The 51,324-nt window shown below is 40.7% G+C and overlaps 1 protein-coding gene across 2 annotated transcripts; it reads left to right on the top strand.

The window, feature by feature from the left end:
• Nucleotides 1–22,862: 22,862 nt before the first annotated feature.
• CPM (carboxypeptidase M) lies at nt 22,863–51,034 on the top strand. 2 transcript variants are annotated; one of them, XM_039570934.1, is made up of 9 exons: nt 22,863–22,917; nt 23,081–23,237; nt 38,057–38,154; nt 45,356–45,528; nt 47,289–47,473; nt 47,718–47,888; nt 48,387–48,539; nt 49,529–49,677; nt 50,323–51,034. In XM_039570934.1, exons 1-9 carry the CDS (start codon nt 22,900–22,902, stop codon nt 50,560–50,562), a joined length of 1,344 nt encoding a protein of 447 aa, XP_039426868.1. In that variant the 5' UTR covers nt 22,863–22,899; the 3' UTR covers nt 50,563–51,034. The 2 variants fall into 2 exon arrangements, with proteins under 2 accessions (XP_039426868.1, XP_039426869.1); XM_039570935.1 differs by lacking the exons at nt 22,863–22,917; nt 38,057–38,154 and having other exon boundaries at nt 22,998–23,237.
• The last annotated feature ends 290 nt before the right edge of the window (nt 51,035–51,324 follow it).

The following is a 51,324-nucleotide window of genomic DNA, read 5'->3' as shown; positions in this document are numbered from 1 at the left end:
AGGAGTAAGGATAAATAAAACCAGCATGTGATGAACTGACCACAACCCCCATTCGCCATCTCCCTGCACTTCTGGTGTGGAGGAGGCAAAAAATTGGGGGTGAATTCGAGCCCTGGAGGAAGGGAGGATTTGGGGAAAGGTGTTTTAAGATTTAGTTTTTGTTTCTCATTATCCTGCTCTGATTTGATTGGTAATATATTTAATTAATTTCCCAAAGTTATGTCTGTTTTGCCTGTGACAGTAATGGGCCAGTCATCTCTCCCTTATCTCTACCCAAGAGCCTGAGGAGGGAAGTGATGGAGCAGCTTCAGTGGGCACCTGGCTTCTAGCCAGGGTCAACCCACCACATGGTGTATGCCAGTGAGCCAGTATTGTTTTCAGGAAGATGTACAGGTCTGAAGCATACAAGGCTTCATGTTGATAATTCAAAATATTCATACCAGCATTCCTGTTATGTCTTTTAGCTGTTCTGTATGTGTATAAGTATACATACATACGGAAAGATGCAGAGAAGGCAGAGGACTGCTGATTAAACAGAGTGCCTCAAAAATGTCCAGCTGGCTAACACTCAAACCAGATTAATGTCTAAAAAAGGCTATAATCTGTAGATTCAGGTGAGTATTCTATGATATGTAATACAAGAAACATCTGTGGCTCTGGCCAGCTTCTCATGAAAGGAAGTTCTGATTACAAAGCTGTCATAGCAGTCTAATGCTAATCTTTATACTTAATGGAAATTTCAAGGAGAGGAGAACACTGAACGGTTCTCACCCTCTGGAGCTGGGAAGTGATGTGAATCACAACCCTTCAAAACCCCAGAGACCCCAGAACGTGATGATTCATGAGAGTAGTTTAAAAATAGTGAAAGTTCTTTTTGTTGGTATGCTAGTTTAAAACCATATAGTTTGCATTTTCTGGCTACATAGGCCTGAAATCTATTGAGAAATGCAACTACTTAAAAAGCATATAAATAGCAACTGCGGCCATTGTATAATCCCATAAAACTACGAACTTGGCTTTATACTGATGAACAGAGTTTTGGCACTGTAAAAGGGCCCTGGTAAGAGTCAGACTCAGGAGTTCTAGTCCTCCCAGATCAGTACCTTCTACAGAAGGATGATAATTAAACCCACGAAAGCTAAGGCATAAGTAAGTTCCTGCTTTTTATTAACAACAATCCCAGGTGAGAATAAAGCTGATGATTTCTTCTGAAACACTGAATTCCTGATCCTGCTCTACAGATCATCCCTTTTCCATAAGTCATGTAAAGGGGCCAGCATTAGAAGATGGGTGGGTCTGACATGGACAGTCTTCTGCAGGCTGCCCTGCGCACCCTGAGAGCTTGCCTGACATCAGTGCTCTGTGCTGCAACTCTACTCTGTCCTTGAAATGCCCTTTGCACTGTGATTTGGTGGGGTTACTGGAAAACAGTCCTACAGCTGTTTTCCTGAGTGCCTGTCTGTGCTCCAGAAACCATCTCAGTTGCAGAGTATTTAGGTCTCTTCCAAAATACTTTTCTTTTTTTTTTCAGGGTGTAAAGGTTTTAGGGTGCCAGTGAAGATCTTGTGACAAAGCAAATCCTAATATCCTTCTTCAGATACCTTTTAGATTTGAGTCAGTCAAAACTCCCACTGACTTCACTGAGCCATTTGAGAATTGGCCCTAGGACATTAGCACATTGCAATCAGCTATGAAAGCAGCAACAGAACTGAATCCCATAGAGAAACATCAGAGTAACATACATTATTTCCATCCAAGTAAAAAGGTCTTCCGTGACTTTCTTTGCTGGCCAAATCTAAATCTAAACACATTATTCATCTGTGCACAAGTCTGTTTGCTTTCCAAGCCAAAACTCACTAGAAAAACAGGAAATAAGATATAAAACTAGGTTGCTCTGCTCTGTTAATTTGTCAAAGCCACAAAATGTGTTTTTCATTAGCTTTCAAGTATAGGGTGAAATGTTTAGTGCATCTGTCTACCCATCCATCCATTCATCCATCCATCCATGCATCTTATTCTTCCTGAGCAGAGCAAAAGTTCAGCACAATTTTCAGCTATATTTCTTAGAGTCTTTTGTTTAGAGAAAGCAACTGACACCAAAATTTTGACTGTGTTTTGATCTTACAGATTAGATTGTCCTTGTGAAAGGGGAGCAAAACAGAGTCAAGAAACTCATGCTTAAATGTGTGGATCTGCTGGTGCCGGTCTCAGTGGTTCAGGAGGCACAGTCCTTCCTAAATGCCTTCCTAAGGGCAGCTGAGAGCAAAGGAAAGTCATCAGAAAAATCCCATCAATTTCCAAGTGCACTGCATTACTCCCTAGAAAACACTGTTCACAATTTCCACACCCTGTAACTTGCAATCCCTCACCATGCTCCATTCAGTAAGACACCCCTATATCTCTTCATCTACTGGCTGTGTTTTCAGAACTGAATGAAATGATTTGGTGACTGATGATTTTTGGTAGACCCTTAGGGAGATTGTAGGGGTATGTGTACTGCATTTAAACCTTGGAAACTATGGCAACTTTGGCACAGTCTGTGCTGAAAATGGAACTCCATAAATTCAACATTGCTGTTTAATTTTGTAGACTCCAAAATTGTATAGATGTGGGAAATGCTCATCACTGAGTCTCAATAGACCCAATCACTCCAATTTTTAACAATTGATTTTACTAGAAATACATGGGAGTGTTTCACTTACACATATATATTGACTGTGTTTGTAAGGTCTTTATGTGAGAAATATCAGAAATGTCAGAAAGTCCCATTTACTTGTAAGTATATTAATCCTAAATATAGACCTAGGCAACTCTAATTCAAGTTTTCCTCTTAATTTACTCATCTGTATGTTGCTAAGTACCATATACTCCAAAGAGTGTCCAAAAGTCTTAAGCAATTCCACTATTCTTCACAGAAGCAGAGTTGCGAGATAGAACCCAGGAGCAAAGCCAAAATATGTCCGAAATTGTACCTAATTTCTGTGTCAGGAACATACTCTTTCAATGGCAATTGAGATGGGTTCAAATGTGTTGTTGTACTTTGCCCTGGATTTTTCAAATCTGAAACATCATCAATTGAAGATCACATCTGTTCCTAAGGGCTGAAAGGCCAGATCACGTGAAGGGCTTTGATATTCACAGTGGACCGTGAACACCCGCACCCAAAATTGTTACCCTTCAGACGAGGGCTCAGATATGACCTCAGCTGGGAGGCCTCTAAAATCCTTGGCTTTTCAAAGGTTCTGAAGGTTCAGCCTCTGGACATTTGCAGAAGCACTTCAGTTTTGACAGGGCTCAGCAATTTGTTTTCTGACTCATGTATGAACTGCTTTTACCTCACCAGAATTCAGAAACAAGAGTTTCTGTGCTGAGCTGTCTCTGGCGGTCTGCTCTAGGAGGTCTCAAAGCCTCCTCTCTCATGCACCAGTAGGCACAGTCTTGGCTATTGTTTCCACTTAAATCACGGTGAAGCTGGTGTGACACCATCACTCCTTTTTCACAGGACTGCCCCAGAATTGCAGTTCTCTCCTTTGCCTGGGAGCATTAACAAACTCCTGTTTCACATCTCTAAAAGAGACTGGCCTAACCACTAATCTGTGATTTACTCCACCTTCCAGTTGAATCTATTCCCCTGTGAATATAAGAATTAATCATTTCTGATGCCTGAGAGAATACCCAGATGGAGCCTGGCTTTGTGGGCAGGATGCAACTTGTCTGTCTGTTGGCTGTACATGAGCAATCCAGGAGCCATAATAAGGCCAGTATGGGAAGGGAACCTGCCCTAGAGGCGACTCCTATGATACTGGAGAGACAGCAGTTCTCACCAGCTGCTGTTTCTCCAGACAGTGGCTGAGACTTGCCACCAGCAGCTGTGGGACGGCTGGAGGAAGCTGGGAAGAAGGACCCTGAGGGAGTGTGGGAGGGTGGGGCGTGGGCACCAGCACTGATTAGAGGCAACTGGAAGGGGCTATAAGGAGACAGAAGGCATATCAGAGGTATGAGTGTGCCCACCTTCCTCCCCATCCTCTGCTCCTTGCTATCTCTGTGACAAACACAATGGTGTGGCTAGACATGCTGGCTAGGGAGGAAGGACATCAGAGTCTTGCATGTCAAAGAAGGCAGCATCGGCGAAAGCCACTTAGTATGGCACTGATTAAACCACAAACAACTTTCTGGGAGCAGTTACTGGAGCTGAGGTGGGTGCCCACCTGGGCAGCACTTCCCCTTCCCACTGGCATTTTTGCTGCCCTTGGACGTTTCCTGCACCACTGGGTGCTGAGCACTCGGGTGATGATCACTTTGTGCAAACACATCCACACTTGCCAGGTGTGCTCCCTAACTGAGGATGTGTCTGCCTATTATGCTGTCCCTGTGATTTATAATTTTCCAGACTGAATACCCTCATCAACATCCTTGTGTTCTCAGTGAGATGTTATGTGCTGGGGGAGTGGGAGGGTTCATCAGAGTCTGCCTTCCACATTCTTCATAAGCAGGCAGCCTCTTTCCTTCTGCCATGCAAAGGAAAGGTTCAGCTATCGGGGGAAAAATCCAGCTTCTGAGACAAACTGTAAACGTTTGCAGCAAAAGCAACAGACGATTAAGTCCAGTGACTGATTCTTTATTACAGACTTTGCACTCCAGGTTCATGCATGGGAGGTCTGGATTTGTGTGGTGCATGAAACTGAGCAAAGGAGCATAGAGAATAAGGGATTAAATCAAAGGGAGGGAGGGGTGGTGGAAACTGTGGGAGGGAAGAGCATGTGGGAAGAAAGAAGGGAGGAAGAAAGGGGAGATAGGAAGGGTACAGGCAGTTGAAGAATGGAAACAGGTTTGTGGGTGATCATACAGAGGGTGTGAATCATCATATGCTTATCTCTTCTTCCACTCTGTTAACTCCTGGAGCTATCATTTAATGATTTTCATGATGTCTTACTGAAAATAGAAGTGAGTCTCCTGTTCCCAGAAGGTGAGCTGTTGAAAGCTGAAGACTACAAACCAGTAGCTTTTGCGAGAGATGCAGCTCCTCACTGATCTGAAAGTAGAGCTGAACAAGAAACTTCATTAAGAAGTTTATGTCCCTACCACCTGGCAGATTTCCTGCTTTTTAAAGGGGTGATTACAGTCCCATAATGTGTTTTGCTAAATTGCTGGAAATTATTATTTTAATGTCACATCCCCAAAAGAATTCTTTTGACTGAGTTGTATTTTTTCCCTCTCAAATTTGAGATGTGTAAATATCAGTACATGGTATTTTCAATTGGAGCCAGGTGCAGAGCTTTTCCTGATTTAAATTCACCATCTATCAGGCATCTGAGCACTTTTGTAAGGAACAGGAAGACAAGCTTTAAGGGTTTGACTTTCCTTGTGGGCTGTGGGATTCGGCTAGTCCAGAGAATATATCTGTCTGAAGACTTTTCTGGATCTGGGCAGGGATCTCTTGTACTTCATCTTCCACCACAAATATCCCCCCTGAGGTTCATTTGTCTGTCCCTGTAGTGTTGCCAAGAACTAACTGAAGCAACATCTAACAGCACTGTTGGACACTGCGATTTTAATTTCCGAAGTGGCTACAGTAATTTTTTTCAGCTGGGCCTTGCTGCTCTTGTTGGCAGCCATCTTGTTTGAAATGATGACTCCCCATTCTTCTTGCTGATGGTATTTTTAAGTCTTGAGGCACCAGCTGTTCTAGTTTGGAGGATTTACATGAAATCTCTGGAGGTAAATGGGTATCCAGGGACATCTGACCCTGGCAGGATATATCTCTCAAGGCCACACAGCCCACCTTGAGTCCCTCCAGCTGTACATCAAACAGAAGGTGGCTTTGTTTTGCTTTGGCTGCCAAGTGTAGCAGCAGCCTAAAGGCAGGTTTTACTATGTGGTCATATAATTTCCTATATATTATCATTTAGAGGAACTTCTCTTGACCGCAGTTTTGCTGATGAACCACCAGAGTCACATCAGGCATTACAGAGAAAAAACCCCATCAACTAGATCACCATGACTGTATCCATAACACAACCATGTGTTAGAAGGAGCTATGTATGTACACCACAGGGAGGTCACCAGGCAAAGCTCCTGTACAAACCAAACCAAGTCAAGCCCACCTAGGTACTGCTGGTAAGGCAGAGCAGAAACAACCTCCACAGTCTTTGTGTGTCAGATTTACCTCCATGACTTTGGAATGAAGAGTTCTGGAAACCAAAGAGATGTGTGATCATAGAAGCACAGTTTGTGGCATATTTCCAAATAAAACCAGAAGAATCATCACATTAGAGCATTTAAATTATTTATATCTTCTTCATCAAGTTGGTTTCTCTGAGAATGCATTTATCTGTATCTCATTAAAAAAGATAAATAACCTATAGTCATGACTGGATAATGTTGCATGGGCAACATCCTTGTAACTCCAACATCAGCATGTAAAACTGCTGTAATCCAGATCTGGAACTGTTCACTAAATAAAAACAAGCCCTGACTTTGTTTTTAAACCTGATCTAAACTAAATCCCTTTTTTTTTTTTTCCTGAATGCTGCTCAGCATTCCAGTAAGACTGGAAATCTTAATTAATTTATCAATTATAATTTATCGCCGGGGAACAGTTTTACAGTTATGCCTGCTGTCAGAACTTTTCAAACTGGAGATGTATCAACTAAAATGATATCATATGTTCCTCATAACTGTATGTGTTAGGACAAAAAGATAGAAGAGAAAGATTTATCGGAAGAAGATTGCCAGATGCTGTCCAGAGAGTAGAGAAAGCCATTAACTCTGAACTGGATGAGACCCTGTTCTTTACCAAGCCACTGAAGTCCAGGCATTGTAACAAATGCTGCATGTGTATTTGAAGATTTGAGAGGGAGACAATGAACAATAAAATATCCTAATTGGATATTAGGATAGAATTAGCTTCAAAAGTCAAAACATAAGGGGTTTGGGGGGTTTGTCAAATTAAAGCACATCTCATTACATATACATATATATATATACACACACACATAAAAAGATCTTTAGCATTCCAATTATGTATTAAAAATGTGTTTTTTATAATTTATGGAGACTGTGAGTTTTAGAAAGCTGTTTCCCATTTGTCATCCTTGCTGCTGCTGGAATAAACTAGAAACTTTGACTTCCCAGGTAACAGCTAAGTAGCAATCAGCAATCAGCTAGTGATCAAGTACAAATAGCTCATATGAAAGATCAGGCTTGTTCCTGAGCTGACCAGGCTGCTGTCTTCCACTAAACACAAAGACCTTTCAGGACAAGAAAATAAATTTTCTACTCCCTATTCTTAGAGTAAAAGGCACAAGAGAGAAACCATGGGATAAACTATCAACAGGAATACAGAAAGCTATACCAGCCTGGAGAAAGACAAGCATGTAAAAGAAAACCTCCAGAGAAAGGAATTATCTAGAATTTATACAAAGAGTCTGCCTGGGGCCTTCACAGTAAAAATTTAACCACTGTTAAGTGTTCACCATTCTAGTGGAATTTTGGGGTGAAAAGTGAACAAGAAGTTCTTGGAAGCTGCTGCATATTAGGATCATTTTTTTTTATTAGATGTCAGACACCGACTTATCCAGCAGCATGATGAAGAAATCTGGATACAATACATTTATTCTGATCTCAAAAAAATATGAGGTAGAAGAAAGAAAGAGAACCGTTTGCTTCTATTTGAGTCTTTTTAAAATTATCTTTTCATTTGCTGATTTATTTTTGCATTCGTGGAATCTGTAACATGGCTTCTAAAAAGTTTTGGAAGAAAAAGAAAGCAAAAAGTTCCCAGTTGTTAGCAAATTTAAGGCAATTAAAACGAGAGATTCAAAGTAGGTAAATCTGAGGGGTATCACAATAAAAAAATTGTTCAGGCTTAATGACAGTAGCATTATGAAAATCAATAATGTGTTTTCAATTAAATATGTGAATACATTCATGAATGAGATCTGAGAGGAGTGTGTACATCAGCTGCACAGTGGCCAGTGGAAAGAAAAGAAAGAGAGACATTTAAAATGAGAACCCAAATAAAGGCTGTTGATATCGAAGTGGTTAAGAACTGAGAGGACTGTGGGGTTAGCACTATGAAAAAGAAAAGGTGAATCAGTTAATTATAGAAATGCTTATTATGGTAAAAAGTACTTGGTGTAGCATCATGTGTAGTTTTGCAGCATTGAGGTTAGAAAAGAAAGTCACTTTGTATGGGGTTATTTTGGAGATATTTTTAAATGTTTATGGGAGTAAACTAATTAAAAGGAAATATATGATCAAAACCAGAGGGGTTTTTTTGGGGGGGAGGGGGAGGGTGTTGGGGGTTTTGTTGGTTGGGTGGGGGGGGGATTGTAGTTGTTTGTTTGTTTGTGGGTTTTTGGTTCTGGTTTTTTGGGGTTTTTTTGGCTAAAAGACCCTAACTGTTATCAATGTACAACAATATTAAAAGAAAAATATGTTGCCACGGGGGTCATACAACTGCAAATTGCCCTGCTCACTCAGGGTGTGGTAACCCAAAATATGTACTGTTTTAGCCTTGTTGTTTGTCTGTCAAGATAGATCAGAGCAAGAGAAAACTTTCTGGATGGTTTTAGTATCCAGATATTGCTGTCTTAAATTGCAAATCAGACTGTGTAGAATATCTGTCAAGTCCTGTACCTACAACTGTCAGACAATTGCTTGCATTTTAACTTAATCATATGTGGCTTTATAGATTGTTTAGAAATGGATGAGTGTATGTACATCTTTGCAATGCAAAAAGTGACAAAAGTTTCTGTATTTGTAGTATAATCTCCATGAAGGATCATGATTACAATTACGATAGGCATAGAAATGACCATCAAACTCCATCACATAAAGGCAGTTGTTTGTTAACTTTAATACCTTTAGGTACCTGATAAACTACTGAGGTACATGCTAAAACACCCTACTTTTACTGGATTCATCAGCTAGGTAGCTTTCCAGAAATTACAGATTAGTCATGGCAGCCATGGTGGGAATCCCTGAAATCTCTCCTGATGGTGGCTTCCCACAGCTGCAGGCATTTTCAAATGGAGCTTTTTCTTTTACAGTTGTCATTTTAATTGTTATAATGACTTTGTTGACTGTGCAAGCTGTTTTGGTGGTAAAAATGAAATGCTTAGCAAAATGGGTAACGTTGGTTTTGATACACCAAAGCTCTGTATTACAGGCCATCCACAGGTCAGTGACTGTCATTACAAGACAGAACCAAGTAGGGAATGGCAGGTAACTCCTAGGAGATCCTTTGCCCAGTCCTGATCAGGAGCTTTTAGCTAAAATGATGTTTGCGATATCCTTTCTGTTCTTGTGAGTGACAAAGCTTACAGTTTGCAGACTACCAGAAGGGGAAGCTTTGGTTGTCCTTAGTAACACTGTGTATGTAATGTTAGAAATAATGCCTGCTGTCAGATGGGGGACAGTGAACCAGGTGTCATGGGCTGTCCCTGCAGTGGTTTCTCTTGGAGTCACAGACCACTTCTCTGATCATCCTTGCTTTTCAGAGCAGCAAGTCTGTGATGCAACAGGACAGATTTTGTAGAAATTTCCCTTCAACTGAAAAAAAAAGATTCTAAGGCCAAATTCGTGTGTACCAGAATGGAAAGTCAGTGATGATAGGAAACAGTATCACAAAGCATATAGTCAGAGAAATGGAGACAAAACTGCAGTGTCCCAGACCTCAGAACAGTCCAGATAGCCTCAGTGAAAGGACAAGATTGGCTTGGAATGATGTGCATCCCAGAAAAGACAGGACAAAAGCCCTACTGTAGCTTATTTCTCTGAGTACAGAGGACTAACACAGTAACAGCCCGTACCAGAAGGCAATAGTGCTGTGTTAGTGGCTTACAGACAATATTAAATCTTTCAGAACATTGATAAATACCCCTGCAAAGCAGGATGACTTTGAAAAGGCTGCTAGTGAAGGGTAAGGGAGCCTGACATGTCAGTCTTCCCAGGAAATTTGTTCAAAAGGCGATCTAGAGAGTCCTTGTCAATTCAAAGGTATGCAATACCTAAGATCAGCTTGAGGCAGCCCACAAGCCACCACAGATAGAGATGATTATTTTTTGATGAGGGGAAACTGTTGTGTGACTCGTCACTCAATGTGTTCATTATTCAGAATTATTTTCACCATAGTTTGCAAGAGCCTGGTGTTCCCAAGTTATCTTCAGCAGTCTTAGCATGATCTAACAGTTGATTTAACAATCTGTTTCGCAGGAAAATTGAAGGGCCACCTGAACCTTCCGTGTCAGGGCCTTATCCTGTACTACTGGGCAAATAGTCTTCTCAATTGTAACAACACTTTTTGGCAATTGCAACAATATTTTAAAACTAATAAATCCTCCTGAATAACATGTTCATACATTTTTAATCCCCTGTCTGCATTTTTCTTTCTTTGCCTTAACTTGTTGCTGCCTGCTCCTAGCTTCCCTTCCCCCTCCCCAAGACAAGCCAGGACTTGCCTCTGCCATGTGCTCTGAACTCCTTTGTTCCAAGCGCGGGCAAAACCAAATGTAACTCAGACTCTTTAGCAGCGTCTGATTGGCCACTCACCCCGGGTCCGCCCCCAGTCCTCCCCTTTTCCCTTCTCCGAATAAAAGAAGGAAAGAAGGACCCTTCTGCTAACATCTGTGTGCTTCTGTTTCCATTTGAAAGCTTCTAATTGCCGGAATTAGGCAAACCAAAGGCTATATTTCTCCCTCTTTGCTTCTGCTGGTGGCATCAGCGTTGCAGCTACCATTTGCCACTTTCAGAGCTACTGAAATGCTGGATTGCCCGTGCTACCTCTCTAGGCTGCCCAAGGCTTTCTAAGGCATTGAACTACGAGATAGCCGGTAAAAAGCTGTGAGTATTCCACATTAACTTATCATTTGTGGAGCTACAGTAACATCAGCAGAGCTACAGCACTTATTACAGTATAAAGTGCAGAGCGCCTGTAAGAAAAGACCAAATTGAATGCACAGCAGTTTAGGCAAAACAGCAGCATTTTCAGCACTCCATGAAGGGCTATAGTAAACTTACTCTCTTTGTCTGTGTTTGTTTGCAGGATGTAACCACAGAGTCACTATATGCTTCTTGTGTATTATAATTTAGTGTCTCATTTTCCCAAAGCATTGGGCAGATTGTGAGAAATGAGACAACTCTTAAAAAGATTAATTTATTGAAAACAGAAAAATTGAAAAATTACAGAAATTAGAAAAATATAAAAATTTGGGATCCTATGGCTCGGTAGATGGTATGCCCCAGGAGCGCAGGGATTTGAGATCTTCTGGCTGAGACCGCACTAGACCTCAGGTAGAGAAAAAGAACTTGCAGTGCTGGGTTGACTTTAAAAAAATTACTAAAAGCCCCTTAAAAGGGGTAAGGCTTTGAATGCCCCAGCACCAATGTCTCCCACAGCTAGTCTAGAGAGAGCAAGAGGGGGAAAAGAGCGCCCGCCTCTCGGCTTCGTCCTTTTTATAGTTTTTGTTCTGCCCCCAGTCCGCCCACAGCCTGCCCACAGCCCGCCCCTTCGGTCCAAAGCGATTGGTGCTTTCCCTTTGATGGATCATCTCCGTCCACCAATGGCTCATCGTTGTTGGGGGGGGGGGTGGGGGTGGTATCAGTTTGAGATAAGGGAATACAATACTTTCATTAAAATTCAGGTATTCCGGTTGCCATGGAACTTGCCTGCAGAGTAATGGCTCTGTAGCTAAAAATAGCTGCTGGCTATTAAGACTGGGTGGGGTTTTGGCCTTGGAATCAAAATGCAAGTGAAACACCTACAAAAAGTATTAAAATACATCCAACACACCTCAAAACACTTGTAAAAGTATACAGTAAACACAGGAAAGGTAACTCCTATGGTGTAACAATGGTTTGAAGCTTGAAAAGGGGCAAGTTTGTGATTTTTAACTGGGAAAATTTTAACTGGGAAGGGTGCAACTCTATTAATAAACTACTTTAAACAAATGAAAACACTGATAATGGAACTGGATTTTTGTACCTGGGCTGATGGGTTAATTGTAACATTCAATTTAAAAATAATTAACTCAAAATTTATTAATTAAAGCACTTAATATGCAAAGACCAAGCACAAATAGGGATTTCATGTATGACAAGATCGTTTTGAAATGTTCATAGAACATGCATTTTAAGCAAACAGAGCACCAAGGTGGATTTTGATTTTGCTTAAATCTACAAGTTGAAGGAGCCAAAGGTGAAACAAGGCTGCTTCAAGCTCTGTTCTGTGCCCTAGAGCAATCTTACACTAGCAGGATAAGCAGTTTATTTCATGATTCAATTTAAAGTCTTTTCTGAGTGTAATGAAGTGACAGTATTGTTCTGTGATAGGAAAGTTTGTTGTAGGAAGTTTTAATGAAAGGCTCTTTTGTTCTGCCTTTACTATTTTTAAAATCTGTCAATTTGCATCATGCACAGCCTGAGTGTTTTAACTAGAGATGAATCTAAGGTTCTTAGTTTTGAGGTTTTTTGAAGTGGGATGTATTGAGTTTGTCCTTTTTACAGAGAAAAGGATGAGTCAAGATAGCCAGTTCCAAGAATGCATTTAGTCTTAGGGTCTCAATTCCATGACTTACCAAAAAAACTTAGTCTTTTTGCCTTGGGTTTTAATATTCTAATATTTTTCCTTCATTAATAATTAGGTATTTTTATTTTAGTGTCCTGATAATGTTCTTTCTTCAGATACCTCCAGCCATTTTTTATATTCTAGTATTTAATATAAATACTTTCTACTCCAAGTATCTCCTTCTTCGTGAAACTTACGCTTAATCGGTTTTGACTTACTCCAGACCTTACATAAATGTATATACCTTTCAGGATCTTGAGGGCTCTTGTTTTGGTTTATGGCAACTTGAATTTGACCCACTGCTTTCTTTGCAGAAAGAAATAAGTAAGAATTGCAAATAAGTAAGAACAAGGAGCTTAGGTCATTAGTCATGTCATTAGAGCGTGACACTTCACAGGGCAGAACACCTGTTCCTTGGTTTGGATTTTTTATATGGAAAATTAGATTAAAAGTGCCTTCGCTAAAAGAGTATCATTGAAAATTAAGTGTCTATGCAACCTTTTCCTGGATTTTTCTTCACACTCCACAGGAGTTGCCTCCCAAAGGCTGAGGACTTGTGGCCCTTTGCCAATTGCCTTGTCAATGCCCCCTTCCCTAGAAGGTGATCCCAGCTGCTTGGTTTCCCAACCCTCCAATTCTGAGCTACCAGCCCTGGTACCCAGCATCTGAGCAGTCAGGTGATCACATGCTCACCTGCTTGATGGCTGAAATCTTTTTGCATATCCCACAGCTCTCTCAGGAATAGGGACTGAGTGGTTCCCTCTTGTTCTGCCTCTTCCTCCTGTTCTTGTGATGGCCCTGCTTTGTTCTCCTTTACTAAACAAGCTCTCTCATGTCCATTTCTTCTGGTGGAAAGGGGTGACTGATATCGGCAGGGGTTGGGTGCTCTGGTTCAGCCACAGGGCCTGGGGCCAGGGTTGGAGTAGCCGCAGCGCCTGTCACTTTGTCATCAAATCCAGGGAGATTCTTTTCCCTTGAGGATCCTCAATAGTGTTGTATAGGGCTCGGTAGGCCTGGGCCAGGACCCAGCGCGTTGCAGTGATTCGTGTCACTCTGGAATTGCCAGGCTGATGGCATCCTTTTCCCAAATATTTTCCTTTTTTTTTTTTTTTTTGGATCCTGTACTTGTTCAGGGGAAGTTCCAAAATGCTGGAGGTACCCACTGTCCTAGCCATTTGTCCATACTATCCCACACACCCATCCACTCAGAGCTGCCCAATCTCAGTGCAGATTTCTGGGTGGTTTTCTTAAAGAGTTGTTCAACAAGACCTGGAACACAGTCAGAAGACAGCAATAAAACCGTGCTGGTTTGAACATCCCAAGGATATTTGAAATTTGCAAGAGCTGGAGGAGAAGGGAGGTGTCTCCCCCATGGATTATGTCCCCCACAGTGGAAAGAAGAGGAGAATCAGTAAGAAGTTAAGACTTGTGCATTGAGAGAACAGTTTAGTAATTGCAATGAAGTACAAGATGATGATGATAATGATGAGGATGATGATGATGATGGAAAGGAAGATAAGAAGAGGAGAGGAATAAATCCCAAGAAAGACAAGTGATGCACAATACAATTTCTCACCACCCATTGACCAGTGCCCAGCCAGTGCCCCAGCAGTGATCAGCCCTGCTTGTCCAGTTTCCCCCCACCTGAACAAGACAAGTTTCCCCATACTGAACAAGACGTTCTGTGGTATGGAAGGTCTGCTTGACCAGTTTGGGTCAGCTGTCCTGGCCACGCTCCCTCTGGCTTCTTCTGCACCTCCTCACTGGCAGAGCATGGAAATCTGGAAACAGAAACAACTAAAACGTCATTGTGGAATCAACAATATTCTCATTGGCCAGGGTCTTTGCAGAATGCCAAATGATAGTAGACATATTCTCTGCAGCCCAGTCAATGGATCACTGCCAAATGTACAGAAAGTGCTGATTTATCACTTTTGCGCACTCTTCAATTACTCTGTATACGTAAATGACAACAGAGGACAATGCAAAACTGAGTCTAGAGAGTCTAGAATCTTGAAAGGAGCAAAAGAAAAATCATTCCCAGTTCTTTAATTCTCAAAAGAGACTGGACCAAGATTTTTTTCCATGTTAATCAGTTCTGAATAGAACATAAACAGAGAGGAAAAAAATCTTAAAACAAGAGTAAACTATGATACCATATTTTAACCAGATAACACATCCCTATGAGACAGCAAAAGCTCATAGGTCCCTGTTGGCCTAGCAACTCACTAAAATCTTGTTTCAAAAGAGGATGGGAGAAAATAATGATGATCAAAATTGTGAGCCCAAGTCATGAAAAGAGAACACAATAGAAATTACAGATGCCTACGTCCATGGATCACCGCTGTTTTAATATAAAGCTATGTAAACTCTACAGAAGGCAGACATTTCTGGAACAGTAGAAGCCCCAACTATGAAAGCTCCCAAGACTATTCCATCTCCTACAAGATAGTACACATTATCTTAAATGTGACTGAAATCAAGGCAGCCTTGGCATAAGTTTAAAGTTGTTGAACATATGGTTGTGTGATTTACTGGCTCAGATTCTCTATTTACAGCTGGGTAAAGGCTGCACAATACATAGGGATAGAGATCTCTTCTGTAATTCTAGATCTAGACAAAAGTACCAAAATTACCGAGAGTAATTATGACAACACTGGCTGGAAAGGAAGAAATAAATTTTGGTCCTTTTATAAGGAGTCATGTCCTAGACATAAACTTATGCAAGGGATAATATATTTTGTGTTTTCACATGTAGTGAAAAGAAATAGTTCTTTGTTTCAAAACAAAGACAGAAGTTGGAAAAAGTGACCACACATTTTGGTTACATTTAGACTACAAGGCCAAATTTAAAGGTCCAATCTCATAAATTATGAATCTAAGGGAACCAAGAAAAAGAAAAAAACCTAAGCTTACATTAATATAACTTACATCATAGGATCAGAAGAAGATGCAAGTTCTGTCAACTCAGATTCTCCTTTAAGTTTAGTCCAGTTTTAAAAGTTTTTATAGTTAAAACAAGAACTCTCTTCAGTTCACTTAAGAACTGGTCAACGTTCCAGTCCTGTAAAACATCTGCCTACCACCATGCATCTAAGATCTGTACCATGACTCTGTAAACCAGCAATCACATTAGGCTTATATTGTAATACATTTGTAATTGTGATAGTTACTTTGCAATAATGCCAAATCTGGAGCACAACAGATCTATGAATATTAGGACAAAGTGAAATAATTTATGTTCAAAGAAGGCAAATATGGGAAATGTAAATTTTTTAATGCTCAGTTATCTATATCCATGGCAATCTATGGAAATTTTTGTAGTATACAATGGAATTCGAAGTATCAGCCCACAACAAGGTAGTATTAAAGACCAAATACTTCTCTCAACAGTTCAATCATTGATCAAAGACAGACTTTCACAGAGTTAGGCTTGCATGGGAGCAGTCATGCAAACAAGAGGCGCAGAAAAGCTACTTTGTGTATAATGAAAAGAGCAGATTGAGGCCCCATAAATATCCATTAAAAACCATGTAGGATGAACGATAATTAAAAGTATATGAAAATCAATCAACTACCGAAAAGGTTTTGTCAATCTTTGCGGTTCATGCAATATTCAGCCTTGCTATTTGTTATGGGGATTTGAATGCATGCCTTGAAATAAGGATATCCTTCAAGTTATCTTAATTTAGAGATCTCCTTACCACAGGCTCTCTGGGGAATTAATGTTTTTCTTGTGTATTTTCAGGCGTCCTGTGTGTGAGACTGCCAACAAGGATTACTAATGCAAATGAGATGAGGCCACTCTTGCTTAAACTCTTGAAATCCTCATTCCCAGGGGAGAATGTTATATTATATTTACACAGCCATATATTAGCAAAATAAAAATGAAGACATTAAACCTCATTGAAGATTTGTCTCCTTCTGTAGCTGGTACAGGAAATTGTTCCAATCTGGGGCTTGCTCATATGTCAGTTTGGTGCCTGATGACTCTGCTTAAGCCTGGTGTAATATATGTTGTTCTGAAACATCCATACCAAAGATGTGCCAAGAATGCTAAAGCATCCCTTATCCTATATATCTTCTCTGTGTGTGGATTTGACAGGAAAAATTGCTGAGGGGTTACTTTTAGGGAAGCATTGTTGTAAAAAACTGTTTATTTTTTCATGATCTAGTTTAAGTACAAAGCATTCTAAATCCAGAAATCACTTTGAAGCGTTTGTAAATAAATGACATTGGAAGTTTAATTGTATACATCTTCAGTGAATCAAGACCAAATTAAAGTTTACCTGGTCTTTCTTGCTTCATATAAAATCTTGCCTACTTTTATAGTTTTCTAATAATTCTGTAAAAGAACTAGGGGGGAAAAATTCTCTGCTGTCAGCAAAACAACTTTTTTCATCCTGATTTTGGATTTTCTGATTAAGATATTCATGACCTGAAAAAACCTACCTTCAAATCCTGAGTATTGAAAGATGCTTGCTGTACAGGTTGTATCTTGCTAAGGGCTGCTTTTTAGCCAGCCTCCGTAGCCACCACGGGAGCAGCTTTTCTTTCACTTACCAGCACTTGTGAATAGAAGTTATTATTTCCAGTGTTCTTTTATGCAGGCTGTTGTGTTTGTAAATGCTGGCTGTATCAAGGTAACCTTAAGAAGTTTTCTGTCATGACAGTTGTCTTGGAAGGCTCATGTGGCTGGAGGAACTATTCATATATTATCATCATTTTCTATACCAAACAGGCAACAGTATCAGACTAAGAGTAGCAGAGGTTTCCTTATTTGTAAGAGGATTCTCCTTCTCAAATTTCTGTTTAATAGGCATTACAAGACTGTTTGACAAGCGCTAATTAATGTATAGTTAAATTCAGCATTAATATTCCCATATCATTAGTGGGGGAGGAGAGTAACAGGACTTCATGTATCTAGGGAACAAGCCACTGCCAGAAGAGAGGCAGAGCACAACAGTCTCTCTCTTATAAGCTCATCTTATTCTTCCAAAGAGACTCTTTTTTGATCTGTGGCATCCCATACTTACCTCCTCTTAGCCAGCACGTCACTCTCAATTCACTCTCACTCTCCAGGAGCCATCTGGCTCTTCTGCTCCCCCAGCAAAGGCCAGTGCCTGTATGGATTAGGGAGGTGAGGCTAACAGAGAAAACAGAGATTCTTTGGATGGGGTGTGTGTGTGTGTGTGTGTGTGTGTTTGTTTGGGTTAGCTTCCAGAACTTCCAGAGTTCCACAATCCAATCAACCACACAGCTGCTCAAGTGCTCACACCAGCAAAAGGGAGGCAGTAGGGCTGCCTCTCTCAGGGACAGCTCTGTTTTAGGTTACTTTAAGCTGGTTACAAAACCATACCCATATCTACAGAGAAATGGAGCCTACACAGAGCCATATGGTTTAATAAATGACAGTCTAACCTGTACACAGCCAGAACAGATTAATCCAAGTCTTGCCAGCTGCTTTCACTGAGGTCAAACAAGTGGCATGCTTGTTTATTGCACCAGTAAACATTCGTTTTTAAACTGTCAATCAGCAAATGCATAGCTATTGTATATCTGGAAAGCTTCCTTTTTCTTTCTTTCCCAAAAGAATAAGGTTAGTGCAAAACATCACAATATGTACTTTTCACTGATAGGAGATTTCAGTGCACACTGTTTACTCAGTTGTCTGTGTAGAGGCCCATAATACATAAATCAGTGCACAGAAATAAAGGATTGTTTTATTAAACAATGACATTTTCCAAAAGGCACCATTATTTACTTGAAACAGATATGCTAAGTGGCCTGGAGGAATTTTGTTTTCAGGAGACAGACGTGCCATCATTATGAGTAAGAGTGTTGCATTGTTCTTGACAATGGCAATTAAAAAGATATTTTGATTTGAAGGAAATTAGCAGAAATAGCAAAACACTATTACAAAGCTTGACAGATTTTCCAAATGGCTAAAGCTGAAATGAGTCCTATTCTTGGGATAATTTTCAGATTGCTCAAAAGTATTGCTTAATATCAACAAGAAATCAGCTATGAAGAATCTCTGTAAATTCCATGGTATTAACTGCAATGCATTTAATATACAAATTAGCAGACCTGACAAGATGCTATGTCAACATCTTAAATCCCTCAAATTTTGTTACCCTGAGGTCAGATTAGCAAGATGTTAGTGAGCAGAAAGACTGCTCTCAGTCCTTTTCCATATGAACTCACCTGCCAAATCTTCTCAATTGCTTTTTCTCAACCACAGTATCTATAACCCTTCCACCTTCCAGGCCCCTCTCACATCCTAAAGACGTCTATGGACATTCCTCATCTTCCTTCTTTTGGTTTACTTCCCTGAAATGCATCTGTCCACAGGCCACTGAACTTCCCACCAAAGCTTTCAGGCTTTCCCTATTCCTAGTCCTATGCTCTTACCTACCCAGGGACATAAAATGCCTCAGGTGCAAAATCAGGTTCTGCCATTCCAAGGATAATTTATTTTCAGATTACATCTAATTCTGTGTGGACTGCTGAAAAGGGCAAGTATAAGCCAATTTAAGAGGAAAAAGATAAAGCTGAAAAACGTTACAGTTGTGTTACAATACCCAAGACACCACATTCAAGACCTTTGTCTTGAATGAGATCATGTTTCCATTTTTCAACCTCCTGTGGAGCAGAACTGACCTGTTCTACCATAGCACGTGACAACATGCTGTCATACAGTAGCTCAAAATCTCTGCTGTATGCAGATTTTGCTGTTTGCAAGATGGGATGAGTGAGAGGATTGCCAGGCAGCTGGTTGTGGTTCCAGATTCTCCAGCTGAATCAGTGGTTGTCTGGACAGCTCTTAACAATACCAGCTGCTAATAGTCTCCCTTGGGATCATTTTCTAATTGCAGATTACCAGACACAGCGGGGTGTCCCTTTCTTCTCCAGGGGTAATCCTTGTGCTGGGATGGAGGGGAGGAGATTTATGAACCAAACACGCAGGCTTCAGCTGAGAACTGTCGGTGTGGTAGAGACAACTAATCAGTTGGCAAATGTTTGAGAGATTTCTGATGCTTTTGTGCTGTTCCTTGCAGGGAATCTCTCTTCTGCCATAATAACATCAGCCTGTTAACTTGTCGGTGCAGATATTATACACCAGAATGGCTTCATTGATGTTTATTCAGGTGATTCGTATCTGGATTTATGCAAATCCAGGACTGTGCTGTCCTATGAAGTTCTTGTGTCTGTGTCATCACTTGTACTGAGCTCACTTGTCTGGTCCATCTCACCTGAGAAAGCCTTTATCTTGTGGTTTTTCTCCAGAGAAAACTGATTGTCTAGTCCTTAATGTTACATCAGTGTAAAGAACACGTAGCTGTAGTCTGTATGCCTAGCATATGATTTCAGATGAGAGGGTTTTAATAGCAGTGGTGATTCTTAAAAAAACTTAATCTTTGTTAGTGACTTCTTTTTGAATTTCTCACCAAAAATATTTTGAAGTTCAGTTATAATGTGGTGCACCTATTTTTTCTTACTGATCTTTGGAAAGTGCAGGAATCCTACACGAAAGATGCTGAAACGCTGAGTAAGATTTCAAATTCCAAGGCCTCCTCTGTGACTGGCTCTCCAAAGTCACAAAATTTTCTAGAAGATCCTTTTGCTGCCGTTACCTATCTCAACTGCGTCTGTGATGTGTCAGTCTTAGGGTGGTACGTAACTATCGCACGAGGAGTTTTTCGTACCTGTTTCTTGTGGCAAGAATTTCTGTGCCTGTCACTAGAGGGCAACGCAGCTACTCTCAGCATCACACCGCTCCGACGAGCCCCAGCCAGCCAGCTCCCTGCTGAGATCACGGGTGCGAAGCTCACATACAAACTTGCGGTTTTTCTCTGCAAATCCCATGCTCAGGTGCTAACTTAAATAATTACTTGTTGAATACTTTTGAATGGACGATCCGGAATGACACCGAGAGGCGAATGATGCTTCTTGCAGCAAGAGGAGTTGGCTTCTCTGTTTATGTCACTTTCTCATAAGGGTCACTGCCCACTGCAGTGCGGAAAACAACTGCAATCAGTTTCAGACACGTAGTCCCTGATTTTGAACTACTGGTGCTAATGGCAGATTTACTGCTGACTTCGTTTAATGCAGGATTTAATCTTTGGTACTGACTTTTACCCACAACTGTGTTTACCAGAATATTATAGCCCAGGCTGGCTTACACTGACCTCGTGAAAAGCGATTCAAATTTATCTTTGAGTTTTGTGCAGGCTTGGGGGGGGGGGAGAAATGGGTTTTGATTCTGTCACATGTAACTCAAATATTGCCAAACAGGCTGGCTTGTCTTAATTTGTGAGCACCTGGCACAGAAACAATCCATCATTTTGAACACTCCTATGCAGTAATACTCTCATTTAACCATGACTGTGCTGGCTACATTAGAGGGTGGTGTAATTTCCAAATGAGATAACGCTGTGTGATTACCTAGTATCCAAGGTGACTTTAGTTATTTCACTGAGATTAAGTTTTCACACTGCTTGTGATTTTTACCATGTTGCCAACACTGTACTCTGTCTTAAGGTCAGAGTTCTCTGATTTCATGTGATTATCTTGGGAAGGTTTCCAGGTACGTTTATATGGGATTATCACCTGAGTATATTTTCTTCCCTGCTTACTCAAGTGGTGTCTCCAGATCATCTTTCAAGGAGCCTATAAATATGTATATTGAAGCCAAATAAATTCAAATATGAAGCTCACATAGTCGACTCCTTCCTCCTGCTTCTCTGGAGACATGTTTGCAGTGTAATCCCACAGTTTCTCTCCCATTTCACATAGCAGGTAACTATAATGAAAATCAACTATCAACTTTTTTATTTTTTAATACAGAATGCAAAATACATCCATATTTAAGTCTTGCAAGAATTTTAATTTGTGATAAGAGAGAGAGGGTCTTGTCAAGTTATAAGAGTTAAAATAAGGTGGAGTCAATATATGGGAGAAAGGCTCTGGGTCTCTCCCCTCCCCTAGAATACCATACTAGAAGGAACCCTATTCAACAGAAATATAATATTACATATCTCTTTTAATATAGTAGCCTTGTAATTTGCATTGTAAGTATGTCATCTATGATACAGAAGTCCCTCCCATGAAATAAGAGAGGTCTGGATGTGGATATCTTGTATTTTTAGATATATATGCCTCTGGTACATTGGGGTACTACAGATAGTTGCATTAATATATAGCTTCAACATTTTTTTCTTAAAATTTCATGGTAAAAAAAAAGGTACTTTTAAATTTAACAGTAACTTTTTGTTTAACAAGAACTTTTGTTAAGTATAGTGTCTTCTATTTGGAATACAGGACTTGTTGTTTGAGATTGGTTCAGTTCCTTTAACATCCATTTCTGACATTAACCAGCACAGTAAATTTCAGAAGGCAGCAGATGAAATCCCACTGGCAGTTATAACTTTTTTTCCTCAGTAAAATAATACAGAATTTACAAGCACTTGGATTCTAACACTCAGCTATATCCACATTCATATTTTTAAATAAATGTAGACACTATCCTAATTTTTGTTGCTGGAGGCCAGCTTAACTTTCTCTTCGTTCTTTTCAATCTTCAAAACAACAAAAGCTGATGAAAAAGTCTTTGTGGTGAATCCCAAGACCAAGATATCCCCAAGGCAATGTGGTTAGTGCAGAACCAAGAAAAGCACTTACTTCTGTAGATAGAAGCCAGTCCTTTTAGCAAGCAAATACAAGCCTATTAAAAACTCATCTTTAAACAAAACAAGCCAAAACAAAAATAGCGCGAGGTAGAGATTTTCTTGGATTTGCGGATAAATTCTCTCACGGACCATGCAGCAGGCTTTGTCTCTGGGCCCCAGGTGCTGCCGTCCTGATCACACACCAGGACCACACAGGTGCCAAGGAGGAGCTTCGTTTTTATTTACTAACCCTTCTTGAGAATCAAAATAACACCAAAAGTCAAAATGTGAACGTTTGCCCCCCTCCCCGGGTTTTTTTTTGGTTTTTTTTTTTTTTTTTTTTTTTTAATCCCTACAGACACCGCTCACCGCCTCCGGTAAGAAAAACGAGGGAAAAGCAGCAGGGAGCGATGAAAAGAGGGCAGCGGTGAGGGCTCCGCCGCACGGGAGCTGCGCCGCGCACAGGTGAGAGCCCTCGGCGCGGCGGGAAGGAGGGAGGGGACAAGGGACAAGGGGAGGGATGTCTCCCCCCGGGCCCCGACCCCTGGGCGGGCCGGGGAGCTGAATGGATGGAGGCCGCGTCAGTCAGGGGCAGGGCGAGGCCGGGGGATGGCGGCCCCCGCCCGGGGCGGGCGGCAGTGGCGGGGCAGCGGCGGCAGCATGCGGGCGGCCGCCGGGGTAGGGCGGGCGGCACCTGCTCCCGGCAGGCAGGGAGCGAGCGAGGGAGCGAGCCAGGGGGGAGGGAGGGAGGGAGGGAGCGAGGGCGCTCTCCGCGGGCTGGCCGCTGCCGCCGCCGCACGGCGACAAGCCCGCGGAGGGAGCTTCATCTGTTTCTTTCTAGGACGCGGTGGGCATCCTCATCCTCTGCCTGGTTTCTGTGGCGGCCGCGCTGGACTTCAAGTACCACCACGCCGAGGAGCTGGAGCAGTACCTGAAGGGGGTTCATGCCGCGTACCCCTCCCTCACACACTTGCGCAGCATCGGGCGATCGGTGGAAGGTAGGGGCGGTGGGATGAGGGAGGAGAAGGCTTTTTGTTCCAATTAAATCGGGGCAGGTGTGGGTAAAGGTGGCGTTTCGTGGGCGCTTGCTGGCGGCGGGGCTGCTCTAACAAACCTCTGTGGCGTTCCTCTTCCTCTTGCTTAAGCGTGAGTAACACACTCTGGCTGAAGCATCATACGTGTCATCAGGGTAAAAGTTCTCCCAACACCTGGGTTTTTGAGAATTGGAAACGTCCTGCGTGGCAATTTCAGAAAGAGGGCCGTCTTTACAGAACTTAGAATATGTGAGACTCCCTTTGCTAAGTCCCTGTTCTAGGTGGGACTATAGTCAAAGACGTGTTTTCTCACTTGTGGCTGTCTTAGAAATACCTTCTGATACAAGGTCCTGTGCTGTAGATGAAGAATAGGATTTCAGTCTCAAACCTTACAGGAAAATGAAATCAATAATCACCTTTCTGATATTGATATTTGAATGTATCTCTCTATGATTGGTACTTTCTTACTGTAAATTGGGGGGGAGAATTGCTAATTTTTTAAAAGAGATTAAAAATATTAGTGTTTATTAGCATATGCACTTTAATGTACACCTGTTTAGTTTTAAGCAAAAAACCATGCTGTTTTGTTAGGTTTCAGTTCAGGAAACTAAATTGCTTTGAGAAGAGCTGTAAAACCTGATAGAAAATCCATTTTTTAGAAATGTCATCTGTTCCTCTAATCCCATTTCATACCACTGGAAGGAGATATTTGTAGCATCTATTATCAAATCCACACTTGTGTTTAAGAAAAATAAAAATCTCTATTCTTGATAGATCATGAAGACATTGTCGTGCCTCCTCCCTTGTTTTACTGTGTATCGCAAAGCAGAGAAGGAATCTTAAAGTTATTTAAAGTGTGTTGGTTTTGGTTTCATCAAAGGCAGAATTAGATTGGATTATGTTATTCATCCATGCAAGAGGTTAGTTCCTGTAAGTACAGTTCCCTCCAGTAGAAACTAGCAATTATCCACATCCTCATTTTCATACCTTTAGAGAACTTGGCTAACATTCTGATGATAGGACTAGATTCTGACTTTTCTGCCAGGAACTCTGCTGGTTTATCTTTGTGCAGGTTGGCAAAAACCTTTCATCCAACATGAGAGATTGAAAATTTGGCTTTTACATATCTAGATACCTGAAAGCTGATAACATGAGGTGTTCAACTTATCTGAGTTCTGTCAGCATGAAAACTGGAAAAGCATCATCTCTTGGTTGTGATTGAGCAATGGATTGAGATTTCTACCTATGTTAAGAAATGTGCCTTCGTTATGGTAAGGGATGGTACTGAATTAGGGTCTAATTTGGGGGGTTTTTTTGCTCATACTAAATTAAAAGAAAGTTTTATGACAGCAGTGGTTATATAATTTTGGTGAAAATGAAGTTTCAATTTTGGCCAATGGGCTGAAGTTCTAGTCCTCTTTTCTCAGTTAAGATGACACAAAGACTGTGCGTGCACTCGCTCGTGCAGGTTTGCTAGTGTTGTTCTCCTGCCAATTAGCTCAACCATGATAGCACAATGTACTTCTTGATGATGAGAAACAGAAATTAATTTAAATACTATAAAACTGAGATCAATGTGATGTAGTAAGTTGATATTCCTGATGTGGAAATTCTTGATGATGAATACAGTATCCCATGGATCAAAGTAAGGCCTATAAAGCTAACAGACATAATTTTACTATTTTCATGAATGGCTATTGTTCCTACGTTATTTGTTAAGCTAGGTTTTACTCCAATTTTATCTAATAATCTTGTATTTTATACTGCCACCTAGACTTGGATTATGAAGAATGTGAAGTAAAGGCTTGACTTTTGGTTGGTGTGTGTAGACCCAGAGCTTTGCAAGGATATAAAAATCCACTCTTAGAAGCCCAGTTGTGGAGGGTGATAGGGACCTGTGTATTACCACTTCAAAAAGTGATTGCATGTAGTTCTTTAAGAAAGCTATCTAAACACTCTTCATGTCAGAAGCCTCACCTGCTTCAGGCAGATCATAAAGTAATTTAGGTCTGGAGGCTATCTAGTTTGAATTCCTGTTCAAAGCCAGGCTCACTTGAAAGTTAATTATGATGCTCAGGGCCCTCTCTGCTCTACTTCTGAATATCTGCAAAGGTGGAGGTTCTACGGAGTCTCTGGGTACCTGAGCCACCTTGCAGCCCTTAGGCTGCCCAGCAGCAACCCAGCCAGTCTGCATTCTGTACTTGCATGGGGTTATTTTCTTGAGTTGGTAATCCAAATATGGGACTCTTTTGTTCCAGGTGCAGGATTTTGCATTTTCCTGGTCAAACTCCGTGAGTTTGCTGTCAAGAAATTCCCTCAGCTTACCAGGGGCTCTCTGAATGGCAGCCCTGGCCCTGATGAAGATACTAAACAGCATCAGCCCCAGTACTGACCCTTGAGGAATGCTGCTAATAATTTGCTGTCTCTTGAACCACCAGTTGTTCAGTCCAGTCAGCTTTTGACCTTACTGTAGTCTATTCCACTAATCCATATGTTCCCAGCTTGTTTACAAAGATACCGTGACTGTGACTAGATGCTGGAACAGGCTGCTCAGGGAGCATACTAGGGGATATTCAAAAGCTGTCTGAACACAGTCATGGGTAGCTGGCTGTAGGTGGCCCTGCTTAAGGAGGGGAGCTGGACCAGGTGACCTCCAGAGGTCCCATGCAATTCTTGGTTCTGTGATTCTGTTGAAAGCCTTGCTAAGGTCAAGACTAAAGAAATAGGATGCTTTGCTCTCTCTCACTAAGTCAGTCATTTCTGCATAAAACCTAAACAGTCAAGTGTGATTTGTCATGGATAAATTTGAGGTGAGGTTTACATAGTGTGTTTCTTTGATGTTTGTAGACTGGAATAGCAATGTACACAGCAGAATATGTACCAAGATACTCAATGGAAAACAAAAGATGCCAAATTTGTTTTGTGGTGGCTTACATCACCATACAGAAACACCTGCCAGATTATTGGGAGCACCTCTGCCAAATTACTGGGAACAATGTGTTCTAGCAATGGCCTGTTCAGTCTCCAGATCTGATTTGGAAGCTGTGATATTTATGTATCTCATCTGCTAAACTATTATCCTTAAATGAGGGGAGAAAGGAGCTTAAAAGATGTAGCCTATTGGCTGACAAAACTGAGTGTTACCTTTTGGTCTAACTTAGTAGGTATCCTCAAATCCCACAAGATTTGTAGGTGATGTGTCGGTGAGAAACCTGGTATGGTCTTAGCAGCAGGTAGGCAGAGATGTGTGATGGCCCAGAAAATACCTTAATTCTTTTATATTGTTTCAGGTGTGTTGTTGAATAAAGTTATAAAAGCTCTTTGTCAGGAGTTTAGTTCTCTAATACATTCAATATCCAACCTCAGAACAGTGTGTGCACTCTGTAGTAATAGAGGAAGCTGCAGAGCTGCATCAGTCTGGAGAATGGGACCTGGTGTAATCATATTAACCCATCCTGCCTAATACCCCCCCCAGTGAAAGACAGACTGACTCTTCAGCAAGCAAATCTTAGAGTGCATTACCAAAAGGAAAATATTCAATGTATGTTGATGATCTGTGGCTTTTCATTGTTCAAGATACAGTGCTGTTGTTACTCTTTGAAAAGAAAATGAGGGTGGTGGGAAGCAGACTTAAGGATTCTAACAGACCTGATGACCTCCTTAGGAGGACAAAGACAGCCAGATATTGGAAGAGTGGAGTAACTTTTATGGTAGATCCACACTCTGTAAAGTCTTTTCAGATACACTCTGGATTGAGATAAAGTGATAGCATGCTAATTACAGCTTGGTTTAGATCTAGATTTTTGGGAGGCCAGTCTGCATTTTTAGAATTCTAGTCAACTTGGGGCAGTTGTAAACACCCTCAGGCCAGATTCTGCTCACTGAGGGAAAGGTTGTGTATGGTTAAAGTAACCCTGTCTTTACCTAGTGAAGTTTCAAAGTTGACTTTATATATATATTTATCCCTTTGGCAGATTTTATTACTAGAGAGACAAAAACTAGAACAAACTGACCAGATCTTGTTCTGGTTCCACTAGAAATTCTCAGAAATACCTTGCAAAAGAGCTGTCCAGAAAGCTTCTTTGGGTGAGAACTATGTGTCTTAGTCACCCTATTCTGATGGTTAGTGAGCACTAGTATTCAGTTGCTCTCTTCTGTCCATTAATCTTAAGCACCTTGCTAACTTTGGGGAGGTTTTTCTGGTATTCAGTAGTGAGTCTTGCTTATTAGCGTTTTTCTATCCCTGCTCTGTAAGCAAGAGAGGCTTAAATGTGCAGGGGGTGTGTGTATGGTCGCTCTGGGTTTTAAAATTCGTGCAGGGCCCGCCCGTGGCTGCGTGCATGGATTGTGCTGTGGACTACAGGGAAGGTGTGTTCAGCAGGGCTCCCAGCAGGCCAGCTTTCTTAGTGACAAGGTGCCTCTTGGAGCACATTATGTCTCCTTCCTGCCTTCATTCGTGGGCTTTCCTCCTTGGAAAACAGGAGGGAATGAGCATGCCCAGATTTCCATCTGATAAGCAGCTGTGACTTCAGCAAAAGGGCGTGCTGGGAATTAGGACTCAGGTAGTGCTGTATAGAACCCGTGCCTGGTAATACAGTCAATAGAGAACCTAGGCAATTCAGCTGTCCATCATTCCTCACCAACGTCAGTGGAATGCATGCCCAAGGTGTGCCAGAGGTCAACTTAAGTCTCCTGACTCTTCTGATACAGTGCAATTGATACCTTTAGGCATTTATGGGTGGCTGTTGAACAGGGGAATACTGATTTAAGGTTCACCGTGCTTCAGTGAAAATATTTAATAGTAAAAGGCCAGGTATTGTACTTGTCTCATCTATACATTAATAGTCTGTGTATGTAGCTGGGAAAAAAATAGGAACTCAAAAAGTTATTGTGACACAGTATGGAAGAAGCCTACTTAGAAGAGTTACTACCATCAATAGTAAAGTGCATTGTAAATGTTATTGATTTTACACTACAGATATTTCTATTCTGGATGTTTTTACTTTGTTTAAAGTACTAGAAAACAAGTTTTACTGCTGGAGAAAACAAAGCTGAAATACATTACCCATAAAATATTTTTATTCTGGAATTATTATCAAGTTGGCTTCAGGGGTTCTGGCACTATACAAAAATAGAATGAGAAGGTTATATACAGCCCACTGTACTTTGAGGTAAGTTTCTCAGTGTTACCCATTATTAAATGCTAGGACCGGTGTTTTTAAAAAGAAGGAAGAAAAAGGAAAGGTAATAGAGAAAATTCTTTTTGTCTTAAAAATGAACAAATTATCTAGAGGCAAATCCACAGCGAATGTGTTGTCTTAAAAGACTATTGCAGTTATTTTTTTCTGTGGTTACATTATGTGAGGTATATTTGTGTAGAAGATTGTTACCTTACGTTTGTTCCATTTGACTGCTGCAGATGACTTTCCTCCTGTCTTCAATCCTTGATAATGTCTCTTCTTCCCTTCCCTCTTCCTTATCCCCATGCCACAAATTTCCTTTCAGGCTCATCATGCAAGTATGGCGTGTATAGATAATATAAGCATTGAGGTTTTTCAAAGTTCGTTTTTAGAAACAAGAATGAATGAGACATTTTCCACTCTGAGTGCCTCATAATGCAAATTATACTGAAGTTGCTTAGCTCCAGTCCAGAGTTCCATGTAGAAATGGGCATTCTAAAACTTACTGGGATTGTTAAATTCTTATCCATGCTTGCCCGCTTCAGAAATTTTTTTCCTGTTATGTGTTACTTGCTCTTTTTGTGTCTTTCCTCATAACCATCTTTGTTCTAGTCTTTGACAGTATGTGTGGCATATAAATGTATATTAACAGGATTCTAAGTAGGTTTACGTGCTCATTTTATTATTGAAAAGGTGTTTGGGTTCACAGAGGGGTTGGATATTAATAGCCTTGTAAACTCCATTTGCAGCACATTATGTGAGTCACCATGATGGGAAAGGGGAAATAAAACAGTGAAGGAGGACTGGCTCCTTCAGAGTTTATCTAGTGAAAGCTAAATCATGACTTTAAAAACAAGAAGTATTAGCTTGTATTCTTAAGTCTTCAGCTCCCAACTGAGCTTTGCTCTAAATAATGTGTTTAAATAGAAGTCACCATTACTATATTAGCTCTAAATTCTAATTCTGTTTTTCCTAACAGAAGCTAAAAATTCTTTAAACATTGAAATATAGATTCATATATTATCTGACTGCATCCTCTAGCAGTTTGATTCCTGTAATGCAACACAAGTAGTTTGTGTGCAATCAGTCCTCCAGTAGCCAAGTACTAAGATTTTATCTGGTGTAACAAGACTTAACTTTGCTTTCCTGTCAGTATAACTGCTTTTTATGCAAATCATTTATAAAAAACATGTAGTTTGGTCAGTGTGAGATGTTTAAAAGATTGATAAACTTAGACATTACTCTTGGAGATGCAGTCACTGACTTGGAGCACATTCCTATTCTCTTGCAGTGAAAGTAAAATTATTTAAGTCTTCTCTTCTTCGCTTGCTGTGAATTGGTCAATCAGTTTTGTCTTGCCTTCTATGATCTCTCCTACTTAAATACACTTCTTGCAGAAAATTTTGTGGGAAAGTTTGTTTGTTTTTTCCTGTGGAACATGCTGTATCAGAGATTTCTAAATAAATAAATAAATTCAAAAAACTGTGTGAGGGGAACCTTCCCTAGCAACATAGGTCAAACTTTTCTCATATATAAACTTTTATCTAGTATTGAAATTTTAGTGTTGTAGTTTCAAAATGGAAAGACTTGATCTGTTTAGAAATAGTACACTGTTCATGTGAGTAGCATTTGTTTAGAACCAGCCTTGTGGGAAAAATCTCTGTTCTCTTACTTCCTCTCTACCCTTTGCTTTGTAGTTGTCTAGTTGCAGCATATATTTGTCAGGCTTTTTTTCAGAGCAGTAAAGGTCTTAAGCCTGCAGCCGTCCTGTTTTTCCTCAGCAAGACTTTGCAGCTTTCTGTGTTTGTTTAGAAGGAGGTAGAATTGACTACTGGATATTGTAATTCACACCAGTGAAGTTAGCAATACTCTAGAGCCTGTGCAACATAGAATCAGCAATTGCAGCTAGTGGATGCAGTCTCCATATCCTTTCCTGGTGTTGAGGAAATAAGTATGTAAGAGATTTTATGTTCAGGGGTTTTGTTTGTTTTAAAACCAACTAAAACACAGAGCTTAGGATGTTAAAATGGTGCACAATGGACATAAATGAATGTTTTTTCCCCCTCACTCCTTGTAGGTTTCTGCATTTTGGAGCATTGTACATACATTTTTAGCCCTGTAAATGAAATGTGATCCTAACCACAAACTTAGTTAAAGAAATGAAACTTTTATCTTATGCCTCAGTTTTACCCAGATCGTCAATTTGTCTGCATTCTCCTTTTAGCTTGAGGAGAATTTAGTAACACATCCCTCCTAAACCACTTCAGACAGTGAGACATTTTAGTAGAAAAGTATTTCTAGTAGCTTCCATTCATTTCCCACAAAAGAAGAGCAGTGTGCCCCGCATCTCTTCTGCACAGCCTTTCTGCCCGGGACCTCTGGCTATAGATCCCTGAAGGTACCAGTGTTGCTTATTTTCAGGGCTACCTAATTAAAGGTTTGCTATGTGTAGCTATGGCATATTGTGTTCACATAAGTACATGGAGACCTTCTTATAATACATGAATTAATTGTTTGCAAGACTTCTTACACTGAAGCATTTGTTCACTAGACAGTTGTTCTGTACATGGTTTTGTGTAGAAGAGAGATCTAGATTGTTTTTAAGGCTGGGATTTTTCTTTAAATGAAATCGGAATGTGCATGTTATTTCTGAACTTTCTGAAAATTCTCCTTTTGGAACCTTTTATTAATTAGGAGATTTATTTTATGAAGTGGACATAGAAAAAAATAATGCATAGGACTGGCTGTAGATCTCTTACCCTCACAGCTGAGAGAATACCCTTCCTGTAAACTGTTCACTCAGTTATGAAGTGGCTCAAATGTGAGAAAGCAGTTAGGGGATGTTTCTAAGCAGATGATTCTGCAGTTTGATATCTAGGATTTACTACTTGTTATGGGAAAGGTCAGACCATGGCAGTCGGAGTTAATTAATTAAATTACTGTAGCTGCTACGTAACATGCTGAGCTCATGAGTGGATTTAGGACAGTAGAGTTACATTTCCTGTTTGTCCCTAGCCAGTGTGTTCTATGTCCATGGTCTTGCAGTTACCTGGGGCATTTAAACTGAGCTTGAGCAGATCTAAAAAAGTAACACTTATCCTAAAGCTAAAATAAAAGCAAACTCTGTTCTCAGTAAGAAATATAGTCCTGCTGTGCCAGTTCAAAAGTTCACTCTGGTCCATTATTCTGTTTTCCGAAGAACAACTAGAGCAAATTATAGGAATAAGGTAGGGACAGATGCCTTCCTTGGTATGCACTTCAAGCAATGTGCAACCAGGATGATTCTGATGAAGCTTATTTCCTGATCCTGGTGTACCTAAAGTACAAAACTCGCTTTGATACGCAATTGCATTAGGCTGATCTCAAAACCCCAAGAATAAACAAAGGCCACCAGAACATGTTTGTTCAGTAGACTAAGGACCAAATTACTCTATTTGTAGGTAGTACCAGTGCCTGATTCTCAGTTGTTGCCTTGTGTCTTTGTTACCTTTACTGAAAGCCAGTCGCTAATGTTTCTAGAGACATTTTGTTACCTGTTTTAGGAGAGATCTGTAAACAGCTGGTTAAGCTAATGTATCTTGTTAACTAAACCAGAAACAGGTGATCATGGCAGAGACTGGATTATTTTAAAAAAGTTAGTCTAGCCTCTATTTTTCCCCCCTTTATTGAGTTAAGAAAAAAAAAATGAAAGAAAAAATAGGGGCGGGGGAGCTACTCACTGTCTGGATTTGTTGGAGTCTGCTTGTCAGTGTTGAGGTGTGTATGGTTTTGAGCTTCCCATTCTTGAGGCAGATATAATGTCTGAGATCTGACAAGGATTTTTACAGGGTGGGTGTGGCAAGTCTCTTGATGAGGTACTTCAGTGAACTGAAATCCTCATAGTGCACCAGTAGCTTCACAGCCACATGTGAACCACAACCTGTAGCCTACTCCCTCTGTTACCATCAAATAAATGGCAGAAATAGTTCTGATGTCCTCTGGTGGTAAAAACGTAAGCTGAACAAAACTGTTGAATCTGGATAAATTGCACTTTAAACCAAACCAACCCTCTCCCTTATGGCCCGCTTGTGTTACAAGCAATCACTTTATTCATGATGATCCAATGGTACTGCTATGAATGGGTAATATTTATTACTTTTATGTATACAGTGGCTTTCCTGAAAATTACTAGATGCATACCAGTTTCACAGCTTTCTCAGAAAATAAAGTACACCTTTTTAGAACTAGGTTTAAAAACCCTGTGGTAATAAAAACAAGAGTTGGTGAAAAGGAAAAATAGTCTATTTGGTTTCTGGGTGTAAATATGAAACCAGTCAGTGTAAATAGTAGAAAAAGCCTGCTCAGACTAATTCTAGGGGTCTGTGGTGTTCTCATTTTCTTAGTGAGCAATATTGAATAAGGTTAGTATATCTTTATTTAAAACCAGTATTCCCTCTGGGTTGTTTTTGTTTGGCCTTTACAATTTTATTTTTATTTCTTGATTTTTGTTCAAATAACCTGTAAGTTATTATTGTAGAGACTGTGCTCTGCACTGGCAATTTTTCTTGGTTTTGTGTATAAAGAGTGTGTTCAGCTTGATTATGAGAACTGGAAATGGTACAGTGATGACTCACACGTACATAGGAAAGAAAGGGTTGCTGTTCTCATAAGATACAAGTCTTGTGAAAGTGTCCAAAGCAGCTATGGATGTCCCAATCAACCAAAGATTTGTAAACCTTTAGGAAGATAAGCAAGCGTGTGAACCATGAATTGTTTTGGCTCTCTTTCTCAAGTGCTTTGGATACGAATAAACAGTATCTAGTGTTTTTTAGAGTCCTTGTTTATTCTGACAGTTCTGCTTATATGATGCTGACTCTAAATTGGAGTGACTGGTATAATCTCTTGGAATAGACAGGAACTGATTAAATAGTGGGAAATGGATACTTCTATTTACTTTGTGCCGAGAGAGAGCGCCTTATGTCAGTAATAAGGGATCCGTGGGAAGGGGCCAGAATATTAAGTTTAGCAGTGGCCCCCACATAGTGACTCAGTGCTGTCAGTGGCTGTGATAGACCTGCAGCTGAATGCTACCTCGGGTTCTTTTCGCTTTATTTTTTCTGCTTACCTAAGCACCATGCTGAATATTGCCAGATATGCCTGGTTGATGTATGGGATTGATCTGTATCTCTTTATTTTTTAAAATACCTTGAAGACTTTCTTATATTTGAAGTGTCCTAGCCCTCCTTGGCATACCAGCTTTGTTCATTACTAATGCCAATGCTACTACAGGCCAAGTCTTTAGATAATCCATTCTGTCTCAGTGGACCATGGTATACTTGAAAGTGAGGCTAAATGCTCACAAAAGAATTTGATGTACAGTTGTTCATACAGATGTTTGTCTGATCTCAGCTTCAGGTATGTAGCCTCTTTTGGGGGTGCTTTACTCAGTCTGGCTAAGTTAAAATCACGTATTTGTTCGCCTTTGTTCTACTTCTGCAGTACTGCCACATCAGTCATTCTGATTAACCATTTCTGATTATACAAATAATGTACTGGTACTTCAAGTTCTGTTAGAATCTGAATCAAGCCATGTGTGCTGTTAGGCAGTCCCCTCGAAGAAGAAAAGTTCTAAAACGGCTTTAGATTTTCCAGCTTGACTTGGTGATGACAAATCAGAGTACCTCAGGGCAGGGGTGCTGCTGGTGCTAGTTTAGTGAAAGGTATCACTCTTGAAGTCCTTCATTAGCTATGGTAGTGTTTTGCTGGAAGACAATGTTGCCCCAAGGAGGCTTATCTCCCTGGAGAAGAGAATGCTTAGGGGGGATCTTATCACAGAATTCTAATACTTGAAGGATGGCTACAAAGAGGATGCCTCTCTCTTCACAAGGAGCCACATGGAAAAAAGCAAGGGACAATGGGTACAAGTTGCACTTTGAGAGGTTTCATCTCAATATAAGAACATTTTTTACAGTGGGAATCATTCACTGGAACAACTTCCCCAGAAATGAGGTAGAATCCTCATCACTGGAGGTTTTAAAGATGCAATTGAACAAAGTGCTAAATAATCTTATCTAGGTTTTCTTTCCCATGTAGGGTTGGACCAGATGATCTCTTGAGGTTCCTTCTAACCTGGGCTGTTCAATGATTCTGAGATTGGTTCTATGATTGAATTGCTCTGAGATCAAGCATTCTAATGAGAGTTTATCTCTCTTCTCCTCCTCTCTGTCCTCCATTTTTCTAGGTAGGGACTGCCTCAATACAGATCAGCATTACTGCAGTTCCTACCCATGAAGCCAGTGTGCAACACATGGCCAACCCAGGAGGACTGTAGTCAGTCTATTGCTTTGAATTTGCAGTTGCAAGCTCTTGAATCAGTACCCTACCCTGACTGATACTGACAGTGGGTCTGAGCCCTTCCCCAGTCACTTCATTTCCTAGCCATAACTTTCTTTGAAATGACAAGTTTTTCATAAATGAAGCTGTAAAGAACAAAGTCAAGAAAAGCAGAAATAAAATTGAGAACAAAAACAGGGAGCATGATCCAGACTCCAACATCTACAAATTGATTCGGTTTCTTTCCCACTAGATCTGGAGATCAGTTTCAATTCTTCATTTTAATTACCAGTTTGTGTAGACCTGTTTAGAATACTGACACTATGTCACGAACTAGTGGAAATGCTAGAAAACTTTTTTAAAAGTTAGAAAGACTTCTTATTCTACTAGAAGCTGTGGGGTCTGGCTCTGCTCCAATACAAGTCTTGTTACTTGTCCTGAGACACACAGTTAGAAACACAAGTTTGTCTTCATTACTTGAAATGTAGTTCACTAATTAGTTGACGTCAGTTTTGGTTTGGCAATTTGGCAGTGAGAAATGGCTTTTCAAAGCATGAGAGGAAGCTTAGCTGTTCCCTTCAGGTACCAAACCAGAGTTATCTAGGCTTTTCTGATTAAAGAAAACCATCCATATGCTGAATCTTTTTATATGCAGTTAATTACTGCCACATGGAAAGAAATCTTACATCATCCCTCATAGGTACACTATCCAGTACTGCAGGCTGAACAGACCCAGGAATGTATTTTAATTGTTAATGGAAGGTTTAATACTTCTTACAAGCTGGAAATGCCAGGAAATAATTGGTATCTCAGTTCATGGGAGTGTTTAGCATGTAGATAGCCCTCACACAAACTCTAAGCAGTCTAAACACTAATGCTGGAAAGACCAATTTACATCAGTACTTAATGTTAGTCTATACTTAGCTCTTCCTTGTGTTTCCCATGAGTGCAATTCCCAGTGAGAGCAGCAGGAATGAGTACTGCTGATGGCAAGACACTGGAAGTATTTTTTTTAAATTTGAAATCAGAATACAATATTATTGGTAGAAAATCTTAAATGATGGAAACATCTAGAGCACTTTAGCTCTACTTGTACTCTTTGCTTGAGTATATACAATGAGCTGCATGTTGTAGGTTTGCAGTAGCCACCTTTAAATTTGGGCGGAAAGGCTGCAATCGCAGCTGTAGGCAGGTGTGTTCCTCTTGGTGCAGAAGTCCACATGGCAACTAACACCAAGGAGGGATGTCTGAACTTGCCTTCCAGTAGAGGGAATGAGAGCTGGGAGCCAGGGCTTAGAGGGCATAAGGACAGAGAATCATAGGAGCATTCTGGAAGGACTTCCTTGGTAATTCATTGTAAGTTGCCCCAGGATACAACTGTAGAGAGAATGACACATTGCAGAGATGGAAAATAAGTTGAGGTTGTTGTCCACACTTGATTATGAATAACAGTAGCATACTTTTTTCACTACTAGAATTGTTTTTAGTTCCAAACATAGGCTATTGCAGCAAGTCTTGTCATCTATTTTCACAGAGCTGCAGGATGGTTGAGGTTAGAGGGGACCTCTGGAGGTTTTGGAGGGGAGAAGGGCTAGGGTGAGATGATGTGGGTGTTCTCTTTCCTTTTGAAGAAGAATGTGCTTAAATGCTAGTATATTTGGGTTCTCCATCTACAACTTGTCTAGGCTTACAGAAATCAAGTTTTTTCTTTTTTTATGAAACAGTGGCTCTACATACAACAAGGCCAAATAACTAGCTTCTTACCAAATCAGTTGCCACAAAATTATTTTTAAAAGCACGGATTGCTTGCTCACATTGTCCTTTAATGAAAGAGTCAGTAGCAGCATCTCACAGCTTTGTGCATAGCATGGTTACAAGGGTTGAACACCAATGTCTTCAAGAGTGACTGTAAAACCAGGGGATACTGAGATCACTCCTTGTTGAGTCTATCAGGTCTCAGCACTGTTTTGCTGCTTCTTGATCCTAGGCCTAAGACTCTGATTCTGTTAACTGAGAATTTAGTTTGGCAATCACTGTCTTCAGTTTTACCTCTCTTCCAACTGTTTCAGTGCATCTTGCAGCGTTGCTTCAGTCCTCTTCAAGTTTTTCTCCCATTCCTGAAGTCATGACCCTTGTGGTATAGCTGCTGTGAGTCAGTCACATAGCTAGAAAGGAAAACAAAAATGCTGTGGCACATGCATGACTAGAGGGGTCATGGCTTCAGGAATGGGAAACTGATATGCTCTAGAGTTTGTTTACTGCAGATTTGATGATCCACAGAGATTTAGGAACTAAGGCTTTTTATAGTACTGCATATAGCAGTTCCTACGTTGCTATTTCCTGCAAGTAGCAGTGATGGCTGGGCTCCTCTCAGACAGGCTGTGGGCCCCAACAAGCCCCGTGTGGAGCTGGGGACAGGTAGTATGTTCATGAGGTCTGGCCATTAGCAATCTATAGGCTGTCACTGCTCGTATGAAGGAACTGGTCCAGTTTCATTGCTGCCATCTGCTGAAACTTGAGTTTTCCACCTCTGTGAGCAGACTAGTGGGAAGCACAGATTTGCAGATGAGGTCTGAAATGCCACAGTATCACTAAAAATAGTAACAGAAAATGCCCTCCCCTCGCCGTCTCCCCCCTGCTTAAGTGAGGACTTCCAAAATGTATGTATGTTTGTTTATTTTGTTGCTTAAAGTTCAGCTTCTTGTGCAGCTTTAGTGGTCCTAACTAATACTCTTTCTGTAGCTATTAATTCTTTCCCTGCTGATATATTTGGAATATGTCTCTGATGCAGCTCTTTCTGCTACCTCCTGTTTTCTGAGCAGTAATGCATGAATATGTTTAGCTTTTTTGTGTTGTCTTTTGTACAAAACCAGATGTTCTTTCTTTGTGATAATGAAAACTTCTGTATAAATTTCAGAAAAGCCTTATGATTCAAAATTTGGGGGCAGGAAGAGTGATCTTATTTGCTAAATTTAACTTGAAAAATGTTTATTACAAAAAAAAAAAAAAGAAGCCTTCTTTTCTAGTCCTGGTTAAATGCTTTAGAAATTGCAGGGTTTACGACATACTTGGTCAGAAGGCAAAACATTCCTCTAACTAATATTGCAAATATTCATAGAATAAAGGAACCCCACAGTCTACTTTGATATGTTATATGTAGGACTGAGTGGGCACCAATGAAATACTGGAATTTGTACAATGGTCTTAATGACCAACTCTTTTTATTCTTCTAAGGCTTGTATGATTTTACACTTGTTTTAAAAAATGTCTTTTCCCCTTCCCCTCTTAAAGGTAGAGACCTGTGGGTTCTTGTTCTGGGAAAGTTTCCAACCCATCATAAGATTGGCATTCCAGAGTTCAAGTATGTTGCTAATATGCATGGGGATGAGGTACGTTTCAATTTTTGCAATGTCATTTATACCAAATACACTTACCAGAGGTTTAGAGTGAACTTTTCTCAGGCATGTGCTTCTTATTATTGAGGTATGTCATAACTCAAGGACAAAATATGTGTGTATTTATTGAGGAATTTTCAGAATAAAGTTCCCTTGTTTTGGTGGAAGGGCCTTAGGAGACCTTACATCATGGTGAAGAGTCCTACAATCCTACACCCAAGACCTCTCTTGAGTGGAGAGCTTTGTCTTCTCCAAGTGAGTAAACACAGAGGCTTTAAGTTTCCTGGCAATGAGTCAGATGCAGTAGTTTGCTTGTACATTATTATTGCCTAGGCATGAAATATGACTGATAGAACTCTTCAAACACATCCTAAGATTAAATAATAATTGCTGTGAAGCATCAAATTATTTATTTTAGGAAGAAAATTTATCTTTGGAACCTTAGGCTAGGAACACCTAGATTCACCTGAGATAACACTGAGAACAAAACAAAAATCAATTCCAGAACAATAAACTTGCTCTGGGAAGAATGCCCACTTATTAATGATAAAGAAGAAATGATGATTATGAGCCTACCTGGTGCGGTACTTGAATCTGAATCAGAAAGAATCAAAGCTTCACTGTCTTCTATAGTACTTCTTTGCTTTCTATTTCTTTTATTCTTTAGCTTTACCTGATTATATTAGTCATATTCAGGATAAGTTTAAACTACACAATATATTTTTATGCAGTCTTTCATGTGAAGGTTAAATAATTTAACAGGAGTAGCAAGATATGTATGTATATATATATGTGCTAGACTCTGAATTCCCAAAACCGAGAAAAAACAGACATAGTGGAAATGTATCCTGTGCAAAGGGTAACATGTCTCGAGTTATTGCTGTTAACAATACTGTGTGTGAGCACTTGCACGCCTACAGGCACTTGTGACATTTTGTGCCAAGAATTTCCCCAAGTTAGACTAGTTTCACCTTGTTTGACACTGGCCTTGCTCAAAGTGCTGCTGGGAGCTTGGCTGCTTGGGAATTTAACTCTGTGTGGGAGGAAGCTGATTCATGGTTTCAAATAGGTACATTTGTTACTGGATGCCCAAGACAGGGTTTGCAGCTCCTGAAACCTGGTGTGGGTCACCAAGGCGTCCAGGAACTGAGGCTCCATACTGCAGTCCCTGCAGACTGCTGAAGGGGATTGCAAACCTGGGACTATAAATCCCCAGCTTTGATGGGAAGGAGGTGGAGGGCAGGATATTATCTCATCCAGAATGGCCTGGCTTGCAAATCCAATGTTGCTGGACTGCAGAGGGCCACACATACTGAAGTCTCCACAAGGAAGCACCCCCTTCATTATCACTGCCCAGCTGGATACTCAGGAGGAGCTTTGACCATAGAAATACACACTGTTTGCACATCCACAGGGCTGGGAGTTGCTGGGGATTGGCAACTTGGATCACTGCCTGGGATCTAAGTTTTTTGTTGACTTCATGAGGAAATGAGACATGATTTTCTTTTAAAGTCAGACACAGTGCCAGACAATCTGAGCAGGGTTGACCCTTGAGCTGCCTAGCTAAGGCATGTTACATTCCAGTTGTTTGTCAGACTAAGCTCACACCTAGGGAACATTCTGGAAATAGAGCTATTCCTCCTTTTTAGGCACTCATGATGATTTTTGCTGTATGGGTTTTTTTGGTACATACAGGTAACTCACAGTTAGTGTTTGGGATTTTTTTATCTGATCATAAATGTATTTCAGATGGCAGGAAATTAATTCCTCATATAGAGAAGCATTGGAGAACTTGAATATTTTTTTTTCCATAATCTAAGATTCTGCTAGTCCCTGGGGACAGATTCAACTATCCCTGCAATATATTAAGCAGATAAGTTTTGCACTAATTATACAACAAGCTTCAACTTGTGTGCCAGAGTCTTTCATAAAGAGATTATGACTTCATTGATCCACTCAGGTCTTTTGTGCTTCAACGACGCTTTCCACAAATGATACAAAATGAGAAGTTCTCAAGTATTGTTTGGTGATGCTGCCCTTCTAACCTGTTGTGACCACACAAATGAGGCTTAACTTTGACTCAGCTGGCCAGCTGCTCCAAAAACATAAAAGTTGGGCTGGAACCTGAATTACATGTGTGTGGGCTGTTCGCACATGCTGCTGGAAGAAAATCTAGGTTATTTGGAAAGCTGCCCAACAGGGAAGTTCTAACAAAGTAAAGTGAGTACACAATAGTAGAAAAGGAGTATTTTTTTTCAGAACTGGAAAGATTTATTTTTTTAAGTAAGTTCACTTTTCTTAATACTGTAAGACATAACCAGCTGAGATTTAAAAGATTTTCATTTGTGTTCACTGTTGCCAAATAGAGTGAACTTTTGCCCCAGATCCACTGAGAGGTAACAAAAGACTTCTCCCATTCTTTGTGTTGGCTGTGTGTAGCTGGACACCATTTTTAGCGGTACTTTTTGTTTAACCCGAGCCAAATTAAAACTGATTTAAACTGACTTTAATCAAAATGGCAGTAATTGGCTGCACAAAATGCATAAGCCTGTGAAATGTTAATAAAGTCTGCGGGGGAAGATGAGGGAGAGGTTGCCTGATCTTCTGGGGCAACTCCCATTCTGAATTAGGCACAGCTTCTCTTGTCCCAGCCTTGTATTCTTACTTGAAAGATCTTTTCTTTCTAAGTCACATATTCCTCCCTGGGGAAGTACTCCTCCTGCTTAACATTGACCACACCCTAACACCTACATACTCCTAGGTCATAAATGGAGCAGAACTATTACCTTTGGAACCTCTGTGCCAGGGACTTGAGTCCATTCTACACAACTGAACAAATAGGATCTAATTGGAAGGCTGTTCCTAAACCATGTATATCACTGCAGGGAAACCCTTTAAGGAAAAGCACCTCTGAACAAACTGTAAACTACCTGTGTGTTTCTGCTTTTTCCCTTTAATGTATTGAGTATATGGCTTTAACCTTCTGCAGCTATAGTGTAACCGGACCATCACAAGATAAACTCTTTCTCAGGGTGGCAGTGCTGATATCAGTCCTTTTCTCCTGCAGTATCCACTTCTGATCGCTTTATTTTCTCATTGTGTAGTATAAAATAACAGCAATGCAAATAATCTTAAATAGTACAATATTTTATTTATAATAAACAATAATTTATTTATAATAATATAAATAAAGCACTAATAGAAATAGTAGAATTATACAGTAGTATAAAATATTATTAAAAATAGTAGTATTTTTCCTCTTTCATTTTGTGAAACTGAGCCTGTACTGATAGGTCTGAACTTGCCTACGTGAAAGGATGTATTTATCTGCTGACTTATCTTGTGAAATAAGTTAAAGAAACTATGCCCTATTTTCCATGTCATCATAGACACAGTCATATCCACAGTAGGCTCTCCTGAAATATTAGGGCTTAGGTGAGTAAGGACTGGAGTAGATTTATTTGTGATCAATATAATGGGGTCTTTTAAAATGACCAGACAATAAACTGATGAGTTTTGTGTAGAATTTCTCACTCTTATGTCCAAAAAATTAATGGAAGCTGCATTTACACTATCAAAATACCACTGTGGAAAATATGGCTGGTTTTTTATCATCCAATTGCACAAAAAGAATACTGCACATACTGCACAACTTGCTATAAGGAATTGTAAGCCTTTATTCCTATGTCGTCAGTCCTGTGTGATGTATTATTGAAGTGATATGCAGCGAAACAGTATTTGCTCTATGAAAAAAAAATTTATAAAAAATATTTATTGCATAGTGAACTATTTTCCACCTAGCTTCAGAATTAGAAGGTCATAAGCACCAGAGATTTCAAAATTCAAAGCAATCAAATCTCAATGCTAACAACAGACTTTAAAAAAATCTGGATGTTGCTGAGGTCTGTTTCAAAACATTTTAACACTGCCCTGCTGCAGTTGCTTTTTTCCTTGTCTTTCCTCACACTCTTCTGAGTGGGAAAAGAAAAAGCTATCCCTGTCTCAGCCAGGTAAAGTCTGAAGCCTGTGGAATTTGTCCAGGTGGTAAAGACTAATGCCAGTTACTAGCTCAAAAGCAGGCTTTGTGTTGCCATTTCCTTCAGTGATAAACCAGGGAACTGCACTTCCCTATCATACACGTGGTAGTTCTCAGATGTCCACAGTGACTGCTGCTGGAGAAGTAAAGGGATGTGTGCCAAACTCTTTGCATAAACAGTCACTTTAACACTGGTGTGTTTTAGCAAAGCAGGACAACCCCAGTGGGGTGTGTCCTAGCGGTGCATAATAATTAGCACTGTACAAGTGTTAAAAATAACACCTTGCAAGTGTGATGGCATTTCAGTGGGAAACCAGGATGGCCTACTGGTTTCTCTGCTCTAACTCCACTTCCTTAGGTGGGGTTGTGCCTGGTATGCTGAACCTGGCCTGTGGAGCAGCCGGGGCTGGAGCAGGGAGACTGGCAAGACTGTGTTGCCCTGAAACAGGTCCTACCTGATGGTTTGGATCTTTCTTTCAACATCGTTCAACTTAAAAACCAGGCCATGATTAAGGGAAGAATTGTAATAATAAAATGGGCAGAGTCCATCCACCCATAGTCCCCTGGTATTAGGTCTCTGTCATGTGGTAACAACAGTGTTCTAAACTCAGGGCTGATGCAGTAAAGTGTTACAGTGCAGGTGCAATTGGAGCTAACCTTAATCTCCTAACTTGCTGCTGCTCGGGCTTCTTGAGTAATCCCTGTGGTAGCTGAGCAGGGTGCTGACACAGCCCTGCCAGCAGGCAGAGTCAGAAGTTTAAAGGATTTGTGTGCAGAAGCAGCAGTCATGCCCTTTTCTACAGCGTTGATCTACATCCTGACATATGCACGCTTCTTCATTCAAGGCTTTCCCCTGAGGATCACTGAAAGCCTTTCCTGCTGACTCTCTCCCTTTGGGGCACAGGAAGATGTCTTCACAAGAAGACATCTGAAAGTGAACAGAGAAACTTAATGTCTAATTGTATCCCTAGAGGTGGGGGAAAGGGATTTCCTTTGCTTTCCTGTCACACTTCATGTGAATACAGTAAAACAATACACCTTGGCATCTCCCTTGGGATACTGCAGTCAAAACTAAGTGTTCATGTCCTCTCAAAGCCCCAGAACACATACATGCTTTTCTCTCTATCTTCATGTTAAACTTGAGGCAGGTTAAGTTGTCTGTCCTCGACTTTACTGTCAGCAGCCTACCTTCAGTCTGCCTAGATACTTTACTTGAAGCTCTAAAGTAAAACTAAGTGACTCATAACTCTTATCCACAGGTACATCTGACCTCTGTAGTAACAGGGTCAAGCTTGACTGAGCAGCAGATGCTGTCCTTCCAAGGGCAAAGATCAAAACTTGATCTTGAACTTTCCCAGAAACAAAAACTTCCTCAGATACTTCCAGATATGCTTTCTCAAGCAATGCAGGGTCCTCTGGACGAAAACAAAACCACCCCTCTGTTACCACACCAAAATAGTGGTAATAAGTGTATTCTTCTCTCACTGTGCAATCATCCAGGTGCCAACACACTTATGATGACCTGAATCGCTTAATGTCCTGAGTACAACAATAGCTATATACCAGGAATCCTATAAAATAGTTTGTAAAATACTGTACATGTAAGTAAGCCTGGGATTAACTTTTAAGTGCAAAGAATGTCATCTGTGAAAATCTGGTCATCTTTCTTTCTTTGTAAACACTGTCCTTTCCTACCACATTCTTGTGTTACTTTTCTTTTTTTCCCCCTTTCTGTTCCTGCTTCTCTACCCTTTCTTTCTGGGATTTCTTTTGGTCAGGCACTGAACAGAAGTACAGTAGGAGAAGAACACTTTCCCAGTTTCTCCAGACAGCAGTCCAGTCTTGTCTGTAGTTTAGCTGTCTCTGTGGTAGAGCCATTCTTGCTGATTCTGACCTTCATCTCTCATGCCCAGGGCCATGATTTGGCTGATTTCTCTCCTCTCCTTTCTTCCCCCACCCTTACATGCTTCCCAAGATGTCTATCATCCTTTTCAAGAGCTGCCTGTACAACATGGTTCTGTTGCATCCCTTCTTACATTTCACGGAGTGTATTTATCAAACCTGCAGAGCAGTCTGTTTTCACATACTCAGGTGCTGGTTTAGATCCTGTTGTGATATACCAGGCTTTGTTCTTGGAGATAAAGTAGAGATAAGTTATCTCTAGAACTCATCTGCTTGCAAGTCTTGGTTTGTTCCCTTTCCAGACAGGGCTTAGGAACCCTAAAGCACCCTTGAGGCATGGGTCACAGTGCCCCTGGAAAGTATGGTCCAGTGAACACTAGCAGTGGTTTCTGGGGTAGAATAGGATTGTCCTTAACTCTGGATCTGGTACTTGACACTATTTTGCCTAAAATCTGATAGACTAAAGGGAGATGTCAGCTTTCATGACTTATACAAACTTATATGAGCAAAAATACATGGTTAGCATTTTCCCTGCCGCTGCCTCTCCTTGATCTAAAGTCTGTATCCAAATGTCTTTCCGTGTCTTTTTCTAAGGATTTATTTGGTTTCCCCAATGCACATGTTCATGACATTAAAATAATGTAACAGAAGTATCTATGTGGCCTCTTTGATCTTGTATTAATATTGGCTTTCCATAAAAGAGGATCAAGAAGAAAAAATCCTGCTCTGTAGCATCCTGGAAAACATGGCAGACTTGTCCTCCCTTCCTTCTGAACCACCACTGCCAAGTGGTGCCGCACAGCACCGGTGCTTGTGTGCAGGGTCACTCAGGCACCAGCACAGAGCTGGGACCCTCCTGTGGGACTGAGAAAATGCAGTGAGGTGTTCCCAAGCCCACATGATGTTTATCAGGCAACTTTAGTTTTTTTTATAGCTGTTCCTTATCCATGCAAGATTTAAGCAGTGCATCTGACACAGTCAGTTTCCCATTATACAAAAAGGTCCAGCTGATCTGGGTTTAAAACCCTTGTGAAAACCCTCCAGTGATTCCTTTAATCTATTCAATTGCTTTAAATATATTTAGGGGAGAGCATAAAACAAAGCAGTGTTTATCAGAATGCTCTCATATGCCTTGTATGTATGTGTAGTCCATAAGAAAAAGCTGGAAGTGCAAGGTGGTGGGTCTTTATTTATTTATTTTCTTCTTCTTTTTCTTCCATATCAGACATAAAGTAAAATCTATGCTTCTTTACACAGACTGTTGGGAGAGAAATCCTGCTCCATTTGATAGATTTCCTAGTGAACAGCTATGGACGTGACCCAGTTATTACCCGGTTACTCAATAATACCCGGATTCATATCATGCCAACGATGAATCCCGATGGATTTGAAGCTACAAAAGTGCCTGATTGTTATTACACACGAGGAAGGTAAGGGTGGCTTAGGAGGGTGGGAGAGGTAAAAGAGATGGGTGGGGAGTAATAATCGCAGATAGCCAGAAGACTGAGTCATACTTGGTGGAGAGCAGAGTCTACAGGATGTGCTAGGGCTAATTTTTGCCTGTGCTCTTCTGAAGACATGTTGTTATGGCATAGAGTTTCTGGAAGACTGAGTCAGACCAGTGTTTATATATGGTGTGGCCAGAAAAAATTGGTCAGAAAGGTGTAATGACTTCACCTTTTAAGCAGGAGACACAGATTGCTAATACAAGCACAATTCCCTATTTTGTAGCAACTTTAGAGTGCTACAAGAAAAGAAGGAAAATTCCACCCACAGGGATCTATTTCAACTGGAGAATTCTATAACCCTTCTTAACGAGAAAAGGTGTGTCTAAGCTTGTTGAATGGACTTCTAGCAATGTGTTTAAAATCATGTTGAATGTGCATTTAGTAAGAAGGAGGAGTTACACAAGCAGAGCTGGCTGTAATAGGTTCTGTGCTAATAGTAGTGGTAGGAAAAAAACCTACACAGAAGAAAATATAACTTGGCATTGCATCCTGTGTTACTTTTGCATTCTTTAATGTGACTATTGCAGAGAACAAAAAGGGGATGAAAAGCTTAACAAGCTAGAAGAAGGAAAGAGAGAGTGAGAGAATGGGAAGAAATGCCCAAAGGACAAAGTTGGAATGTGCAAAAAAAGCAAACCCATGAGCTAGAAGTTCTCTTGGATCGCTGGCCTTGGCAACATCAGAAATAAGTGCAAAGAGAGTGTTACAGTGCAGATACTGCAACACGTGTATCAGACACAATGCCCATGGAAAAGAAATATCTATGGACTGATTCGTGGTAGATGTTTCAGAGAGATGTTTATTTCCCCAGCTGCATGGCCGGGGCTCTGCCGAGGAACTGCTCAGTCACGGGACCCGAGGGTCCTTCCCGGGCAGGGGAACACAAAACAACCAAAGGGGAATGAGGCTGACCAGGGGCAGCGAAACCCCGTGTCTGTGCCCTCAGGGCCCCTCTGCCAGGGCTCCATGGCAGGAGGGGAAGGGACCCCAACAAGAGAGTTCAGGTAGTTTTGTTCTTTAGGTGACCAGTGTAGGCCATCCTTTTTATTAAAAAAAAATGCATTCCTCAGCAAATAGATGGAACTTTTATGGAGGGGGGTATTTTTTATCCTCTCACTGTCAAATAGAGTTTAACTGACTGAGTTCAAAAATTAATGCAGTCAACGGTGAATACCCTCTTTACTCCTGTACTGACCTGTCTGAGTGAAAAAGCAAAAGAGCATTTGCACAGGCTGGACCTTAAGGTTTAGGGAGAAGATGTACTGGTGTTTGACTCAAATTTTTTCTGTCTGTTGAGAGTGACAACAGTCCAAGGGATACAGCCATTCAGTAGTTACCTTGGTCCTCTATACAAGCAGGAAAAACACATATAGGAGGAGGACAAAGTCCTTCTGATCTGCCTGTGGTTTTTCTAATTCACTTACGTGTAGGTGTGCATGCTATGTGCATGTTAAATATTCTGTGTTTCCACTTGGAATTGTTTTATTGTGTCCTATGAAAATTCCAGTGCTGCCAGAAAGCAAACTGAAGTCCATCACCTTAATGCTTGAGAAATAAAAAATGGTCATCTTGCCTGTTCCCTGGAGACACTAGCACACCACATATCTGGAGTACTGGGAAGCTGGTGATGTGGAACTATCCACAGGCAAAACAGTAATGGTAATGTATTCTCTCTTTCTAAGATACAACAGGAATGGAGAAGATCTGAACAGAAATTTTCCTGATGCCTTTGAAAATAACAGTGCTAGCATTCAGCCAGAGACTCAAGCAGTAATGGACTGGATAAAAAATGAAACATTTGTTCTTTCAGCAAACTTGCATGGGGGTGCCCTGGTTGCCAGTTACACCTTTGATAATGGTAACCCAGGTAAGCTGGTAACAAACTCTGTTCTCCACAACTGACTGTGTTTAGGAACGTTGTCTATACCAAAGCAAAATTTACAAGGATTCCTGCAAGGTTCTTCTAGCTTTTGAGTTAGGATGGGCAAAATTTGATAAACCCCATCAAAATTCCCTGCCTAATACGGCCATTTGGGTGATGTTTATCCTGCTCGTAAGCCAGCACTGTATGTTTTACCAGTAATGAGACAATGGCTATCTTCATTCTGCAGTTACTGGCTCTTTGAAAGGCTATAGCAGATCTCCAGACGATGATGTCTTTATTCACCTGGCAAAAACCTATTCTTCCAACCATGCCAGCATGTACAAAGGGACGGGGTGTGACAACAGGCAGACCTTCCCAGACGGCATCACCAACGGGTACTCTTGGTACCAGCTGGAAGGTAAGAACATCACTGATGTTTCATTCAGCTGCTTCTGGTAAGATGTTCTCACTTTTCATTACTGTTTATGTGTAGCCAAATAGAAAATGGGGCTTCTGCACTGTGTATGTTGTTTTCATTGTCTGAATTCAAAGACTTAAAAGGTTCTTGGAATGGCTTTGGCAGTGGAAAATCCTGTGCCAGCCTATCTGCCCCTTTTTAGTTGGGAAAGCTTGAATGAATTTAAGTCAAAGATCCACCCTTCTCAGCCACAATCATCATCATTTCCAAAATGAAGTATGCTTTAGAAAACAACACTCTATGAGTAACTAGAGTAAATAATTAAGTTGGTTTTCCACAGGAGGCAGTAAATACAAGTGTGGCATTGAGGAATAATTTATCTGATTTACTTTTCTTACAGGTATGATGCAAGTACCAACATTTTAACTTAGCCACTTGTCTTTTAGTTTGACCTTAGTGTTTCTTTGCAGCTGAACACCCTTTTATTTCACTTTTAAGGTGGAATGCAAGATTACAACTATGTCTGGGGACAGTGTTTTGAAATTACATTGGAGCTGTCATGCTGTAAATATCCTCCAGCAGACCAGCTGGAAAAGTTCTGGAGAGACAACCAAGTTGCTCTGATTGAGTATATCAAACAAGTACACCTAGGTGGGTATGCAAATGGGGGTGGAGTGAAAACTGAGGCCAGCTTAGGGGGAACTCCTCAGCAGCCTGTCAGTGTCACAGCTCACAGGGAAGAGATCTGGGAGCTTCTGAACAGGAAGTGCTACAAGGCCAGGGGATGGGTAAGGCAGAACTTACAAGTGTGTCAAGTGAGGGGCAATGGGTGCTGCTACAGGTGTGCAAGGGGCTTAAAATGTGCTGGGGACAGGCTCTGGGGCATGTCTGACCATGCACTCCACCCCTCCCCTCACTTTCCTGAGCAGCCTTGGGACAATCATTTATTTCAGACATCTCTAAGTGTATGTGTGCCTCAGCACAGGGTCTTTGCTGCTTGGATTTTGTAAATTTGAAAGGCTTCTCTAGGTGTGATCTGACTTCACATTTGGAAGAGAACTCTGCTTAGTGAAGCTGTGGTGCTTTTCAATGAGTTGAAGGGTTTGCACAAATCTGTTGCTTATCTTGCATTTTGTTGCCTTAAATATCTGACTGCTATTTTATCTCTGCTTAATGCCTGTGCTGCCTTGAAGATGTTGTGTGGGAATTAAGGGAAACTACTTCATAAGCAGATATTGTTGGTATTCTGCCTTTGGGAAGTACTAGACAAGAGGCTGACTTATTTTAAATTACAAAAAGAAGGGGGGGGGTGTGTGTTTGTGTGCAAAGACTGCCAAACCTGTATTGAAGATTGAAGCCCTTCGGTAAAAGACATACAGTGTGTATGATGCCTTCAGCAAATGAGATTTAGGAGATTACAGTACTGTTTTCTAACTTAACATGAGGGTAAACTATTAACAACAGCCAAGAATTTTCTGGTTTAATTCCCTTCAGTGAGACCAAAGTGACTAGTGATATTATTAGATGTGCTGAAATGTGGTCAAACAGCCTTTGAGTGCAACAGAACAGTCTGACTTTCTCAGAGAAGGAGGCTCACCAGTTACAGTTCATGATTTTTCTCTTCTCTCCCTTTTTCATAGGTGTCAAAGGCCAAGTTACTGATAAGAATGGGAATCCTATTCCCAATGCCATCGTGGAAGCCAAAGGAAGGCCACACGTCTGCCCCTACAGAACAAATGAACAAGGGGAGTACTTTCTCCTCCTTTTGCCTGGGACATATGTGATCAATGTGAGTATGCAGCCTTACTGAAGTATTGCTTCTAATTGCGTTGCGTTCCCAAGCACAGTAAGACAGCATCCTTAGAGGTGGGTGAGCTGAACTGCTCAAATCATAGATATGAGGTGTGAAGACTCTTAAACAGATTTTTTAGAAGGTATATATTTAAATATTAGCAGAAAGGAAATTTTTTGATACAGTCCTCAATGTCCAGAGATAACAATCCTCTGTAGAGCCAGATGGGATGAGCAGCTGGAGCACAGCAGCAGGAGCTTGAGGTGTTTGAAACAAACCACAGAGCTCTTGCAGGGTGAGGGGAGGCTGGGATCTGGGCAGCACCGGGCTGACACCACCACCAGTGACTGTCATTTCCTTGTGTCAAAATGGTTTCTCTGTGGAACTGCTAGAGAACATCCATGCCCTGTAGGCTCTGCCTGCTGCCAAGGGCTTATGCTTGAGCATCACTGCAGGATTCCCTCTCTTGTACAGCAAGAGTCTTATTGCTATAACGTGAAAACTATACTCTTTCTCATTCTGTGCTCTCAAATGTATCTTTAGAACAATTTTTCTTGTACATTTAAAGTGTAAACAGTGATTGTTTCACAGTTGAACTCAAGGTTTCAAACCAAGGAAGCACACTTTTGTATTTGCTCCTAGGCTACTGTACCAGGATTTAAATCGATGCTGAAGACAGTGGAAATACCTGACAACACTGGTAACTTCAGTGCTTTGAAACAGGACTTCTCTTTCCCAGAGGTCTCAGATCAGATCCGTTCAAGAGTTACTTCATGTCCCAAAACTCCCCTCTACCAAGAGCTCACACGGGCTTCAGCTGCAGTAAAACCAACCATACACATCTTGGTTTTAATGACTGTTATGCTTGTAATTTTCAAATAAAGTCAGACAAATAAAGAATGACAAAGGCAAAGGCAAAATCTTCCTGCACAAATGTGGCTTTTCAGAGAAGGAATTGTATATGCAAAAGAATGTATGTTTTTATAAACCAAATTCTCAGATTCACGATCATGTTTACTGGATTTTGTAAAATACTGGCTTGACAATTGAATGTTTTACTTTAGTTATAGCAGACATATTTTTAATTGTAACAGACTATCATATTTTTCTACGTAAGTATTTTAGTCTGAATAAATTTTGTACAGCCTCTGGAGATAACTGTAGAATTTTGATGCAGAAAGCACAAATGTGTTTTGAAGACTTTTCCCAAATTCAAAAACATTGAGGATTGTACTGCAATGTTTCCTGCAAGCTCAGGTTCCTCACTGAGCCAACAGCTCAGGTGCTTACACAACTGTAAGTGATCAGCTCAAAACTAATTTCTCATAATAAAGCCACTGCTATAAACGAGGAACAGCATTTTTATGTATGCTCTTTCTTACCTGGATAGATGAGACTGCTCAGGGCTCAAATGAGGTGAAGACCAGTAACACAGACATGTTTTAAGGTAAGAAGATGAAAATGAAATGTGAGTATCTGCTGAAGCTGGATGATAATCTGCACCAACAGGGAAAAGGGAGGAATTTGTAGCTCTGAAAACTGTGTTCTCTTATGGCAGAGCTGCTGAAAACAATGTGGAAAGAGTCACTGACAGCTTTATACTTTGTCCATTTTTAACTGAATTTGTTGTGGGACAGAATCACA

Source organism: Corvus cornix, chromosome 1A, assembly GCF_000738735.6.
Source record: "Corvus cornix cornix isolate S_Up_H32 chromosome 1A, ASM73873v5, whole genome shotgun sequence".
NCBI lineage: Eukaryota > Metazoa > Chordata > Aves > Passeriformes > Corvidae > Corvus > Corvus cornix.
The sequence above is the reverse complement of the archived record's forward strand: the minus strand, read 5'-3'. Positions and strand labels throughout refer to the sequence as shown.

Bases quoted from the DNA above. Each gene is read 5' to 3' on its own strand.
- CPM (XM_039570934.1), top strand. The intron at 38,155-45,355 runs GTACGTTTCAAT...TTCTTTACACAG, and splicing joins CTAATATGCATGGGGATGAG to ACTGTTGGGAGAGAAATCCT. The intron at 48,540-49,528 runs GTGGGTATGCAA...CCTTTTTCATAG, and splicing joins TATCAAACAAGTACACCTAG to GTGTCAAAGGCCAAGTTACT.